Raw genomic sequence first — 72,089 nt, 5'->3', positions numbered from 1 at the left:
CCATCTTCTTTCGTGAAGGGATTATGGAAAACTGTATTTAGTAACTCTGCTTTAGTGGCACCATCATCAGTTACATTTCCATCACTATCACGCAGTGACAGTATTGACTGTTTTCGCCACTGGTGTACTTTACATACAACCAGAATCTCTTTGGGTTTTCTACCATATTTTGAGACAATATTTCATTGTGTAATTAAAAGCATCTCGCACTGACATTCGCACTAAATTTCGAGCTTCCATAAAACTTAGCCAGTCTTGAATTTGGAATGTTTCTCTCATTGCTTCTGCAACAGTGTTCTGGCGTGTTTTGTGTACCATGATGGATCAGTCTCATCTCTTATTAACTTATATGGTATGAATCTATCTATTGCTGTCAATACTGTATCTTTGAATTTGAGCCATTCTGATCTACACTTACGTAATTAGCTTGGAAGGAATGGAGACTCTCTCTTAGGAAGGCATCAAGCGAATTTTTATCTGCTGTTTTAAATAGATATATTTTGCTTTTATTTTTAGTGGTTTTGGTTGATATGGTTTTGGGCCTCGCTAAGTTTCTAGCAGATAGTTATGTTGATAAACAAACAACTGAACACCAGAGTTTACGATTAATCGTGACAGCTCAATTGTCACCAGAGATGGAAAACGTAAGTCATGTATCACAATAAGCTGACATTCAAAATAAAGTAGATGAATCCCCAATATTAACCAACGACCAGAAGGCAGATTTAGCTGAAATTCTATTAGAATACGAGATGGTATTTTTGGATAGGCAGGGTAGTATTAGTGGATATGTATGTAACTTTAAGATCAAAGATGATACTCCATTTTTCTGTAAACCATACCCGATACTGGTGAGTTTAAAAGAAGCAGTTAAGGAGGAAATAAATAAAATGGTAGATAATAAAATAATAGAATGCAGTACAAGCATTATAAATAATCCTTTGGTAGTTGTGAAAAAGGCTACTGGTGGTGTGCGGCTCATACTGGATGGCGCGCACCCCGAATAAACATATAGAAACTGAAAGAGATAGACCCATGAACATCGACGAGTTATTATCTGAATTCGAGAAATCACAGTACTTTAGCTCGATGGACCTGACTGCTGGGTACTAGCAGATGTGGTTACATCCAGATTCAATAAAATATAGAGCATTCCTTTTTTATGGATAATCATATCATTTTAATGTGTTACCATTTGGGTTAAATATCTCAGTATCAGTGTTTATATGTGCATTGGACGAAGCGATAGGTAGAGAGTTATTAAAGGTTTTAATTATATATGTAGATGATATATTGCTAATACCACCCACCTGGAAAGAGCATTGCCTAATATTGAAGAAAACACTGAAAAAATTTAAAGAAAAAGGTATTACAGTAAAATAGTCTAAGTCACACTTTGCAAGGCAAGGAGTAAAATTTTTGGGCCATATTGTAGGTGTACAAGGAATTAAGCCCGATCCAGAATGTATAAAGACAGTTAAGGAGTGTCCAACACCTGGAAATATAAGGCAATTGAAGGGCTTTCTAGGAATGACAGGGTATTATAGACGTTATGTACAAATCAAGAGTTGAACGACCCTCAACTTTTGTGTTTATTACGAATAGGAGTACCATGGTGTTGGGACCAAGAAGCACAGGAAGCATTTGAAAAGGCAAAGCGAGCGCTATCAGAATCACCAATACTGCACCATCCGGTAATGGGTGAACCATTTAAGATTTTGACTGATGCATGACTATGATATAGCCGCAGAGCTGTTCCAAGGTGAAAGGGGGTTAAACAGTGTAGACCATAAGTCAACATCTTTTGCCAGCCAGAGTCCCAACAAACATAAATTAAATTATACGGCAACAGAAAAGGAATTATTAGCCATAGTATGGAGTATACAAAAATTGCAAACACTGATATGGGGGTCCGAAATATATGTCTATACAGATCCCCAAGCTCTGTCATTTCTAATGAATTGCTACATAGATTGATGCGGTGGATGTTGTTTCTCCAAGTGTATGACATTAAGATCCATTACATAAAGGGTTCGGAGAACATTGTACCCGACGCTTTGTCTTGGCTACCAGTAGGCATGAAAGAACTAAAGCATTTAGAAGGACCTGGCGCAATCTTTGTGATTAATTTTCTAACATTAGAATATTCACATAACAAAGTGCAAGAAATAGCTCAGAAAATTACAGAGAACATCCAACATGATCCGTATTTTATGGATATCTTTGCTATGTGTGTTAGGAAATCGCTACTGCCTAGTTGAGACGGAAGGTGGATGATTGTGCAATATAATCTGTTCTTGAGAGACAGTAAGACAACACAACATTGGCATTTATGTATACCTAGTCTAATGGAATAGTGGAAGATGAGTTAGTGTGGTACATTCATAAGGGTTATGGATATTTTGGTATAAAGAAATGCATTGCACATAGGAATAAGTTCTATTACTTTAAAAAGCTAGGACATAAAGTGGTGTTGGTCATTAAGACGTATCAGAAAGTCAATAAGATTTGTCAGAAAGTAAAAGAGGATAACTCTCACGTTAAAGATAATTCCTAAAGCTTTACACGATCTAACTTCAAAAATGGTTCAAATGGCTCTGAGCACTATGGGACTTAACTACTGTGGTCATCAGTCCCCTAGAACATAGAACTACTTAAACCTAACTAACCTAAGGACATCACACACACCCATGCCCGAGGCAGGATTTGAACCTGCGACCGTAGCAGTCGCGCGGTTCCGGACTGCGCGCCTAGAACCGCAAGACCACCGCGGCCGGCAACACGATCTAACTGCTGCAGATTTCTTTGGACCAATTCCAAAAGGAAGAGGAGGAATAGCCTACATTTTTGTTCAAATGGCTCTGAGCACTATGGGACTTAACGTCTGAGGTCATCAGTCCTCTAGAACTTAGAACTACTTAAACCTAACTAACCTAAAGACATCACACACATCCATACCCGAGGCAGGATTCGAACCTGCAACCGTAGTGGTCGCGCGGTTCCAGACTGAAGCGCCTAGTACTGCTCGGCCACTTCAGCCGGCTACATTTTTGTCCTCATAGAGAGTTGGTCGAAGTATGTTAAATTCTGTCCAATTAAAAAAGCAAACACACCAACAGTAATACATTGTCTACAACCAAGTAGGCAAAACAAAATGATTTCTTTCTGACAATAGGCTTTAGCTCACTAGTAACAAGTTTAAAGAATTCTTAGTATGGGTAGGGATTCGTCAAATACTAATATCTAACTGTAATCCTTCTTCTAACCCATGTGAAAGAGTTATGAAGGAAATTGGAAAATTATGCTGCACTTACTCCCATGAAAACCATACATCATGGGCAACAAAAATTAAAGATTTCGAGCTTATTATAAATGAGTTGCCTCATTTATCAACTGGACTGACACCTTTGGAAGTAATACATAAACTCTTTATAGGTGAACCACTTACTAAATGTTTTACGTGGGCAGAACAACCTACTACTGATGACCAACTGAATCAAACGATAATTGCTAAGAACTTACTTAAGAGAGCACACAATGAGTAAGCAAACATAACAAGAAGACTATAGAACCTCAATATATGGTACATGATGTAGTCTTAGTAAAACAACATCTTCAGAGCTCTGCCTTGAAGAAAGAAACTCATAAATTTTTTCAAAAATATGTGGGGCCTTACCGAGTACAGTCGTTAATCCACCTACAAACCTTATTTTTAGTGGATCCTACAACTGGAGAAGAAAAAGGAAAATATAATGTTAAAGATATAAAGTGGTATATACCCCGTGGACATTAATATTCTGTGTTAACGGGTGGAGTGATGACTGTCGGTTCCTGAGTTGGTTTCGATGTTACTTCCACATTAGTTTTTCTACACCATATTTCCTTCAAATCATTGACTATTCTGTAATCCATTTATAACCTCTTAAACTATCATATCACATGAGTATTTAAGTGACCGATTATGACTGCACAGTTATAACTACTTTAAGGAGTCACGGTAAACAGTGACCTCTAAGCATGAGGTAAAACTAACAGAATAACATTCTAGGAGGAAACATAATATGATGTGATACATAATTTTTTACTGCTACTGAACATTTTATACCCTTTGTGAAAAATGATGTGGATGATACAATACTGGGTGTGATGATATGATGAATAATTTCTGCTTATAATGATATGATACATAATGATATGATGCATAATTTCTATTTACGATGATATGGTACATAATTTCTACTTACAATGATATGATACATAGTTTTTTACTTATTATGGAATAATTGATACCTTTTGCGAAATGTGATATGAATGGGGAGAGTTTATATAAATTTTTGAAAGGGGAGGGTAGTGGAGATACACAAGGTTAACACTACACACACACCACACCTTTCAAATGACCCTCGCAGGCAAGTGTGACTGATTATTCACCATTTGCCATTCCATAGGAGTCACTAAGATCTTTCTTTGGGGACCTCAAAGGTGAATGTGAGAATGTCTGTTACAGGAGACGTTTAACATTATATCACCTCCAGTTTCTCACTCAAGTACTGGCAAAGTGGGGATCCTGGGGACGGGGGGTGGGAAGTTTGTCTTTGGGGCTATCTTCTTTCTCTTCTTTCATCTTAGCAACCATTTTTACTTTTTCCTTTCTTACTTCTCTTTTGAGTACCACTCTACCTTTCTCTCTGTCTATATGCATACACTTCTATTGCTGAAGCCCTTCTCAATTTCTGTGGTTTACTATAACCTTCAACTTATTTTACATAAGCTGGCCAAAGAATCAGGCTACACAAATACCCTTATGCATACACACAGTGAAACACAAAGCCACAAACAGAAAGAGTACAGTTTAAGGTAGTGTGAGAACCGTCATATGTTGGATGGGGAAATGGTGCACATAGTGATAGGTATGCACACATGGTTATGTGAGTTGGAGTTCCACATCACATAAATGTTTGTAAAGAAGAGTATTCATGGTCATGAACAGGGATATTTATATATGTAAGAACTGAGAGTATTCACAGTTATGATGACAGTATTCCATTGTAGTAGGTGTATGTTTGAGAAAGAGAACACGTTACAGCGTATATTTAAGTGGACAGAATTGGTGTCAGTCTAACAACCGTTCTGATGAATTGTAGGATAATGGAAATACGTTTGGATACTGGGACAAACAGGTGTGTGTGTGTCTATATATATATATATATATATATATATATATATATATATATATATATATATATATATATATATGCTATTATTTGCAGTTACTTCACCTATATATATATATATGTATATATATATATATATATATATATATATATATATATATATATATATAGACACACACACACTCCTGGAAATTGAAATAAGAACACCGTGAATTCATTGTCCCAGGAAGGGGAAACTTTATTGACACATTCCTGGGGTCAGATACATCACGTGATCACACTGACAGAACCATAGGCACATAGACACAGGCAACAGGGCATGCACAATGTCGGCACTAGTACAGTGTATATCCACCTTTCGCAGCAATGCAGGCTGCTATTCTCCCATGGAGACGATCGTAGAGATGCTGGATGTAGTCTTGTGGAACGGCTTGCCATGCCATTTCCACCTGGCGCCTCAGTTGGACCAGCGTTCGTGCTGGTCGTGCAGACCGCGTGAGACGACGCTTCATCCAGTCCCAAACATGCTCAATGGGGGACAGATCCGGAGATCTTGCTGGCCAGGGTAGTTGACTTACACCTTCTAGAGCACATTGGGTGGCACGGGATACATGCGGACGTGCATTGTCCTGTTGGAACAGCAAGTTCCCTTGCCGGTCTAGGAATGGTAGAACGATGGGTTCGATGACGGTTTGGATGTACCGTGCACTATTCAGTGTCCCCTCGACGATCACCAGTGGTGTACGGCCAGTGTAGGAGATCGCTCCCCACACCATGATGCCGGGTGTTGGCCCTGTGTGCCTCGGTCGTATGCAGTCCTGATTGTGGCGCTCACCTGCATGGCGCCAAACACGCATACGACCATCATTGGCACCAAGGCAGAAGCGACTCTCATCGCTGAAGACGGCACGTCTCCATTCGTCCCTCCATTCACGCCTGTCGCGACACCACTGGAGGCGGGCTGCACGATGTTGGGGCGTGAGCGGAAGACGGCCTAACGGTGTGCAGGACCGTAGCCCAGCTTCATGGAGACGGTTGCCAATGGTCCTCACGGATACCCCAGGAGCAACAGTGTCCCTAATTTGCTGGGAAGTGGCGGTGCGGTCCCCTACGGCACTGCGTAGGATCCTACGGTCTTGGCGTGCATCCGTGCGTCGCTGCGGTCCGGTCCCAGGTCGACGGGCACGTGCACCTTCCGCCGACCACTGGCGACAACATCGATGTACTGTGGAGACCTCACGCCCCACGTGTTGAGCAATTCGGCGGTACGTCCACCCGGCCTCCCGCATGCCCACTATACGCCCTCGCTCATAGTCCGTCAACTGCACATACGGTTCACGTCCACGCTGTCGCGGCATGCTACCAGTGTTAAAGACTGCGATGGAGCTCCGTATGCTACGGCAAACTGGCTGACACTGACGGCGGCGGTGCACAAATGCTGCGCAGCTAGCGCCATTCGACGGCCAACAGCGCGGTTCCTGGTGTGTCCGCTGTGCCGTGCGTGTGATCATTGCTTGTACAGCCCTCTCGCAGTGTCCGGAGCAAGTATGGTGGGTCTGACACACCGGTGTCAATGTGTTCTTTTTTCCATTTCCAGGAGTGTATAAATGATATTCCCAAGTATGGTATCTATTGGAAACTTAGGACTGGAAGAGAAATGGAGAGCTCAAAAGGGTTAAAGGAAGTATTGTGAAGTGAGTGTGAGGGGTAAGGTAGGATATTAATATTTTTCCAGGTACTTTTGAATCATGGTGTACATAAATAGGTATACTAGGGCAATGGACTATGAAGCCTACTCAGGAAGGAGGGCGCACCCAGAATTGATTGGATGGAAAAGGGCAGGTTGGCAGACCCAAGGAAGGCTGACCTATACTGTACAGGCAGGGGCACCAAGAAGGGGATTGACCTGTACCATAGTACACTAGGAATTTGTTTAAAGGGACATACCTACCAAAATGGAAGGATGTAGTGCATTCATACCTTACCATTGGGTAAGGTATTGGTATTGTGCCTAAAGGAAAAGGGCAGTACCATGACAAAAGTCACACATTTTGCAGAGATTGTTCTGGTAAGTTTGAATCCTTGTTCCCACTCGTAGTGTTATGTTTGTGTGAAGTTACATATGTTGAAGAGAACACATTTATTTACCCAGGCTTCCTCCAGATTTTAATAAACAGTGAATAAATCCATACTTAGAGAAAGTAGTAGGTGAAGTAACTGCAAATAATAGCATATGCTTGTGTAATGCACACTCAGAATCGTAAAGATTGGAAAGGGAACAGAAAGATCCTTGTCCTTACAAAGTTTAAATTGATCAAAAGGTCAATGATAATAATGGCATTTAAATGGAAAAAGAAAGAGTGTTATGTATTAAGTACACAATTGTTAAAAGGAAAACTGTTGGAATCATAAAGTAATGTTATACAAGTACGATATTGATGGACATAATGAACATGTATAAAATGTCGTGCTTTCAAGCTAAGGAGGGGGATATGTAGTGCCTTGAGAAACTCAGAGTAAATTCTAGAGACACTTGAATTTCCACCCCCTCGAACACACATTATTTTAGAGATAAGTATGGTAAAGTAGAACTTTGCCTACTGCCCCACAATTATGTGTGTACAGGACGAACGTGTATTGGACGGACTATTGGCATGAGCAGGTAGTCACTGAGCCCAACTAAGAAGTTACACGTCCTGCGCGCGGAGTAAACGCATCATACTCTGTGAGATATAAGACATTATTGGTGTGAACATTTGAAGGTTGTTGAAAGAAAAGAAAATACTTTTATTCATTCATTCTCTCATTTTACTGCTGTAAAGTTGGGACAGTTGTCTTGTTAAACTTGGAGAAATTTATGTACTGTATGAACAGAAAGATGATTGTAATAGCTTATGTCGGACTGGATGGTGTCGAGCTTACAGGAAATGTTTAGTGTATGAAAACTGTTATGTGTTATGAAATATATTGAGTTGAATCCAAAGCATTCTTGAGTGTCCCGAGTTATTTAAAAGCATAGAAAATTCTTCCAGAGTAGCATGTATTCTTTGGAGAAGAAGCTGGGCAGAATATCGCAGCCGGCTATTGTGAAAGAAGATCGGTGAAGTAACTCCAAGTAAGTTCAACAGCCAAGGGCAATGTGAGTCTTGCACACCAGTACCACACTGCCACCCTTAATCACCAGAAACCACCAGAGCTCTACTACAGTTCATTGCGCAGATTTTTATACTGGTATGACTACCTACCATGTGCCCATTAGAATGAACTGCCAAATAGTGGCACAACATGCAGCTGAACATAAAAATCTCAATTTCAATGGCTGCTTCACTACTCGAGCCATCTGAATCCTCCCCGCCACAACCAGTTTTTCTGATCTGTGCAGATGGGAACTATCCCTGCAATACATTCTCGTCTCACAAAATCATCCCAACTTCACACTACGGTAACCTGCTGTTCCCATATCCTCCACCCAATAGTTTCCACATTCTCTGTCCTATCATGTCATACCTATTCTCACCTCCCAACCTCTGTATGTTAGTGTCTGGCAATGCACCCGCTGATCTTCTCACTTTCTGCTCTTGTCCTTTTTCTTAACCAATCTCTTGTTGAAACTGGGTACATTAGGTCCACCAGTTTCTCCTTAAATGGGCTTACACTGTCATCGTCACATCCTGTAACCTATCCCCTGCAACAGCACATCCACTGTTTGTCAAGGATTTGATCCCTAATGATTAATTTCCTGGAACATATGCAGTATTATTAATGGCTATGAATACTTGATTATTCAGACTGGACAATGTAACCATTTTAGACTGGTTACCTCTCTAGTTACCTTAATTAGAGTTACTCTCCTTCCTCACTTCACAAAATTTACTTTGACTCCAATTTGGAAACTTGGAGGGATAATGATTTCCTTCCATACTTTTTGAAACTTGATTATTATTCTGCTAGTAATCTCCCCATTCGTTATTTAATGCATCTGATCCCTCCATGAAAGTTAATAGATCACTTTCTGTTGTCCAACCTGTATACCGCATTTATTTTCCCACATGAAAAGGCAATCTTCCAACTGAGACTTGGACCAAATGACTCTGCTCCAGGAATTTGTCTAAGTATTTTAACCTAATCAAGTGCCATTTGATACATTTTTTGTATGTTCCCAACTATTGTTACAATACTTTGGGTGTAGTAATTCCAAAATTATGGGGTAATTGTCAACCAATATTTCTTTTTAATTTTCTCCTGGAAATTACTCTGGTAAGAGAATTTCTCTGAATTAGCTGTTCGTCTTTCAGTAGCACTCCCTTCTAATTAGCTTAAAATAAATCAATTCTTTCGTTATTGTCCCAACATTTTGGTAACCAAAATCCTCTTAAGAAATATGTGGGTTAAATGCCACCTTGCACCTTAAATTTAGGAAACTGTATGTGTAAGTTAGTCCTTCCATCTAAATCAAATTCCTCCAGTAACTCTTTTATGCACTGTCATGAGCATCTTCTTCCATGGAAGCCAGTAGAACTCTGAGGCAGCGATCTGCTGCACAGAAAAAACATTAAGAGCAGCAATTGTGGCCAAATGTGAGCCGCTAAGAGAATCGCCCCATCCAGTAGCAATAAGTCTCTGTTACCATTCAGACAACATACACGTACAAGTAAACCCATGCTCAACTTAAATGTCCCATTTTCCAAACTATGTTAAATAAAAGTGCTTCAGTAGTTGAGAATCGTCATCTGTCGGTCCTAAATACCCTGTGTAACACACACACAAAGATCGGTTGTTTCAGCTGGATGATCAAACATGAAACACTGTACAAGACCAAAATTTTAATTCTCAACACAGGTAGAAAAAAGGAGGACGGATACAGATTAAACTGTCACATCTAGCCACAGACATTACAAAATGAAGGTTGAAATTTTATTAACTTGTTCAAAGGCACCAAAAATGGGGCTTACACACAAGATTATGACTCATTGAAAAATTAAAGAATATACCATGGATCCAAGAAGTTAAAAAGGGTCTTAAAAACCAGTAAGAAGTAGTGGAAGTGGCAGGTGGGATTCTGTTCAGTTAAGACATAAACTGTTGGGCAGTACAGCCAAAGAATGAGAGCCACATGGAAGATGAGAAAAATGATTCTCAATGTACTGTGTCGTTCAACAGGACCCATACACAAATAATAATAATAATAATAATAATAATAATAATAATAATAAGGTATGGGACAGTATCCAAAGCGGAAGTAGCACTGTGTTCCTTTGCAACTAACTTAATGCTGTGTCCAACAGTAGCATTCACGGTGGGACTGGTGTGTGGCTGGTGCAATGTTTTTCTGAAAGGTAAATAATTATCTTTTAATTTAATATGTTACATTACAAAGATAGCAAATTCCCCTTAAGGACTGATAACAGAAAAAAACTGAGATTAAATTTACTAATTCAGTTAAGCTAACTTTGTGCCTCAAACACTTTTCATTCTTCAAGCTTATCCTCTCTTGTAGAATCATGTAACAACTTGAATACAGTACAAACTTATGACAGTGAACACTGCTGTTGAAGGTTGGATTAGAATGCAATATTACTGTTTTAACAGGCATAAAACACAATATTACAGCAAAACAGACGACTTCCAAGAGCCAGATTTTTGAGGTACTACAACACCTCCAATTTTTTTTTCTCAGGACTGGAGACATGAAAAACTTGTGGTTTGTTTAAATTAACTCAGGCACTTGTTGTGAATGGTTGACAGGGATGGCAGTACTCTAGCAGCAGTGGTGAGAGTGAGTGGCAATGTTTTTATTATGAGAACAGTGTATAATCATTTGTTTTCTCAATTATTTTGCGTGCCACTGATTAAATTCATTGCCACTAGAGTGAAACATGTGGTGATGGTGTAGGGACGTGTCTAAAGTGTGTTCCAGGGTGTGACAGTTCAAAGAGGGTAGAATGTCATTTGACAGCAAATGAAGGCAATGTCGATCTTTCACCAGCCAATCTGAAGACACTATCGAGCTAGAGCAGAAAGGTGTTTTGGAAAATCGCTAAATGAGTGTGAAGCACATCACCTCTAAAGTTTCCATGGGATCTCTGCACACAGTCCTGTATAAACACCTGAAAATGCAAAAAGTGTCTTTCAGGCTCCCTACTCACCTGACTGGGTTGCTAGTGACTTTCACTGTTTCCAACAATGAAAGACTCTCTTTGGTCACACACATGTTCATTAAAGAGGCTCACAATCCATGCAAAGCAGCTTGGAATCTGGTAAACGAGTGCAGAAAAAAACCCACCTCAGCCTTACATTCGTGTAGCCCTGATGCCTTCAATCAGTAATTTGTTAGGACAGTGAAAGATACTACGAGGGCTATCCACAAAGTACATTACGTTTTTGTTTGTGTCTGTTGGGGGCGGGGCTAGCGCGGCCATCTTGGTGTCATGGCAATCCGTCGCTCAGTCGGCATCCTGCCGTGCTAGTGAGAGGTTCGTGCTGTACTCCGTAGAGTTACTGTGACAGTTTGAAATGTCAGCGTTAATTGAAAATGCCGCTACGTGTGAAGTGCATGCAGTAATAAGGTTTCTGACTACAAAAAACTGAACACTGATAGAAATCTATTGGCAGCTTTGTGCAGTGTATGGGGACAACATAATCACTGAAGGTGGAGTGCGTCAATGGGTCATAAAATTTAAAAATGGCAGAACTAACGTTCATGACAAAGAGCGAAGAGGAAGACCCAGCATAGTGACTGCCGAACTTGCCGAAAAAGTCGATGCCGCGGTCCGTGAAAACTGTAATGTCACAATAACGGAACTCTCTATGAGTTTTCCACAAATTTCACGAAGTTTGTTGCACGAAATCATTACCGAAAAGCTTCGTTACCACAAGTTTTGTGCAAGATGGATACCAAACATCTTGATAGAGATTCACAAAAATCAGCGAATGGCTGCAGCGTTAACGTTTTTGGACGCTTACGAGAAAGAGACTCATTACTCGATCGCATCCTTACTGGTGACAAAACATGGGTTAAACATGTGAACTGCGAGACAAAATTGCAGTCAATGCCGGGAGGACACACAAATTCCCCCCAAAAACCCAAGAAATGCATACAGACAATGTCAGCAAGGAAGGTGATGGCGACTGTCTTTTGAGACAGGAAGGGTGCGAATTTTGTGGATTTCCTGGAAAGAGGCGCTACAATAAACTCTCAAAGGTATTGCCAAACTCGCACAATCTCAGAAGAGCAATACAAAACAAGCGCAGGGGAAAGTTGGGCTCAAAGATCTTGCTGATTCACGACAACGCCTGGGCCCACATGGCAAATGCCACTCGTGAAGTTCTCGAATCTTTTAAGTGGGAGTTGTTTCCTCATCCGCCGTACAGTCCTGACCTGGCACCGAGCAACTTCCACTTATTCCCAGCAATGAAGAAGTGGTTGGCTATGTGGCATTTTGATGACGACACACAGCTTCAAGAAGAGGTAACCACGTGGTTGAATGCGCAGGCGGCCGAATTTTACTACGAAGGAATTTCCAAGCTCGTCCATTGCTATGATAAGTGCCTTAATTTAAATGGCAACTATGTAGAAAAGTAGTATTTAAGTGTGGCTTTCATCTGTATATAATAAAAAAAAATTCCAATACTTTATTTATTTTTAATTCCAAAATGTAATGTACTTTGTGGATAGCCCTCGTATTAATGAAATACCTGACTCAGGCTTAGTCCCCACAAGTCACATGAGAAACATAACCAGCAGCACTTTTGAAAACTGGAAGGAAGTGCACCCTAAGGATATCGTAAAAATAGTTAAGTCATACAAGAACTCAGAGAGCGAAGATATCTATGGTATGTCTTGCACAATGCTGAAGAAAATTAGTCTAGAGCTTGCTCAACCATTATCTATAGCAATTAACAAATGCTTATCCCCTGGTGCCTTCCCAAAATTTCTTAAACCAGCATGGACAGTACCAATCTACAAAAAAGGTGACCTGTGTGAAGTGTCCAGCTACAGACCAATTTCTGTCATTCCTATTCTAGCTTAAGTTATGGAGTCTGTTATGAAACTCCACTTACAGATTTATTTTGAAGTAAATAAGCTCTTCCAGGACACAGCATAGTTTTCACAAGAGAAAGTCAACATTTACGGCAGCAGTGGACTTTACCAGAAATATAAGGCAAGGATTTGAAGACAGAGGAAGTGTGGCACTGACACACTGTGATCTTAGCAAGGCATTTGACTGCATTCCCCACAAGATACTGCACAATAAATTGAAGTGTTATGGTGTCGGAGGTGTTGTTCTGGCAACTTTTCAGTCTTATCTGGGAAGCTGGTGACAAGTGGTATCAATTCATGGAGCAACATCACAAGAACAAAAGCTGGAACATGGAGTACCCCAAGTGTCTGTCATAGGGCCTCTCCTGTTCCTTATTTATGTCAATGATATGGGTTATAACAACAATATGTTACAGTTTGCTGATGACACCACCCTTTTTGCCAAAGGAAGAACTGCTGCAGAATCACTCCAAGAAACAGATGTACTCTTCCAAAACATTAAAGAATGGTTCATCAAAAATAAAATGAAAATGAATGTTGGAAAAACACACCATCTGATATGCACCCTTAACAACATCGGAAGCCATGACAATTTGGAGGCTGCCAAACTGTTGGGCTTCATGATAGACTGGAAACTAACAACGATCGAACACACAGTGTACGTGTGCTCCAAGCTCTCCCGTGTAATATACCGTCTGAGGAGGTTAAAAGGTGTATTGAGTGACCAATATCTCATAACAGTATATTATGCCCTATACCATAGCCACATCAATTATGGCCTACTGTTATGGGGACATTCCGCAGGTTGTAAGGATGTGCTAATTCTACAGAAAAAGCTCTCAGAATAGTCACATCAAGCAAAAGACAGGAGCACTGCAGCCCTATATTCAAGCAGTTAGGAATTATGACAGTCTTCAGCCAGTATGTGTTTTTATGTCTCATCAGTGTGAAAGAAAACCGAGGAGTCTTCAGCATGAGGCAAGATACACACAATCACAATACCCATAACAAGAGGAGCATCGAAATACCCAGGTGTCGACTGATGGGAACGCAAGACAGCTTTCCAGTGGTTTCCCTAATGATGTTCAACTCACTGCCTCAAGAAGTGCAATCCCTGCCGCTAGGAACATTCAGAAGGAGAGTAGCACAGGACCTGAAAGAACACCCATTCTACTCCATTGGTGAATTCTTTAATAGTGACCAAAGTGAATGGACAAACAAATATTGTTTCTATTAAGTATAAATGTCTAAATTTTATGAATATTTTTTTAAATGTATATATGTAATTAATCTTGATGCAGTCTGTCCAGTCATGACTGGTAAATGACACAGATCTAATAATAAAGTAATAAATATTCACTTGCCATGCTGCTATTGCACCAGAGATTTTCCAGACTACTAAATAATTGTTGACAGTGGCCAAGGAATCAGGGAATCGGCACTGTGATAAATGTGTGCTGCTGACAGATTACATTGAGAAGTGATGTAAGTTCCACAGTTTTCATGCCATTGGTGGTGAGAAAAAATTAGAGGTGTTAAAATTTGAATACTTTTCATACATCCTTAACATCAGTATCTACACTTCAATTAAGGGAAAACATATTTCCATACAAGATATTGCTGCGAAAAATTTTAGAACATATGACTATGGCTCACACCCATTGCATTACTCCATAATAGGATACACCTGTTGTTCATAAGCATTTCCAAATTCTCAAAAATAAACCTTACATCAGGGAGATATACACAGAAATAAGGATGGAACAATTTTCTGAGTCAGGATACTACAAGCAAAATTAATAGATGTGCAAATGTAGTTTATAAATGTTGGTGTGGTACAACATGTTTTAAGTTTTTTGTAGCACTCAGCATTCAAAAATATGTTACATCTGAAGATACAATCAGTGAAAGATGATGGGAAAATGACACAAACCAAATGTTTTGACTGCACATGAAATGTTAGAACCTTACTTTTTGAATGTTACTAATCTGATACACATGATTACACTTGCGCACAAAACAAGTAACCAATATCAGCTTATGTATGTAAATAAACATGTGAAATGCAATTATTTTGCATGTAGTTGGTTTTGTAACACCTCCTAATCAATGGTGTTAGAGACAGATACTGCATATCAGGTTGCCCATCTGAAAACAGTGAAAACATGTAGCACAACAAAGACATCTTCCATAACCATGTTATTTTATGCATTACTGACAACAAGTAGATGCTTGTTGTTCTGATGTCTGAAAAACCTACCTTTTCTTTTTAACCTCTGCAAAATATCACCCTGTCCTCCTTGAGGAAGACATTATTATTTCCAAAACAAAAGAAAAATTTGGAGTAGGTATTAAAATCCAGGGAGAAGAAATAAAAACTTTGAGGTTTGCCGATGACATTGTAATTCTGTGAGAGACAGCAAAGGACTTGGAAGAGCAGTTGAACAGAATGGACAGTGTCTTGAAAGGAGGATATAAGATGAACATCAACAAAAGCAAAATGAGGATAATGGAATGTAGTCTAATTAAGTCGGGTGATGCTGAGGGAATTAGATTAGGAAATGAGACACTTAAAGTAGTAAAGGAGTTTTGATATTTGGGGAGCAAAATAACTGATGATGGTCGAAGTAGAGAGGATATAAAATGTAGACTGGCAATGGCAAGGAAAGCGTTTCTGGAGAAGAGAAATTTGTTAACATCGAGTATAAATTTAAATGCCAGGAAGTCGTTTCTGAAAGTATTTGTATGGAGTGTAGCCATGTATGGAAGTGAAACATGGACGATAAATAGTTTGGACAAGAAGAGAATAGAAGCTTTTGAAATGTGGTGCTACAGAAGAATGTTGGAGATTAGGTGGGTAGATCACGTAACTAATGAGGAGGTATTGAATAGGATTGCAGAGAAGAGAAGTTTGTGGCACAACTTGACTAGAAGAAGGGATCGGTTAGTAGGACATGTTCTGAGGCATCAAGGGATCACAAATTTAGCATTGGAGGGCAGTGTGGAGGGTAAAAATCATAGAGGGAGACCAAGAGATGAATACACTAAGCAGATTCAGAAGGATGTAGGTTGCAGTAGGTACTGGGAGATGAAGGAGCTTGCACAGGATAGATTAGCATGGAGAGCTGCATCAAACCAGTCTCAGGACTGAAGACCACAACAACAACAATGTAACATATGTAGTTTTATTTCTGTCTATCAGTGTTAAGATGGTGGCTAGTGTAAAAATTCGATGTGTGTTTCCAGAAAAAGTGTGAATTTTTCTGTGAAAAAGAAAAATTGTGACAGTTGTAAGGATGAAATTACAAAGCTCAGTGAACGTGTGCCTAGTTTACAATTTATTATCAGTTCCTTGAAGATGAATATCAAGAAACTTAAAGAAGAAAAAAGTGAATGGAACATGACAAAATCACACCATGAAAGCACGAATATGTCAGAGAATTGTACGGAAGTGAAGTACAAAAGATGGAAACAGATAATACAAGATACAGAAAATGGTGAAAGAAACATAAATGTAGTGAATGAAAATTACTTTCAAGCTCTTTTGACCATGGATTGTGACAGTGTTGTTAACATTTCGAGTGTACCATATGGAAAACCAAACGACTTTGTGAATGAGGTAAAACATGGAATATTTCAGCAGCAGTTAAGTAAAAGATCATATGCGAAAGTGCTCACAAAAAATCTTCCACCGTTAAGCTATTCTACTGAGACAATATCGACGTGTGTTAACAAAAAAGACATAATAAATAGTGCCAAACAAGACTTCACTTACTGCAAAGGTAGACAGAAAACAGGTAATGTCGAAACAGCAAGTACCGGTAAAATTTAACTGTATGCTGACAGACAAGGATGAAATATAGCCACTGAATTTTGGCGCACAAGCAGTCAGAATTTTAATTTTAGTTGTACAATAAAACCAAGCACAAAATTCAGTGCTGCTACGTCAATGAGTCAAGAAAAAATTTCCTCATTGAGCAAAAAGGACTTTTCCATCTTCCTGGCAGGATCAAATGCTATCGCTAGGAACAATAAAAAACAATCTATTAATCTTGCTAAAAAGAAAACTGTATGAACTGAGAGGAATAAATGTAATTGTTTTTTCAGTGCCACACTGTTACGACTTGATAGAATGGTCCTGTGTAAATAAAGAAATTGAAACTGCAAATAAAGGGATGCAAGTTATTTGCAAGCATTTTGAAAATGCAACATTTGTGAACATCAGCAATTTAGGGAAAATGTTTCACACAACACACGGTTCTCATCTAAATGTACTTGGAAAAAATGTAATAGTAATAAAAATTTTAGAACTAGTAAATAAAATCTCAAATGTGCAGTGTGATGATAGAAAAGTCATACCTCTCATTGACAGGAAGTGTGTGTTAGCCGGAGACTCAAATGTGAAATCTGCTCTCAGTGAAGCTACATCTCTCCAAGACAAATGTGAAATTTTATTAATGCAAGTGAACACCCCAAATGTTAACAATTCATAGAAAGGCACAGCAGTTGTGGAACAACAAACACCAGAAATAAGTGAAACAGTAGCAGCACCATCATTATCATAAGAAGCAGCAACAGCAGCAGCAACAACAGCAACAGCAACAAGAACAGCAGCAGCAGAACCAACAACTGGAGCAGCAACACAGCAATGCTTGAGGAGGAGCCAAAGGAAAAATATGTTTGTGTCATTTAGTGATAATATTTTATGGTTTCAAGCCAAGAAGAAAAAAAAAATGTGACAAACCAGCCAGATAAGTCACAGCAACATCTTATTTTTAAACATTCAGGGTCTTGAAAGTAAAGTTGAAATTCTGGAGTCATTGCCATGGAATAAGTATTCTCTCTTATGTCTATCTGAACATTGGCTTAAACCAGAACAAATACAATACTATGTGCCAGAAGGTTATAAACATGGAAACGGTTTTTGCAGATCTCAGTACCATAATGGTGGTACCGTTATCTATGTTTCAAATGAAATAGAGTGTAGAGCACTAGTTCTTATTTGGGCATGTGTAGAGAAACACTTTGAAATTACTGGGATCATATGTGATATAATGAAACTTACCATAGTATGTATCTACCATTCCCCTGACTCAGATGATAAAACTTTTTTAGATAATTTAGGCAGTGTACTCTGCTACATAACGAAGTGGAAACAATATTTAACTGTAATTGGAGGAGACTAATTCAAGCTTTGATGTAACATGTAAAAATCCCAGTGTAAATAAGTTACTGAATATGCTAAGGCAGCACAACTTCCATCATGTAAATTCAGAACCAAGAAGACTAAAAGCTGCTTGGATAATGCTTTTGTCAACTGTGCTCATGATATGTACTCCACCAAGGTTTTTTCCTCAGACCACCTCCATGTTAACAGTAGAGTTAAGACAAATAAAAGGGGATGAGAGCAAGGCTGCAGAAAAGTTAACAAAATCTAGTAGCTTAATATTAACAAAACACAATCTAAGAAAGCTAACACACCAGCTGAGCGTAACTAACTGGGACAAATTATTTCAAAACTACGATTCCAGTGCCCAAACAGTTCATGAAACATTCCAAAATTACTTAATAGGTACTTTAAAAGCCCATCTTGTTCAAAAGAAATATCACAAAACAAGAAAGGGTAAATTGGGGTACACCAAAGAACTGGAGAATCTAAACAATAAGCTACTACTACTGAAGTGCCTTGGCAAAGTAAATAATTCTAATTAAATTAAGGATCTCGAAAAAGCCACTAAGAAACTGTATAAGAAAGAGTTACAATTGGTGAAACAAAGATACAACACAAATCTCATAAAAATAGTTAAAACCAATGCAAAACAGCCTGGTCAGTAATTAATACTGTTAAAGGTGAAGTCAGAAACTTTGATAGGACAGTCCCAATACCAGCAGATACATTCAACAAATATTTTGTAAGCTGTGCTGATGATATCAAAAAGTTGATCAGTAAACCCAATGTAACATATATAGATTATCTTAAGAGAGCAAATCTAAATCATAACAGGGCCACATCATCATTGAAACACTTCAAAGAGGTATGGCAACATGAAGTTCTTAAAATAGTCAAAGAAATGAAAAATTCATATAGTACAGATATTTTTAATATGTCAAACAATCTATTGAAAGAAATCATACATTTCATTGCAGCAGCATTAACATATTCTATAAACCTGAGTCTCATAGAAGAGGCTTTTCCTGATCCTCTCAAACTATCCGAGGTGATTCCAATCTTTAAGAAGAGTATCAAATCAGATCCTGCAAACTATAGACCAATTTCACTAATTACAGTACTAGGAAAAGTCTTTGAAGGCATAATATATCAGCAGATGTATGAGTACCTGGAACTAAACAGCATGTGAAGTGCATCACAGTTTGGTTACAGAAAAGGAAGGTCAGCTATACATGTCATAGAGCTCTTAGTCAGAGACATTTTAGCAGCATTCGAGGACCATGCTGACACACAGGTAACCTTATGTGATCTGAGCAAAGCCTTTGACTGTGTTGACCACTCACACTTGCTCTCTAAACTTGAGTACTATGCAACACGTGATAAAAGTTTAAAACTCATCAAATCATACCTCAATAAAAGGAAACAGGTGGTGAGTTCAGGAAGTCATCTGTCAAACACACTCGAGGTTCAACACGGAGTGCCGCAGGGATCTAAATTTGGACCACTTCTCTTCTTGTAAACATAAATGACTTACCAGGAAATATAGAGGTAAAGATGTAAATGTATGCAGATGATATACCTTTTCTATCTATAAACCATGTATTTGATAACCTTGTAAGTGGTATGAAATTGGCAAAAGAAAAGGCATCATGGTTTAATGCAAATGGTCTACTATTAAATGAGGAAAAGACCCAGAATATGTGGTTCAGTCTATCAAAGGCTACAAAAATAGAAAAACAAAAGGCAAAGTTTTTAGGTATCATACTTGACAACAGTATAACATGGAACTCTCATGTTGATCACAAAGTGGTTAGGTTGTCAAGAGTTATATATTTGCTGAAGAGGCTGATGTGTTGTGTGACATTTGAGTATGTAAGGACAGCATACTTTGCCTTTTTTCAATCTGTTTTAAGTTATGGGTTAATATTCTGGGGAAAAAGCAGAAAAATAAATGAAATTATGGTGATCCAGAAGAAAGCAATCAGAGTAATGGCTAAGGTAGATAATAGGACACATTGTAAACCACTGTTCATTAAATATAGAATTTTAACAGTTATTAATTTACATATTCTTGACAGCATTAACTACATACTTTCTGAACTGCCTAATTTAAGTGTAACAAATCAAAGGCATGACTACTGTACAAGAACCTGTACTTCTCTGCTGTTGCCACAAAATAGATTAGCTAAAACTAACAATTATCATAAGTATATGGCAATTAAAATATATAACAAATTGTCTAAGAATGCATCAATCAAGTCTGACAAATTATTTAAAGAAAATGTACATAACTTCAGGTTAACTAATCCATGCTATTCATTAGAAGAAATTTTTAGAAATGCCCAATATCAACTTAAATATGTAGAAATTTATTTTGTAAAATTAATAGGTTAAGTGAACTGATGAAGTCTATTGCATGTAATAATCCTGAATGACCAATAAAGAATCTTAATCTGAATCTGAAGATCACATTGAATATCAGACAAAATTTGTGATTGTATTGAAAAGTTCTTGACAGGAAGCAGACAGCATGTTATCTCATGCGGAGAATCATTAATAGATCCAAAAGCAATTTCAGGTATACTGGAGGGAAAATGTACTGGGACTTTCACTGATGTGTTGTATATCAATGACTAGGCAGACAACGTTAACAATAATCACAGACTTGTTGCTGTTGATGCAGTTATGTATAATGGAGTACTACGCAGAAAAAGCTCCGCAAACATTAAGTCAGATTTCAAAGTGATTCAATGATTGGTAACATGTTTTAAATGTTTGGAAATATAAATTTGTGCATTTCAGAAAAGGATATTATCCTATGACTAAAATATCAATGAGAAAAAATTTGAACAAGTTAAATTATACAAATATGTGCACTGAATAAGGTGAGCGGATAGGAACTGTAATGATCAAATAGGCTTATACACAGATACAGCACATCACAGAATGCAGTTCATTGGTAGTACACACAGAGAAAAAGTAATCAGTCTACAAAGAGACTGCTTACAAAACACTTCTGCTACTCATCTCTGAATACTGCTCAAGTGCATGGAGCCCACACCAAATAAGGCAACAGAGGATACTGAATATAAATAAAGATGGTAGATACAAATGGTCACAGGTTTGTCTGAACTACAGGAGAGCATCTCAGAGTTGCTAAAATACCTTAACTATAGCTCTGGTCAGGTGTATCGGCAGGCGGGCAATTGCACACTGTTGCCAGATTGTGAGTCACAAGCACTCAATGGTAACATGCACCTCCGTTAGCCACTGTGATTGTTTCTCCTTTGGTTAAAATCAGTATAATTATGTTTTTGCAGTGAAATGTAGTTTTAGACTATTTCAGTCATATCATTATGGAAGCAATTTACGTGTAAATTATTTGTATTTAAAAATATTTTAAAACCCTTGCCTTCAACTCATTATTTGCAGTCTACAATGTGTACAATTAGTAGACAACATAAGGTATTACTCATTTATATGAAGTGTAAATGTACATAAATCACTGATAAAAATGCACATCAGGGCAAAAAATTATATAACTTCTGGATTTCAAGGAAATTACCCCACTAACAAGGCCATATTCTGACTTGCTTGTCTTGCTACATCTGTAAACTAATTTACTTCTATTCCGATGCCATGTACACAACAATCAATCTGGCCCCTTTCTCAACAGGTACCCTAAAGCGCTCAATTTGACTCAAATTCTGCCATAAGTACTTTAGTGAATGGTTTTGTGTAACCCAAGTTGTCACCTGAAGTACACGGTGAATTCATCATCCGCAAAAATTTAATTCAGGAGGGCACTATGTCATTGTGTTAAAGTAAAAATTGTCTACCATCATTCTGATGCTAGTGTTAAAATCATAGTTTGTTTAATATGCATCTCTCAGATCCAGTGAAATTTGTTTTTTGAATTAACTTTTTTCTCAGTTTTTATATTGTTGGATACTTGCAATTCACATAAAATTCATAGACTGTCTGTCTGACAATGCCTTCATCAAAGTCATTAAGTCTGGTTAACAGCTATTTCATTTAATATTTTTCTTAGAGAATTAAAAATTTGGGAATTTCCTTCACAACATGAGCACTGAATAATTCTCGAACCAATGCTATGAACTGCAGCACAGCTAGCCTGTACATTAGCCAGATTTTTCTTACAACTTTTGGTTTTTGGTAACTTATCACTGCACTTCTTGATATCATCGCTATCGACTCTGTCTACCTACCACAAACTATTCCTAATGAGTATGCATGTAGATGCTAACACTTTACCATAATTGTCTGCAAGATGTTTTAAATATTTATAGACACTGTGGATTATAGACCTGCTTTGCCATTGAAACTCAGTCGCCTTATTCTGTCACATTCTTCCTTTCTGTCGAAGGGCTTCTTGTTGTAATTGTTTATATACCCTGTCCAATGGAAAATCTCTCTTTCTACTTGCTTTGCCATTTTCAAGTTAAACATATACTTCCAGTCAGTAAATAAATTGCACAAATAATACTACAAGATACACTTTTGTAGCTAGAGTCAGGCTGTTGAAACTTATTGCTCAATAAGGAATCGAAAACAACTACTGCACAAAACTCTGCATACCGTCTCACTACTGATCCTCCACTGGCACTCGAGCTAGGCAACTATAGATTCTCAGCACTGCCATTTCTGAATGTTAGAGTGAAAGCACGATCTAAGGCCAGGCACAAGTGCAGCACTGGCAAGCTGGCAGTCACCTGCCGGTGCACTTGACCAGAGTTATAGAAATGCTAGACTATCAAGAGAGAGCCTATTTGCAGAGTTTCAGGAACTAGTATTAAGTGAGACATCTAAGAATATGATATAGTATGCTATCAAACAATGGAAAATCCAGGATGGAATAATGACAATATTATGAAAAGTATAGATTGTTTCACACCATATAGTGGAGATGTTCATTTGCATACAGGTACAAGAACAACAACAACAACAAAAAGACTGTTAAACATTTAATCTTTTAGCCACTAGACCTTCTTCTGAAATAGACAAAACACACACACATTTTTTTGCAAACACAGCTCACACACCCATGACCACTGTCTCTGGCTGCCAGGGCCAAACTGTGAGCAACTGCGCGTGATGGGAGAAGCAATCTAGGTGGTCGGGGTAAGGAGGAGGCTCGAGTCGAGATGCGGAGAGAAAGTGAGGTAGGGGTGGGGGACAGTAAATTGCTGTTTGTGGGAGCATACAGGGATGAGGTCGGCAGTTAGGTGTGTTCGGAACATTCGAGAGGAAAAGGAGATAAGTAAAAAGACTGTTGGTTCATTTGTGGAAGAGAAGGCTGTCGAGTGGGTATGGGATTGGGAATATGTGGGTGAATGACAATGATTAACAAAGGTGGTATGCTCCCACAAACAGCACTTTACCGGTCCCCACCACTACACTGTTCTCCCTCTCCCTCCCCATCCCAGCCACCTCCTTACTCCCTCCACACAGATTGCTTCTCCCATCATGCACAGTTGCTCGCAGTCTGAACCCAGCAGCCAGAGGCAGTGGACATGTGTGTGTGAGCTGCATTTGCGTGAATATATATCTGTGTGTGTGTGTTTTGTCTGAATCAGAAGAGGGCCTTCTGGCCAAAAGCTTAAATGTATAGTAGTCATTTTGTTGCGCCTGTGTGTGACTCAGCAACTCTGTTATATGGTGAGTAGCAATCTATCCTCTACTGTCTTACATGTATCACTCCTATAGAGACCACTAAGACAATTACTGAACATGCAGAAGCATGTAAGCAGCAGTTTTCTCATACTCATATGCAAATGGAATGTGAAGAAACCCTAACACATGGTACAATGGAAAGCACCATCTGGTATGATCTTCACAGTCGTTTGCAAAGTATGGATGCAGATGTAAAAGTATATGATAAAGAGTTGTTGCTTTCTCAGTTAAATTGAGAAGATGTATACCACTGTTTGCCTAAAGTTTACAATCATATACTGACATTCAGCAAGAAAAAATATTGTCTACAGTATTATGAAAAGTTTAGATTGTTACCCACCATAAAGATGACACGCTGACTTGCAGATAGGCACGATGAAATGATGCTACACACTTGAGCTTTCAGCCAAAGCCTTCTTCAGAAAGGAAACACACACACACACACACACACACACACACACACAAGCTAGCACACCACATGCTCACATGACCAATATGTCTGGACACTCAAGCCCTGCTACCCACAGTAATATTCATATATTTATTAATTATTCTCTGTTTTTATCCTTGTGACTCCTCGCCAATTTTAGTGAGTTGTCGCCCCCCGCTATCATCATCCTCAGATTTCATCTCGCTTTTTCCCCTTGTGCATCCATTTCGTCCTTTCATGATTTTTCACACCTATTTCGGTGTATTTTTGCTTAATTTTTCGGAAGTTATTCTACTTTTCTACGTAATTTTTCGCATTTTTTGCACCATCATGGATCCTTGCTCCTTCCATCTGCGTCAATACAAAAAATTTCCTTATCCCGAACCAGATCCCAGTTCCACATACTGTTCTTCCGTTGTTGTTTGGCTCATGAAATCCCCCCTAATGGCCTCACCATCAAATTACCCATCTCTGGTTGCCACCCCTCCTTCCACAATGACCGCCACCTGTTCAGATTCAACCAATCCTTAGCCCCCACCATCATAGTCCTACAAAACCATATCAACCATGCCCAATCTTCCTTCCAGTACCTTTTCTCCACCCACAAAATTTTCCTGCTATGTAATCCCAAATTCCTGCAACCCATAACACACATTGAAACTCTTGCCCAGCAGGAACTTGAGCAACATGCACAATGCCATCTCAAAAATCTCTCCATCCTGCTCATTTCCTATTCCCTCCTCAGAGAACCGCTGTCCACCACCTCTACAACAACTTCTAAACCTCCACGATGTCCCCTTACAGTTGACAAACCCTGTCTTGCAGACCTACTACCCTTACTCCACCCTCCAAAACTTCCTCCCACCACCACACAGAACCCAGAATCTAAATAGACCCACAACATAGTCATAAACCTTTCCTCCAGAAGCCTTAGTCCCACAGAAATATCAGTCCTTGCCAAAGGCCTCCTTTTTGCCCCACTCCCAAATCCAATCACGTAGGGCTTGTTAAAGACCTCCTCTCCTTCTCCCAGTCCCTACAGTGGAAACACTTTTTCGCCACCAACCCAACCTGCCAGACTCAACCAAAGACCAATATTGAACCTTTCCTAACTCCGTTCACTCCTCTATCCAACTGTGATCCACCCACACTGCCTCCAAACCACCCACTGTTAACTTTCCAGAGTTTCTTAACCTCAAACCTTGCTTCACCATCATTCCCCAAATCTCTCAACATGCAGACTAATCTTACATCTGCAGAAAGAACCTCAGTCTACCATCTAAAAACTGATCCCGACATTATAATCCTACCTGCGGACAAAGGCTCCACCACTGTTGTTCTGAACCCCAAGGGTTACCTGGAGGAAGGGCTCCACCAGGTGTCAGGTACTTCCATCTACAAACCTTGCCACTGTGACCCCACATTCCAGTAATCCAGCAGGAACTCCAGTCACTACTCAAATCCTGAAGTCCATCCCAGAAGCTCTCCCCAGAGTCCATCTACCACTCCTCCCACTCCCACCTTCTACATGTTTCTTAAACTCCATAAACCTTACCACCCAGGATGCCCTTTTGTGGCCAGTTACTGTGCCCCCACTGAGAGAATCTCTGCTCTTGTAGACCAACCCCTTCAACCTATTAACCAGAACCTATCCTCCTAGATAAAGGATACCAACCACTTAGTATACCGACTCTCCACAGTTCCTGTCCCTCTACCACACAGTACCCTGCTCATCACTACTGGTGCCTCCTCCCTGTACACTAACATTCCTAATGCCCACTATCAAACACTACCTTTCCCAATGCCTGATAGATTCCATACCAACAACCTCCTTCCTAGTCACCATGGTCAACAATATCCTCACCCACAATTACTTCTCCTCTGATAGCATTACCTACAAACAAATCCGTGGTACGGCTATGGGCACATGCATTCCAACCTATTCATGGGTCATCCAGAGGAATTCTTCCTGAAAACCCAGAATCCTAAACCACTCACCTGGTTCAGATTCATTGATGACATCTTTGCTATCTGGATTGAAGGTGAGGACAACCTATCCACATTCCTACTTAACCTCAACAATTTCTCCCCCATTTACTTCACCTGGTCCTACTCAACACAACAAGCCACCTTCCTAGATGTTGACCTCCACCTAAGAGATGGCTACATCAGCACCTCCATCCATATCAAACCTACTAACCACCAGCAATACCTCCACTTCAACAGCTACTACCCATTCCATACCAAGAAGTCCCTTCCGAACAGCCTAGCCACCCATTGTCATCACATCTGCAGTGAAGAGCAGTCCCTCTCAAAATATACCGAGGGTCTCGCTGAAGCCTTCACTGACCGTAACTATCCTCCCATCCTTGTACAAATACAAAGTACCATCTGGGACTGGATCAACTGAATTACATTCTCTTCCAGGGTTTCAATTACCTCTCGTCGTGCCCTGAAATGAGAAAGTACTGCCCACTATCCTTCCTACCCCTCCCACAGTGGTATTCTGCCATTCACCGATCCTTCACAATATACTCATCCATCTATACACAACCCCTGCTCCCAATCCCTTATCTCATCGCTCATACCCCTGTAATAGACCTAGATGCAAGACCTGTCCCATACATCCTCCTACCACCACCTACTCCAGTCCGGTCACTAACATCACCTATCCCATCAAAGGTAGGGCTACCTGTGAAACCAGTCGTGATTTACAAGCTGATCTGCAACCACTAAGCTGCATTCTATGTAGGCATGACAACAAACAAGCTGTCTGTCCGCATGAATGGCCACTGACAAACTGTGGCCAGAAAGAAGTGGACCACCCTGTTGCTGAACACACTGCCAAACATGATATCCCTCATATCAATGACTGCTTCACAGCCTGTGCCATATGGATCCTTCCCACCAACACCAGCTTTTCTGAATTGTGCGGGTGGGAACTTCCCCTGCAATACATCCTACATTCCCATAACCCTCCTGGTCTCAACCTTCATTAGTCACTGTCCTCACCCATTCAGCCCCCTTCCTATTCCCATTCCAGCACTACACAGCTGTCATTTCACTGCAACGCCCAATTTTTTAATTTCTTTTTATTTCTCTCCTTTCTGCTACTTACCCTTCCCCCCCCCCTCCCGGCCACCATACTATCCCTCCCCCTCCCTGCCTCAGCCTCCTCCTTACCCTCACCCAGTCGGCACTCCCATCATGCAGGGGTGCTGCCGCTCACAGTGTGGTTTCAATTGTCTGAGACTGAAGATGTGTGTGCAAGTTACATTTGCGTGAGTGTGTGTATATGTGTCTGTTACTGACAAAGGCCTTAATGGGCGAAAGCTACAAATGGTGAATCTTTTTGTTGTGCCTATCACAACTCAGCATCTTTGCTATACGGTGAGTAGCAACTTTTGTTCCGTAATGGTGTTATGTTCCATCCGGGATTTTCCATTGTTTGAGTTATGAAAATGTAATGTCTGTTGGTAGGATAAGTAAGAATTATTTGTGCCAAATCAATGCTGCCCCCATCCATAAATTTTTATTGTATAAAGCACAGAGAATATCTTTCATGTAACAATTACATCACTGGCGCAAGTGCATGCAGTCATAGAGGAGAAGGCAGAGAAGTTGTTGTGAAGCATCTGTGGTGTGGAACAGATGTGTGTATTGGCGTGCAAATGCCAGTGTTTTGCATCTCAAATGTTGTGCTAAAATATGTAGCTATGCAAATTATAAGTGGGCAACAAGTACATGGGCATGGCATATGGTCACAAGAAGATTTTGGAAGTAATGAAGAATATTGTGTACCCTAAACTTATTCAAGCCACTTGCTTATCAAGAAGAGAACCTATTGCCAATAACGGACCTCATAATCAGTATTACTTGAAACCACAAGCAGTGAATCACAAAGCTAGATCTGGCCAGTAATTTGTAGCTGTGTAGTAGGCATTCCAATGTCTTAATTATTTTTTGGAACATTACATCATGTTTAGTCACAGAACAAACTTATCAAGTGAAATTTCATAGACCTGAGTCATTAAGCATCAGCAGGGACCTATCATTTCACCAAAAATTTAGTGAAATACTAGTACTGAAAAATAGTTGTTGCAATGAATGAAAGTTTTACTGTGCCTATTTGAAAAGCAATCAGTTTCAATGTAATAAGTGAAGAAGAAAAGAAAGCATATCTTCAAATGGGCGTCATTATTATGAGTTAAATAACACAGTACAGTACCCATAAAGTGTTGCTAGAATATCTTTGCATTCCAAATTGATGAATTCTGTCTTCATGGTACATATATCTCTTACATATAAGCTACTGTTTGTGTATTTTGTCAAGCTGCTGCTTTGTCTTTCTCACACAATATTCCCATGATTTCAAAGTCGTTACAATCATGTCCTACATTAACGTTTGCTCATTTCTGGCTGGTGATCATTTTATTCTACAATTTACATTCATTTCAACTAGATTCTTGTATTAAAATTATGGCTAACTACAGAGATATTTAAATTTGTTACCATTTTTCACATTTTGATCATTGTTGTACGTAGTAACAAACACTTATGCTATAGTAATCATGTTTTATGTATCTATATTCTACTGATAAGCACTGAATTTTAGATCTGATGCCCTGTTTCCACTAAAAGCAGAACCTTTGGTACACATGTCACAATAAACCATCACATACACTTGTAGAGCTTAGGTACTTGGTGATTGTGACAGGGCATTGGTCTTTAATGTATCACCAACATTATACTTGCTGACCATAAATTAACAGGACATGACATCATAGTTTGGATACTTTGATGTTCCAAGCTTTGCAAAATCAAATTCCAAATTAAATTCAACTACAGTCAGCATAGTTGGCAAAATAAACAATAGGTAGAAGGGATGTCAGAATTTATAATGGAAGCAGGGTGGTAACTACAAAGCCATGATGTGAGCTTAGGAATTGTAATAGTGAGCTGGCTAGCAACTGTAAAACAAACTACACAACTGATTTGGAAAGCATAAGTTACATAACAATAAAACAAGAAACCACAGTCATATTAGAAAAATTCGGAAGAAACATTCACAGAGTACAGAAACCATACAGATGAGGTCAAAACAAAAACACAACTGGTATTGAATCAGGTATGTGATATGAGTGTGATGATGCCATTGTTTAAGACTTTTGTCAGTCAGACAACTTGTCAGATAAACAATTATTTGAAAAACAAAATAAGTTAATCAAGTCAGTCTTTAAGCAACAAAATATATTCTTTGAACAGTACAATGGATGTGGTAGACAACAAATTCAATAACAAAGTAGATTTCTCAAATAAATCAATTAGAAAAGAATCAAAAACGAAATGGAAGAATGTTAGAGATGAAATGAGAAGGGAATTAACTGGAAGAATGAGTTCTATGGAAGACGTGTTGAACATGCCAATGCACAAAGAAATTAGAGAAGTAATTAAAAGCCACAAAACTATTTGTAGTAATTTTGTCAGCCAAAGTAGATCATGTAATGAAAGTAATCAGTGAAAAGCAAGAAAAATGGGTAAAGAGTTCTGCACGGAAGTGAATCAATCCTTAAATGTTATACAGGGGCAAACTGAGTAGGTTCAGAATGAGACAGACACACAGTTACAGAATTTTGCGATACCAGTCAATGACCAGTTGCCCAAAACAGTAACTGCATTTAATACTGACATACAGAGAAAAATTCAGAGTCTGAAAGTCAATGTATATCAAAAGATCAAAAAGTTCAGAAACAAGGAAGTAGAAGGTTCAAGAACAGAAACAAATAAGATTAATGAGCATACTGAAGGACCGTGGTAATCATAAAACCAGTCACCACTTTCACTTTAGGAGGAATGTACCATAACTGAGCAGGTATAGAGTTTAAAAAATTGGATCTGGAAAGAAAGGTCCATCTGTTGACTTTAGTGAGTGAATATAATAGATTATTTTTGAAGGAGCTTCTGGAAGAGGACCATGTGTCAATTGTGAGGGCAAAATTAAAAGATAATATGGGTACTGGGCAGCATGCACAATGAAAGGTTGCGGAACACTATACGATAAACAGAAAGAAGCATATCAGGAATTCCAGATTACTACTCCATATCGACCAAGGAGGGGAAGAGTATGGGGTATATTGTGAAAAACTGTATGAAAAGTTTGAGCACTTGAAAAAGCTATGCACTGGAAGATAATCTATTAAACATACTATATCAAAAACTACCTTGAAAAGTGCACTAACCCATTGATTTGGGAGCATGTAATAGTGAGTTTTTTTGTGAAGAGTCAGCAAAATTGATATGTAGTATCAGAGCAATGACAACCAATACCATAATAACAATAATAGTAATCCAGGACAGAAAGAAGATCAGCATCAATCATAACATTATTATCATTATTTCTTTCCTTTCTCGGACGTTATGTCTGGTTAAAAATTGAAAGTGACGCGGACCTTGATCAAGCGTGACTTCCTTTTAACTGTACGGTATATGTTACATTGCATTTAGGAACTTTCGGGTAATTGAACATGTAACAATAATTACAGATTTCTGTAGTTGTATATAACATTTGCATGTAGCTGTATTGCGTTGATATACTGGTGGATATTGTGTGGTATGACTCCTGTAGTTGATAGTATAATTGGTATAATGCCAACTTTATCCTGATGCCACATGTCCTTGACTTTCTCAGCCAGTTGGATGTATTTTTTAATTTTTTTCTCCTGTTTTCTTCTGTATATTTGTTGTATTGGGTACGGATATTTCGATTAGTTGTGTTAATTTCTTCTTTTTATTGGTGAGTATGATGTCAGGTTTGTTATGTGGTGTTGTTTTATCTGTTATAATGGTCCTTTTCCAGTATATATTGTATTCATCATTCTCCAGTACATTTTGTGGTGCATAGTATTATTGTTACTATTATTATTATTATTATTATTATTATTATTATTATTATCATCATCATCCAGTTCAGAATGTAACATTTTACATTTTCCGGTATGCCAAGATTACACAGCAAATTTGATTTTCATCCTTTTTTCATGTCCATATCATAACAGTTGTTTTTCTTCTCTAAAATCTGCATTTGAATTTGTAACATCCACTTTCTTCCTGATGACTTCATTTCCGATTCTTTCTTGCCTAGATATCCCTGTGGACCCCCTTCAAAAGTCCATCTCCATTGCCATCAACCTTTTTACTGTTTGCGAATTAACTGCCTATACTTCTGATCCATGTGTTATAATGCTTCTGATAATTTTGTAGAAGATTTTTCTCTTTGTTTCCTTTCTAATATGTTGGTCCCTTAAAATACCATTTACTGTTCCAACAGTAAATTGCCCAGCATTTATTCTTGAATTAATTTCCTTGTCTTGTTTTCCATCTGGTATGATATTCACTGCTATATATTTGTACTCTTCAGTGTGTTTAATAGTTCCCATCCCTTCTTCCTGTGTCAAATATTGATTTGTTTCTCCTACTACCATATATTTTGTTTTATTCCTGTTGATCTGAAGTCTCCATTTTTTTATACTCCTATATTAATTTTCTTGTAATGTACTCTATGTCTTCTTTATCTTGTGCCAAAATTACACTGGTGTTGAAAATTAAAGCTGTTCACCCATCCTCTGTCTAATCCACAATATATCATACAAGCTGTCAACCAGATATCCATACAATTGTGTTCCGCACGGAAGATGGCATTCTGGCCCACAGTGAAGTCGGAGCACCTGTGTTTGCCGGGGAGCCCAACATCCACAACTGCTCTGGACACTCACAGATGCTGCAGTATGGTGTGGAGAAGATGCCTACCAGACACTCTGCAGTGGTGGGTCATAGAATGAAAGGAAGCAGAACAGCTGCAAACTGATTTGGTCCGATGGCTTAATGTGGATTGTTGTGTTCTTTCTCAGATGTGGTGACTGTTTCTAAAGACTGAAACTGTATCCTGAAGATCTGGGCAGAGCTGACCATGTGTGACATCAGAAAGAAAGGACCATTATTTAGCTGTAAGGACATGATGATTCAGCCTTAGTACTACACGGCAACTGGCATGTTAACTGGCAGCATCCACTGGACATGTTGTATTGAGGCAAATGGTGTGCAGAAGGCTTTGGCAGAGTGGCCTTTATTGTCAGAGACCTGCTGTGCATCTATGAGTGCCTATGACATGTCTGCACAGAAGGGAGCTTCTAGAGCGGAGTCATCAGTATGCTACCTGGATGATTGGACAGTGATGTTTTAGTCTGGAGAGTGATTCTCAATGGGTACACATCTGGAGGGAACATGGAACATGATTTCAGGGGCCAAACATTGTGGAATGAGACTGATATTGAGGGTGATTCCTAATGGTATGGGCAGGAATAATGTTTAAAACTTGAACCCCTCTTTGTGAAATTGTACAGATGAATCGGCAAGGTTTAACTCCCGTCAGGTATCGTGACAAGAACTTGGGATCTCATCTGCAGTAGTTGTGAGTAGCTGTGGGTGCAGACTTTGTACTGATGGTCAATAATGCTTGAACTCTTAGAGCACAGGCAGTTTATGTTTTCTTGGAAATGGAAGATATTGCACGCATGGCGTGGCCTGCTCACTCTCCCGTTTTGAATCACATAGTCCATGCGTAGGTTCCACTAGGGAGATGGTTGCATCACATCAGCATCCAACAACCACTCTCCAAGACTTGCGAGCAGTTCTGCAGGTAGAATGGGTGTTATTGCCTCAGCATGAGGTGGACATCACCATTCAACGCATTCCTCATCATTGTCCGACCTCTATTGCTGCCAGATGTTGTCACATCCCATACTGAGCACATTAACCAGTTGTCAGAATGTGTGTACAAATGCATTAAGCTGGGAAAAAAAAGATGAACGTTATTGTATACATTTGTGCATACTGCTGTGTTTACGTCCTGTATTCTTTACATTGTTTCTACTTCACTGTCACCTGTTTGTACTTTTTTGTGGCAAAATAATTACAGCCTTGCAAAATATCCATTTGCTTCTTTAATTTTGGACACCAGCATAACTGGTCATCAGCAGATTTTCTTGTCCAGTTTTCCAAAGCTTTTTCTGTACATATTTTCTAAAGTGATGGTGACAGACTGCATCCTTGTCATAATCCTTCTGTAACTTTAAATCCAGATGAGAGATAATTTTGTACTCTTATTCTTGCTATAGAGCTATGTAAAGGTTACAAATACCTTTAATTGTGATGGAACTAATATTAAATGCTTTTAAAGCTTTCCATGAGTTACATATGCATATATTATCATAAGCTTTTTCCATGTCTGCAAATACTAAATGCAGGTGTTGATTTCTAACACTTTTCTTCTCAATTATTTGTTGCAAGCAAAATATATGATCTATAGTTGATCTCCATACTCTGAAGAAAGCCCGTTCCTCTGCCTCCATTTCCTTAAATTCTGTATTCAAAAAATGTTTGATAATCCATCCATAAAGTCTGCTAAATACATTAGTTACAATTATTCCTCTGTAGTTCTCACACTTGTCTTTTCTTCCTTTTTTGTGAATTGTTGAAATAAGTCCTACTTTCTGGCCTTCTGGTATGGCCTCGCTATTTAAGCATTTTTCAAAAAGGCTTCTCAAAATCTCATGTAATTTATCTGTGGCATATTTCACCAGTTCAGTTAGTACCCCTCCAATTCCAATAGCACTTCCTTTTTTTTAAATTTTTAATTGAATTTTTGACTTCTTCTGTGTCCAGTGAAATACTGCCATTATTTTCTGTTTCTGCTCTATTGTTATTAATTGTATCCAAAAATTCTTCTCTGTTTTCAGTCAATAATTCTTTGAAGTATTTTTCTTGAGTCTGGATACTAACGTAGTTAATTTGTTGAGTTCCTTTAGAATTTTTTCTAAGAGTTTTCACTATCAGCCATGCCTCTGAGCTTCTCTTATCTCAAATTAGATTATACACATTACAGATATTTTCCCAATTCTTATTTTTTGCTTCTGTCACCATTTCCGTAAGTTTTGCTTGTTGTGATCTTAATACTATCTTGTTCTGTACACTTTGTGTACTTAGCCATTTTAAATATTTTATTTTTCTTTATTTGTACCTCTTCCTCTATTTCTGTACCAAGATAGTATAAAGATTTTTTTCCTCATTCTTTATTTCTTCACTCAGGGCTTCTATGGCTGCCTCATGTAGAGTAGTAATGATATATTTATATTGTATATCTGTATTGACAAATTCTGTTTCAGTTAACTTTTCATTTAATCTTTTTTTTAAATAGATATAATGTACTTTCATTTTCTAGGCTATGTACATTATACTTTGAGATTATTATTTCAGTTTTAAGATCTTCCTCCTCATTAACAATTCCTTCTTTACTTTTTTATCTACATATGGAAACACAATTTTACAGTTAACCAGATGATGTATTCTCTGATGCCTTGAGTTCTGTATTTTTATTGCATTACTGATCTAGATTGCGACTCAGTGCAGCTATCATCAGTGTGTAGTACTCACATACACTGAATGTAAGTATAATGACAAATATTCCAGTCTAATTTAGGCATGTACAAGCATTAGTCCAGGTTTAGACTAATGCTTGTAGATGCCAAAATTAGATTAGACAATGTCTCATTTTAATTCTGTTCAGTCTACATGACTACTAACACAATGGTGATAGCTGCTCTGTCAGCTGAAATCTACAGGGTGGTCCATCTGCAGTGGGGGCTGGGGGTCACGTGTAGTATCATTTGATGTCCCCCATTGAGCTTACGAACTTGTCTTACAAACTATTTTTATCCGATGTATAGTTTTCGAGATAATCTCATCTGAAACTTCAGAAGGACCACCCTGTATATCTATGATGCAATAAAAAGACAGATGTTATGACCAATATTGACCTTGCTTCTCTCCTAGATTACATCACAGTCATTGGACACAATCATTCCCCTGGATTCAAACAGGGTGCATAATAGTAAGAATCAGAATACACAATATGATAATAGTAACAAAAAAATTCAGTAATGAGTATGATACGAGAATTGCCTGAGTGGAAAGACGTAGTAATAATAATAATAATGATAATAATAAAAATAAGAATAATAAGAATAATAATAGGCCTCCGGTATGTTCTGCCAGTCGTAAAAGGTGATAAAAAGAACAAACCACTAATAGGGCTAACCCCCCTTTTAGTGTGATTAGTTGGTTCAGGGCAGAACTAATGAAGCCTCGGAGAAGCACTGTCATGTTCGAGGACGACGCTTGAACCCTATGCCTGTCCACAATGGAAAATGATTTAAATTCAACTAGAGGTGTTTTGCAGGATATGCTTCCTCTATAAGGAAAACAAAGACAGAGGATGAGATGGTAATATGTAGTTAACCAACACCCCATGTTCTGTTACTACCAAGCAACAAACTTAGGAACCAAAACAACTGGATACAGATCACAAGTATACACAACCTTTATTACCAGATACCCAGAATTAAAATTTTTAACAGAACAACGACTAGCTGATCAAATACATGCAATAATAAAAAATAACAGGATACCTCAGGTAGAATTAGAAAACATCAAACGACAAGTACAACAAATACTGAAACAAAATAATGTGCAATCAGAAGAAGAAGAAAATACAGTAATGGACTCAAACATCCCAGAGCAAACAAACAAAGAACAACACACATCAATTAAACAATCAGAGGAAAACGAAATCTTAAGACAGCCACCAGAACAAGCACAAATAGAACACGAAGTGACACACATGTTTGATATAGAAGAAAAATTTCAGCTGACATATATAGAATACAAAGGCACAAATACAGACATTAGACCATTCTTGCATAGACCACCAAATAAGCCACAAGTTGAAACAACAATAACAACTATCAACACAATCATACACAACAAAATAAATGAAAACACAACTATGGAAGAGTTACAACTACTGGTTTATATAGGAGCACTCACTACACTAAATATACACACTAGGCAGAGATCAGAACCAACCAACACACAGAAGTAACCCACAAAACCAGAATGGCAACACAGGCTACAGATCAGAATAGAAAAACTGAGAAAAGACATCAGACAGCTTACACAATTTATAAAAAATGAAATATCAGACAAAAAAACGAAAAAGGTTAGGTAAAATCTTACAACAAGAAACGATAGAGCAATTAGATGAAAAGAAGCAGGAATTACAAGCATTGGCCAAACGACTTAGAAGATACAAAAAAAGTGAAAACAGAAGGAAACAAAACCAAACATTCAACACAAACCAAAAGAAATTTTACCAGACAATAGATAAGACACACATTAAAATAGACAATCCACCAAACCTAACATACATGGAACACTTCTGGAGCAACATATGGTCAAACCCGTACAACATAACAGGCATGCATGGTGGATAGAAGCAGAAACATATACGTACAAGATGATACCACAAATGCCTGAAGTGATAATTTTGCAACATGAAGTCACCTGAGCAATTAATTCCATGCACAATTGGAAAGCCCATGGAAAAGATAAAATAGCAAATTTCTGGCTAAAGAAGTTCAACTCAACACATTCACATCTAACTAAATTATTTAACAGTTACATTGCAGACCCATACACAGTCCCCGATACATTTACGGAAGGAATAACTCATCTGAAACCTGAAGATCAAGCAGACACAGCAAACCCAGCAAAATATTGCCCCATAACATGCCTACCAACAATATACAAAATATTAACTTCAGTCAGTACTCAGAAATTAATGACACATACAACACTGAACAAAATTATAAATGAAGAACAAAAAGGCTGCTGCAAAGAAGCACAAGGATGTAAAGAGCAGCTGATAATAGATGCAGAGGTGACATATCAAGCTAAAACTAAACAGAGGTCACTACACTACGCATACATTGATTACCAAAATGCTTTTGATAGTGTACCCCACTCATGGTTACTACAAATATTGGAAATATTCAAAGTCGATCCTAAATGGATACAGTTACTAAAGATAGTAATGAAAAATTGGAAAACCACACTTAATACCCAAACAAATTCAAATAATATCACATCACAGCCAATACAGATTAAGAGTGGAATATACCAAGGAGACTCATTAAGTCCTTTCTGGTTCTGCCTTGCTCTGAACCCACTATCCAACATGCTAAATAATACGTATTATGGATATAATATTACTGGAACATACCAACACAAAATCACACATTTGCTATACATGGAAAACTACTGGCAGCAACAAATCAACAATTCAACCAATTACTTAAGATAACAGAAGTATTCAGCAATGATATAAATATGGCTTTTGAAACAGACAAATGTAAGAAAAATAGCATAGTCAAGGGAAAACACACTAAACAAGAAGATTACATATTGGATAACCACAGCGACTGCATAGAAGTGATGGAGAAAAAAGATGCCTATAAATATCTAGGATACAGACAAAAAATAGGAATAGATAATACAAATATTAAAGAAGAACTAAAAGAAAAATATAGACAAAGACTAACAAAAATACTGAAAACAGAATTGACAGCAAGAAACAAGACAAAAGCTATAAATACTTATGCTCTACCAATATTGACCTACTCATCTGGAGTAGTGAAATGGAGTAACACAGACCTAGAAGCACTCAATACACTTACATGATCACAATGCCACAAATATAGAATATATCACATACATTCAGCAACAGAAAGATTCACATTAAGTAGAAAGGAAGGAGGAAGGGGATTTATCAACATAAAAAACCTACATTATGTACAGGTAGACAATTTAAGAAAATTCTTTATAGAACGAGCAGAAACTGGCAAAATACACAAAGCAATCACTCATATAAATACATTGGCTACACCATTGCAATTTCATAACCACTTCTACAACTGTTTAGATCATATAACATCAACAGATACAAAGAAAGTAAATTGGAAAAAGAAAACACTACATGGTAAGCACCCATATCATCTAACACAGCCACACATTGATCAAGATGCATCAAACACATGGCTAAGAAAAGGCAATATATACACTGAGATGGAAGGATTCATGATTGCAATACAGAATCAAACAATAAACACCAGATATTACAGCAAGCATATTATTTAAGATCTCAATACCACAACAGATAAATTCAGACTTTGCAAACAACAAATAGAAACTGTGGATCACATCACAAGTGGATGTAACATACTGGCAAATACAGACTACATCAGAAGACATGACAATGTAGCAAAAAGAATACATCAACAACTTGCCATACAACATAAACTAATAATACAACACATCCCCACATACAAGTATGCACCACAAAATGTACTGGAGAATGATGGATACAAATTATACTGGAACAGAAAAATTATAACAGATAAAACAACAACACATAACATAAAAAGAAGAAATTAACAAAACTAATCGAAATATCCATACCCAATACAACAAATATACAGAAGAAAATAGGAGAAAAAAATTGAAAAATACATCCAACTGGCTGAGGAAGTCAAGGACATGTGGCATCAGGATAAAGTTGACATTATACCAATTATACTATCAACTACAGGACTCATACCACACAATATCCACCAGTATATCAACGCAATACAGCTACATCCAAACGTATATATACAACTACAGAAATCTGTAATTATTGATACATGTTCAATTACCTGAAAGTTCCTAAATGCACTGTAACTTATACCGTACAGTTAAAAGGAAGTCACGCTTGATAAAGATCCGTGTCACTTTACATTTTTAAGCAGACATAATGTCTGAGAAAGGAAAGAATAATAATAATAATAGTAATTTTATTGTCATTTGGCCATTACAGCAATAGACAATGTCAGGCATATAATACAATATAACTGCTAATTGAAAGAAAACACGAGGCATCTCATTAATACTGCAAAATTATATTACATTTGAAATAATCATTTATGTCATAGAATTGGTGAGGAACTAGCCATTCCTACAGTTTTTGTTTGAATGCTTGTTCAGGTAGTTCTTGTACACGTTGTGAAAGCTTATTAAATAATTTGTTTCCCATCAGTTCATAGCTGTTAAGTGATTTTCACAGGCTGTGGTAAGAATTATAAATGCATCTGCTCCTTCTCATGTTGTAGATATGTATATTTTCCTACATTTTGCTTCTGGTAACTTCTTTTTTGTGTGGAGCAAAACATAGTAGGATGAGGGTAGAGCCAACAAATGAGGGTGAAGTGTTGAAAGTGATACAAAGCTTGAAACCCAAAACGTCAGCTGGCATAGATGAGGTGCCTGTGTCAATCATAACAAGGACAACACCACAAACCGCAAAGCCCTTTGCACACATAGCCAATTTATCAGTCAGTGAAGGAGCTTTTCCAGAAAGGCTGAAAATTTCAAAAGTGAAGCCATTATTTAAAAATGGCGACAAGTATGAGGTAAAAAATCTATCACCCAATATCTCTCCTCCCAGCATTTTCAAAAATATTAGAAAAACTGATGAAGCGCCAAATCAACAAATATCTAAATGACCATAATATACTAAACAGAAATCTGCATGGATTCCAAGCACATAAAAACACCGAAACAGCAGTAATCTGCTACACTGAACAAATAATCAAAAATCTAGAAAATGATTATAGTGTAGTAGGAGTAAATTTAGACCTCTCCAAAGCTTCTGACACTGTGGACCAGGACATTCTTTTAGAAAAATTGGAGGTGTTGGGTATACATGGCATAGGAAAAAAATGGTTTGAATCATACCTAAAAAAACAGAACACAGGTTGTAGGACTGACATCAACTTACTCCAACCACAAAATAAATTCAGTATCAGAGGCAAAAAATGTAGAAATAGGCGTACCACAAGGCAGCATTCTAGGGCCCATATTGTTTCTCGTCTATATAAATGATTTTCACACCTCAGATGACGGAGCCAAAGCAATAATATTTGCAGATGATACTAGTGTGACACTAAGTGCACCAAAGCAATTGCTACCAACAACTGCGGATAAAGTACTAAATTACGTCCACTCTTGGTTCAATGCAAACAGGTTGACATTGAATGTAAATAAAACAAATTATATGCAGTTTGGGAAAAGATGTCAAAATGTAAATTTCAATCTGGTGTGGGGTGACAAAGCCTTAGACAGAGTGACATCCACAAAATTGCTGGGGATTCAGGTGGATGAAAACTTAAATTTATGACCACGTAATAAAACTTGCACAGAAACTTAATTCAGCCTGTTTTGCCCTAAGAATTATTTGTACCTCAGAGGGTGCCAGAATGGCATATTTTGACTATTTTAAATCTCTTGCCACCTATGGAATAATATTTTGGGGTTCCACAACAGGGCGCCCAAAACAAATTTTTTTGTTGCAGAAGAGGGCCATCCAAATAATAACTCATAGTCATCCACAGACACACTGCAAACCCATATTCAAAAAGCTTAGAATACTTACAATACCATCACTATACATACACAAATGTGTATTGTATGTCAGGGCCCACATTGAAGATTTTCAGACAAATGCTGTCTTTCGTAACTACAATACCCGTAATAGTGCTGCCCTCCATACTCAGCGAACAAAAAGAACGAATACACAAAGGCATGTGAGCCATATCGCTGCAAAACTGTACAACGCACTGCCAGTCAACATCAGGCAGTTAGAAGATGATAACAAATTTAAAACAGAATTTAAAAAATTTCTGGTAGAACAATGGTGTTATTGTGTAAATGACTATGTAGGTCAATAAATTTTTTCTGATGATATTTATACAGGTAAAATGGAAAATACTCTATCTGTACCTAATCATTCATTACCTAATCCTTCATTACATTTACATACTTTAAGGACAGCTGTTGTGTGATGTAAATATATATTTAAGTAGTGTTGTGTATATAAGGACTTGCCGTTTAGGGAGGACAAAACTAAGGCCTTATGAGAACAGACTATGCATTTTAAATAACAAGCAGGGATGTATATAGGCTACATTAATTTCATTGTATTATTATTAACTTCATTATATTATTTTGTTTTGTACTTTTTTAGGTATATATTGTTTGTGTCCCATTTCTTTGAAATGGCTTACATGTACCCTTGACAACATCCATACAATATTTATTGTCAACGGATGGATAAATAAAATAAATAAATAAATACATAAATAAATATTACAGTCATGATTATTTGTTCACAGAAAAATGGTTTGCAGTGTGCATTATATGGAGGTCCAGTAGTTATCCTAATGGTTTTCTTTTGTAGTGTTAGGGTGTCATGCACTGAACATGAATTCCCCCATAATATAATACTATATGTTAGGATGCTTTGGAAAAATGCAAAATACAACATTCTAACATAATTTTGAGGTACACATTCCATAAATCACCATAGCAAACACACCACTCAAGACAATTTTCCACTAATATATTGTACATGTTGACCCAAGGATAATTTTTCATCTATATATACCCCTAAATACTTAACACAAGTAGTATCATCTGATGGAGGCTTATCTTTTAGACTAAAAACTATCTGCTGTGTTTTGTTATCATTCAGTAGGAAGCCATTTGCTTTAAACCAATAGGATGCTTGGGCCATTGTCTCTGCAACACAAGCTTTGAGGCTACTGAAATCAATACTACAGTGAAGGAAAGTTGTATCATCTGCATATAGTACTGTCTTGGACTCAGTGAATTATGGCAGATCATTAGTCATTATTAGGAACATAAAAGGCCCCCATACAGATCCCTGTGGTACACCTGCTTTAACTAATTCAGTACTGGAATTTTCTTTACCTACACAAGCAGCTTGTTTCCAATCCTGTAGGTATGATTTTAATAAGTCAAAAGCCTTATTTAGATCACAGACGGTGACTTGAGCAAACCGTTTATCCTCAAACACTTGGTGTATGTGCTTGACTACTGAGTCTATAGCATCACCTGTGATCAAGCTTTTCCCTAAAATCATTCTGTGATTCACTAATTATTCCTGCATTTTCAAAGTACATGGATAGCTGTTGGTATATTACACATTCAAACACTTTAGAGAGAGCTGGGACTATGGAAATTGGTCTGTAACTTGAAGGTGAGTCAGTATCTCCTTTTTTGTACATTAGGAGTACACTGGACACTTCTAGCTTATCCGGAATACAGGGTGTTACAACAAGGTACAGCCAAACTTTCAGGAAACATTCCTCACACACAAATAAAGAAAAAATGTTATGTGGACATGTCTCCGGAAATGCTTAATTTCCATGTTTGAGCTCATTTTAGTTTCGTTAGTATGTACTGTATTTCCTCGATTCACCGCCAGTTGGCCCAATTGAAGGAAGGTAATGTTGACTTCAGTGTTTGTGTTGACATGCGACTCATTGCTTTACAGTACTAGAATCAAGCACATCAGTACGTAGCATCAACAGGTTAGTGTTCATCACGAACGTGGTTTTGCAGTCAGTGCAATGTTTACAAATGCAGAGTTGGCAGATGCCCATTTGATGTATGGATTAGCACGGGGCAATAGCCGTGTCGCGGTATGTGTGTATCGAGACAGATTTCCAGAACGAAGGTGTCCTGACAGGAAGACGTTTGAAGCAATTGATTGGCGTCTTAGGGAACGTGGAACACTCCAGCCTGTGACTCGTGGCTGGGGAAGACCTAGAACGACGAGAACACCTGCAATGCAGGAGGCAATTCTTCATGCCGTTGACGATAACCCTAATGTCAGCGTCACAGAAGCTGCTGCTGTACAAGGTAACGTTGACAATGTCACTGTATGGAGAGTGCTACAGGAGAACCTGTTGTTTCCGTACCATGTACAGCGTGTGCAGGCACTATCAGCAGCTGATTGGCCTAAACGAGTACACTTCTGCGAATGGTTCATTCAACAATATGTCAATCCTCATTTCAGTGCAAATTTTCTCTTTACGGATGAGGCTTCATTCCAACGTGATCAAATTGTAAATTTTCACAATCAACATATGTGGGCTGACGAGAGTCCGCACGCAATTGTGCAATCATGTCATCAACACAGATTTTCTGTGAACATTTGGGCAGGCATTGTTGGTGATGTCTTGATGGGCCCCATGTTCTTCCACCTACGCTCAATGGAGCATGTTATCATGATTTCGTATGGGATACTCTACCTGTGCTGCTAGAACATGTGCCTTTACAAGTACGACACAACATGTGGTTCATGCACGATGGAGCTCCTGCACATTTCAGTCGAAGTGTTTGTACGCTTCTCAACAACAGATTCAGTGACCGATGGGTTGGTACAGGCAGACCAATTCCGTGGCCTCCACGCTCTCCTGACCTCAACCCTCTTGACTTTCATTTATGGGGGCATTTGAAAGCTCTTGTCTACGCAACCCCGGTACCAAATGTAGAGACTCCTCGTGCTCGTATTGTGGATGGCTGTGATACAATACGCCATTCTCCAGGGCTGCATCGGTGCATCAGGGATTCCATGCGATGGAGGGAGGATGCATGTATCCTCGCTAACGGAGGACATTTTGAACATTTCCTGTGACAAAGTGTTTGAAGTCACGCTGGTACGTTCTGTTGCTGTGTGTTTCCATTCCATGATTAATGTGATTTGAAGAGATGCAATAAAATGAGCTCCAACATGGAAAGTAAGCATTTCCATACACATGTCCACATAACGTATTTTCTTTCTTTGTGTGTGAGAAACGTTTCCTGAAAGTTTGGCCGTACCTTTTTGTAACACCCTGTATATCCCCATCGAGATCATGTGTAGTTAGTATCATCTTTGGAAAGAATGCACACCAAGTTTCAGTCATATTGGTCGATTTCTTTGTGTTTGGCATTCGTGTGAATCAAGGAAGTCAAGTGATTGTCAAAAAATGGATGTAAAAGAATTTTATGTGGTGATTAAACATTACTTTATGAAAGGCAAAATGCCTCAGGAGACTAAAGAGAAGATTGGTAAACATTACGGTGACTCTGCATGTTTCATTAGAACAGTTTATTAGTGGTTTCAAAATTTTCGGAGTGGCCATATGGGCACAAGTGATGCTGAACGTTCTGGAAGCCCTGTGGAGGTTACGACTCCAGAAATCATTGATAAAATCCATGATATGGTGGTGGATGACAGGAGAGTTAAGGTGCTTGAGATTGCTGGTGCTGTGGCCTTCTCGAATGAACAGGTACATAATATTTTGCATAAACATTTGGACATGAGAAATCTATCTGCAAGATGGGTTCCATGATTGCTCATGCTTGACCAAAAATGGAATCGTGTGAAGTGTTGCAAGGATGGTTTACAGCTGTTCAGGAAGACTTTAAGCATCGGTTTGTCACTGCGGATGAAACATGGATACATTACTATACTCCTGAGACCAAAGAACAATCTTAACAATGGGTTACCAAGGGAGAATCATCAGCAAAAAGCATTCCTTTGGCTGGAAAGGTTATGGTGACTGCCTTTTCGGGATTCGCAAGGGATAATCCTCATCAACTATCTGGAAAAGGGTAAAACTATTACAGATGCATATTATTCGTCGTAATTGGATTGTTTGAAAACCGAGCTGCAAGGAAAGAGCCGGTGACTGGACCGCAAAAAAAGTCCTTTTTCATCACAACAATGCACCAGCACACACCTCAGCAGTTGCGGTTGCAAAATTAATGGAAATAGGATTCCAATGAAACGTAACAGTCTAATTAAAATTAATTCAAACTCATACATTTTAGCCATGAACAGTAATTTCTGACATAGAGGTGCATGAAAAATATGTACCTGTGAAAAAGTTATGACAGAAATGATTATGGAATCTTAATTACACTAATGTGTAGAATTCTGTTAATTGGTAGGAACATTTTATATTATAGGAATTTTCTGTAATAGTAAATATAACAAGTGTATTGTTAACATTTAACACCTAAGTGTTTATACACTGTATAAATAGTATATAGAGTAGAATTTACTTATGTGTTTAATATATAAGAATCTAGGTAATATTCAAAATGTGACATTTGTTTAGGGATGAGAGTTTTAATTGTTAATTAATGAAATAATAATTTCAAACAATGTTGAGGATTGTTTGGGATTGATAAGAAAGTATAAATACTAACTGCCAAGTTGGCAGAGTCAGTCAGTTGGTTTTTGGATTTTAGACAGACAGCATGTAGCTCATTGTTCATGATTTATTTCATTATTGTAAGTATATTACAACTTATTTCAGGTTTGTCAAGATGCTTTTAATTAATTTGATATTATAATAAATGTTCAGTGGAAACAAAAAACAGGATTAATTATTTAAAAAATAACTTAATAGTTTTTTTTTATTTTATTTTTTTATTTTTTATTTATTACTGTTTCAGGACTTACGCTGTGCCAGATTGCCAGATATGATGAGCAAAACAACCTGTAAGAATGAAACTTCCTGGCAAATTAAAACTGTATGCCCGACCGAGACTCGAACTCGGGAACTTCCCCTTTCGCGGGCAAGTGCTCTACCATCGAAGCTACCGAAGTATGACTCATGCCTGGTCTTACAGCTTTACTTCTGCTAGTATCTCGTCTCCTACCTTCCAAACTGTAGTTCTGCTAGGTACACAGGAGACCTTCTGTAAAGTTTGGAAGGTAGGAGACGAGATACTGGCAGAAGTAAAGCTGTGAGGACTGGGCATGGGTCGTGCTTCGGTAGCTCAGATGGTAGAGCACTTGCCCGCGAAAAGCAAAGTTCCCGAGTTCGAGTCTTGGTCAGGCACACAGTTTTAATCTGCCAGGAAGTTTCATATTAGCGCACACTCCGCTGCAGGGTGAAAATCTCATTCTGGGAACCTGTAAGAATATTATAAACTCATTTCACATCCACCCTATTCTCTAGACTTGGCTCCATCAGACTACTGTTTGTTCCCCAGGTTTGAAGAAATTGCTGGCGGGACAAAGATTTTATTCAACTGAGTAGGTGACTGCAGCAACTGACAGCTGTTTTTCACACTTGGACAATTCCTATTATTTAGAAGGGATCAACAAATTAGACAGCATTGGATGAAGTGTATAAGTCTAAAAGGAGACTATGGTGAAAAATAAAACAGATTTACCCCAAACACGTAAGTGGTTTTTATTTTTGCACAGACTTTCCGAATACCCCTCGGACACTTATTTATACAGTATGTTAAAGGATACACAATACAATTTATTACTTTTTTTAGAATGATACAAGAAATGTCACATATGTCTACACTCTCAACTGATTTCTGATGTTTAACCATTTTTAAGATGAGATTAGGTGGGACCTCAGAGAAGGTAAACGTAATTGTATTTACTAGCGGTTTACAGACATTTTTTGAAAGAATCTCAGGTGAGCTAATGACAGGTTTAGTGATACCCTTTCCTGCTACTTGTACTGTTTTAATAGAGGAATAACTGAATTTCTGAGGGCATATACTGATTTTTTTAAATTTCTTTTATCTTTAGTAACACAATTTATTAGTTTCCATGCAGCTTTGCATTTAATCATGGAATTCACAATTCTGCTGAAGTTGTGTGGTCTTTTGGCTTCTACAATGGCTTTTTTTTCTTCTTATTCCTACAATGAACATAGGCTGATCTGGCATGGTTGGTCTCCAGATTTTTATGTACACTGTGCAAACAACGTAACTTGGTTTTTCAGATTTGTTAGTTATGCAGAATACTATGGGTTTCTTTGTTTATACCCGTGCCTTTGAAGCCCTTATCGATTATTTTGCATTTCTTTATCAGAATGCAGTCATTAAATTGTGTCAAAAATGTTTCGAAAAAACTTTCAAATATTAGTTTTGCTGACAGATCTTTACATATACTATAATTTGTGTCACCAGACCATTGACCAAACCAGTCTCTGTTAGTAAGGGACTTACAAAACCTGTCAATTTTATCATTTATGACAGATCTAGTGATTACCAGTTTTGGGACAGACTTATCAATGTTACTCTTATCAGCACAGAACCTACTTACGTCATTTAATGATACAGAATCATGATCGGAGAATGGGAATACAATCACATCACATGATTCTTCTGTAGTATTGAAACTGACAAATGTATTGTCAAGACATGTTAACCAGGGACCTAGAAACGACGGAGTATCTCCATCCCTGCTGCACCCACAGTGGTCCGCAACCCCACGACGGCTACCACAGTCCACTTCACCCCTCCGCCACCCCTCACCGAACCCAGAGTTATTGTGCGGTTCAGCCCCCGGTGTACCCTCCTGGGAACGTCTCACACCAGATGAGTGTAACCCCTATGTCTGCATGGTAGAGCAATGGTGGTGCACATGTACATGGAGAACTTGTTTATGCAGCAATCGCCGACATAGTGTAGCTGAGGTGGAATAAGGGGAACCAGCCCGCATTCGCTGAGGCACATCGAAAACTGCCTAAAAACTATTCACAGACTGACCAGCTCACTGGACCTCGACAAAAATCCGCCAAGTGGATTTGTGCTGGGGACCGGCGCTCCTTCCAGTGCGGAACTGTCAAGACATGCTTCATCTCTTGTGGGTCTATTATTGATAAAGTGCAGATTGTACTGCCATATAAGATTTTTGAACTCAGTGACACTATGTTTGGCTGTTGTTACATCAAAATCTGCATTCGATGCTCCACCTATTAGAATGTCATAATGTAACCATTTTGTCTTTCTAAATACATCTAACAGGATGTCCAGTTCTTCTTAACATACACTAATGTTAACCTTAGGTGATCTGTATAAGGCTATTATCACTAACTTAAAATTGTCACTAACTATAACAGTGGCTTCAAAATTCTGTTCATCACACAAATAGTCTAAATCCAACCTATTAACGGAGTGGCTGAGTGATAGGTTAATATACAATACCACACCACCCCTTTTATGCACTTTTCTACAGTAACCACTTGCTGTTTTGTAGTTAACAAATTTGATAGCTGTAAGTTGACTCTTTGTTGCCCAGTGTTCGCTCAGACAAAAAATATGAAATTTGTTCTCTAGTCCAAAATTATTTACAATAAATTCTTTGTCTTTTACTCCTTGAATCTTCAGGCAGTAAATTTTAATATCAGACTGGTTATTGTCATTAGAATGAACAGTTAGGTTAGGAGCTATAATATCTTTTACACTACCTATTTTATGGGCTTCTTAATCTTGCTGTGTTCCACTAACAAATCATGTAGATGGAGAGGAGGTACTGTTTTCTGCTTACCCTCAACACTTGATACTGCTTCTTCTGCTATAGTTCTCTTCCCTCGTTTTGGCAGGGATGCTGTTATTGTTGCTGGTGTAACTTCTGCTGCAGTTTGTGGAGGTGCTTCTACAGCTGATACATTTTCTGCTACTGCTTCTGATGATGGCAATGGTAACAATGATGGTTGCCATTCTGATGCTGATGTAGGCCTTATTTCTTCCAGAGATGTAGCCAGAGATGTTTCTCCTTCATGTGCTGCTGGTGACTTCTCCATTTGTTTTGTCATTGGTAATGAACCTATTGCAGGTAGTGCAAGTTTTTTGTGCATGCCTACTCCTACCACTTTTACTGCTTGGAGAATTTTTTTGGCCAGCACTTTCTTGCCTAGCTGATTTCTATGCAGTCCACGTCTTGTAAAATGCTCTCTGACAGAGCTGGTTGCCTCAATGAAGGTTGTGTCCACATAAAGAGTGTATGTAAAAAAATATGTGGCTACCAAAATGAGGACAAAAATTTAAAGTAAGTTAAAACTGCTTTTGATGCTAAGAATGAAAAAAAGTGAAAAGTTACAAAAGTATTATAAAATTTACTATGATGTTTTGTACTTGAGAAAGAATGAATTGGACTCAATAGACTATTTCCATGGCCTTTGACCACAGTGGACCAAAAAAGTGTGTAAATGAAATAGATGAATCCATAGCATTTTCCAATGTGGGCAGAAAAGCAATTGGAAGGATGAAAACATGTGATAAATATCAGAAACTAAAAGGAATGAATGTGACTACTCGTGGTCCATTGCAAACCATCCAGCCCAAAGATATTTTAAAACACATCTTTATTGTACATTACCAAAGGCTTTGGACAATTTTGCGCATGCATTGGTCATACTGGATACTTTTTCAAACTTTGTTAAATTTTATTCATCATGAAAAGCCACTGCCATGGCAGTATTCACTAAGTTGACAGATGACTACTTAGTAAAGACCATGAAATTGAAGGCTATATTATCTGATAACCCACCTCAATTTATTTCCAAAATTTGGAATGGTGGTATGAAAGAACAAGGACTGGAAGTGATTCACATATCCACATACCATCCATCCAGTAACACTCCCAAATACTATATTTTGTGTTGGGTAGATAATTCAGGGTATATTGTCACAACAACAACTTTGCATGGAGCAAATATGTATCTGAGATAGAACAAATCATGACTTTATTACCACATGACACTACTGGGTTTACTCCGAGCGAGATTATGTTAAATATTAAACTGAAAAGTGTGGTGGAGGAGTCAATATATTTTCCACCAAAACAATACTTATATGTTGTACAAAACAAAGAAAAAAATGCTCAGGCATGAATTAGAAGACATGATAAAGATTTGAAACCAATTAAGTTCAAGACTGGGGATGTGATCTTCATGAAAACTCATGAAAATTCCAGTGTGACAGATAAAGAAATTCCAAAATTCAAGTTTATTTACAATGATCCTTTCAAAACTGAGCACATTTCTTGCCCTAATGTTTTCTGTCTCCTATGTCCTCAGCCAGGCAAAAGATCAGGCATGTGTAACATAACTGATCTGAAGTATTACCAGGTATAGATAATTAATGTTTGTAGTGCAAATGAATAATTAAAAAGTGAATATGAATATCATCTCCTGTGGATCCTGCACTTCACTGTGGGTGACATGTCAATGGCAGATCTAGGAATCATGTACGGGGTGGACTTAGACCAGGGAGGATGCAAAGTGCTGTACCAGTCCCTCCAGAAAACAGGTTTGAGTTTCTGTCCTTCACTGAAATTGCAAATGAACCAGTGGGACTCACATCACCTGTTTTGGGGAAATCTGTTTTGTCTGGTGTCAAGATAAGGTGAATCAAAAAGGGTAGGGGGTCTGTTAATTTCAGCAGTACAAATGTATGGCGAATGATGGTAGCCTTAGGGAAATAGCAGCAAGGGACAGGAAAGGACAATATATACACTCAGGATGTATGCCTGCAGGCCTCATTCAACATGCTGAAGAGGCTATTCCAGCAGGCATTGAGGGAACAGGTACAGCCAACTTCAGATTGTGGCACATGTTGGAAAAAATGATGTTTGTCACCTGGGCTCTGAGGTCATACTTGGGTCATTCCAGCAACTGGCATAGAAGACCAGCTTTGGACATGGAGTTTCAATGAAGTTCAAATTTTGCAGCATTATCCTCAGGACTGATCATGGCCCTTTAGTTCTGAATTGAGTGGAAGGACTGAACTAGAGACTTCATCAAAGATCTGTGATAAGCTAGGCTGTGGCTTCCTGGACTTGCACCATAGGGTTGCAAACTGTAATGTACCCCTAAATGGGTCAGGTGTGCACAATGCATCAAAGGCTGTTACTCAGGTAGCCGAATATGTGTGAGGTTCACACAAGGTTTTTTTTAGATTAGGCAACACTCCATCCAGTCCGGATAATGATAGCTGTAGGAAACCCAGAAGCATTAGCGTAAGATCAAAAGACATGCCTCCCACAGGTGAGAGTGGTTAACTGCCGAAGCATTTGCAACAAAGTGCCAGAGTTTGAAGCACTCCTGAAAAGCAGTGAAGCTCACATAATTATGCACAGAAAGCTGGCTGAAACCTGAAATTGATAGAAGTGAAATTTTTGGGTAAAATTTGATATGCATATGGGAAATGGGTTGATGTATGTGTTGCATTAGATAAGAAACTCATACCCACCATGAAAAAAACTGAAGCTGCATGTGAGATTATTTGGGCAAGACTCAATATCAGGAGTGATAACTGGATTCCTCTATCAACCGCTAGACTCATCTCATGATGTTAGCAAAAGCTTTAGAGAAAACCTCAGTTCTTTCGTGTGTATGTCCCTAATAATAATGTAATCATCGGTAGAGACTTTACTCATCCAACAATTACTTGGTACAAATTGCAGTTTTGTCAGCGATGATGAAAATACATTGGATCAAATGGCAACTACTAGACCTGACCACTTTGAGAATGTTTACATTGAAACTGGTATAGGAGACGATGATGCATTTGTGGCAACAATGATTACCAAAGCACAAAGGACAACTAAAACAAGCAGAAAGGTCTATATGATCATTAATCAAACAATGGAAAATCCAGGATGGAGTGTAACAATATTGTGAAAAGGAAAGTTGCTACTCACCATATCTGAGTCACAGATAGGCACAAAAAGAAGACTGTCACAAATATAGCTTTCAACCAGTAAAGCCTTTGTCAGAATTGATGACAAATGAGTGTGTATGTGTGTGTTTGTCATCTAATTTTGACGAAGGCCTTACTGGCTGAACGCTATATTTGTGACAGTCTTTTTGTTGTGCCTATCTGCAACTCAGCATGTCCACTATATGGTGAGTAGCAACTTTCCTTTTCACAATATTGTTATATGTTCACTAAAGTAGATAAAAAATCAGTTGTGTCATAGCTCAGTGATGAACTTGATACTTTAAGTACAGGGAAGAACAAAGTAGAGGAACTAAAGCTCAAGTCTAAAACAACACTGGACCGTGCATTGGTTATATATGTACCCAGCAGAAAAGGTCATAATGGGAGGGGATGTCCACGACATAAAGTCACTGTAAAGAAATTTCTAAAGAAACAGAGATAATAATAGGTGTAAAACAAAGCATAGGACTATAGGATAGAGAAATGCCAAATGAAACATGTTTGGCTGCCAAGAGAGCACTGTGCGAAGCCTTCAGTGACTAGAAAAACAGAATAATGTCAACTAACATTTCACAAAACCCAAAACAATTCTGGTCATATGTAATGCCTATTAGTGGCATGAAAGTTAGATCCAGTTCCTAGCGAATTACACAAGAAATGAAATTGAGGGTAACCCAGTAAAAGCTGAAATGTTTAACTGCATTTTGAAATGTTAGTTTACAAAAGAAAACCTGGCGGAACTCATCAATTTAATCCTCATACCACTGGAAAGATGAATGGCATAAGTATTAGTGTCAGTGGTGTTCAGAAACAACTGAATCTTTAAAATTGAACAAAGCTCCAGGGACTGGTGGAATCCCTGTGAAATTTTATACTGAATTTGCAGCTGAGTTAACCCCTCTTCTAACTACAACCTATTGTAGATCCTCAAACAAAACACCGTCGCCAGTCTTGGAAAAAAGCACGAGTCACACCCATCGACAAGAAGGATAGTAGAAGTGATCCACAAAACTACCATCCAACACCATTGAGATCACCAGCTGTGACAGTTACGAATATAAACAGTGATTCAGGTACTGTCAAATGTTTTTTTGGTTGGTTGGTTGTTTGGGGAAGAAGACCAGACAGCAAGGTCATCGGTCTCATCGGATTAGGGAAGGATGGGGAAGGGTCAGCCGTGCCCTTTGAGAGGAACCATTCTGGCATTTGCCTGGAGCGATTTAGGGAAATCACTGAAAACCTAAATCAGGATGGCTGGATGTGGGATTGAACCGTCGTCTTCCCAAAAGTGAGTCCAGTGTAATTTTTTTTTTTTTTTTTTTTTTCAAATCAAGTGCCCGGCAGAGGGTTCATCGAACCACCTTCACATTTCTCTATTATTCCAATCTCATATAGTGCGCAGAAAGAATGAACACCTATATCTTTCTGTACGAGCTCTGATTTCCCTTATTTTATCGTGGTGATCGTTCCACCCTACATAGGTCGGTGTCAAAAAAATATTTTTGCATTTGGAGGAGAAAGTTGGTGATTGGAAATTCGTGAGAAGATTCCGTCGCAACGAAAAACACCTTTCTTTTAATGATTTCCAGCCCAAATCCTGTATCATTTCTGTGACACTCTCTCCCATATTTCGCAATAATACAAAATGTGCTGCCTTTCTTTGAACTTTTTCGGTGTACTCCATCAGTCCTACCTGGTAAGGATCCCACAACGCGCAACAGTATTCTAAAAGAGTATGGACAAGTGTAGTGTAGGCAGTCTCCTTAGTAGGTCTGTTATATTTTCTAAGTGTCCTGCCAATAAAACGCAGCCTTTGATTAGCCTTCCCCACAACATTTTCAATGTGTTCTTCCCAACTTAAGTTGTTCGTAATTGTAATACCTAGGTATTTAGTTGAATTTACGGCTTTTAGATTAGACTGATTTGTTGTGTAACAGAAGTTTAACGAGTTCCTTTTTGCACTCGTGTGGATGACGTCACACTTTTCGTTATTTAGGGTCAACTGCCACTTTTTGCACCATTCAGATATATTTTACTAAATCCTTTTGCAGTTTGTTTTGATCTTCTGATGACTTTATTAGTCAATAAACGACAGCGTCATCTGCAAACAACTGAATACGGCTGCTCAGAGTGTCTCCCAAATCGTTTATATAGATAAGGAACAGCAAAGGGCCTATAACACTACCTTGGGGAATGCCAGAAATCACTTCTATTTTACTCGATGACTCGATGACTTTCCGTCAGTTACTATGAACTGTGACCTCTCTGACAGGAAATCACAAATCCAGTCACATAACTGAGATGATATGCCATAAGCACGTAATTTCAATTCAAGCCACTTGTGTGGTACAGTGTCAAAAGCGAACCGGAAATCCAGAAATACAGAATCGATCTGAAACCCCTTGTCAATAGCACTCAAAACTTCATGTGAATAAAGAGCTAGTTGTGTTTCACAGGAACAATGTTTTCTAAACCCATGTTGACTGAGTGCCGATAGACAGTTTTCCTCAAGGTAATTCATATTGTTCGAAGACAATATATATTCTAAAATCTGTTCTAAAATCCTGCTACATATTGATGTTAATGATATGGGCCTGTAACTTAGTGAATTACTCATACTACCTTTCTTGAATAATGGTGCGACCTGTGCAACTTTCCAGTCTTTGGGTATGGATCTTTCGTCAAGCGAACAGTTGTATATGATTGATAAGTATGGAGCTAATGCATCAGCATACTCCAAAAGGAACCTAATTGGTATACAGTCTGGACCAGAAGACTTGCTTTTATTAAGTGATTTAAGTTGCTTCACCACTCTGAGGATTTTTACTTCTACATTACTCATGTTGGCAGCTGTTCTTGATTCGAATTCTGGAATATTTACTTCATCTTCTTTTGTGAAGGCATTTTGGAAGACTTGTATTTAGTAACTCTGATTTGGCAGCACTGTTTTTGATAGTATCTCCATTGTTGTCGTGCAGAGAAGGCATTCATTGTTTTTGCCGCTAACATACTTCACATACGACCAGAATCTCTTTGGATTTTCTGCCAGGTTTCGAGACAAAGTTTCTTTGTGGAAACTGTTATAGGCATCTCGCATTGAAGTCCACGCTAAATCTCGAGCTTCTGTAAAAGATCGCCAATCTTGGGGATTTTGCGTCTGTTTAAATTTGGCATGTTTGTTTCGTTGCTTCTGCAACAGTGTTCTAACCCGTTTTGTGTACTATGGAGGATCAGCTCTGTCGTTTGTTAATTTATTTGGTATAAATCTCTCAATTGCTGCCGATACTATTTATTTGAATCGAAGCCATATCTGGTCTACACTTATATTATTAATTTGGAATGAGTGGAGATATTCTCTCAGGAAGGCAGCAAGTGAATTTTTATCTGCTTTTTTGAATAGGTATATTTTTCACTTATTTTTCATGGATTTGGGGATTACAATATTCAATCTCGCTATGACAACCCCGTGTTCATTAATCCCTGAAATGGTTTTGATGCTCATTATTAACTCAGGATTATTTGTTGCTAAGAGGGCAAGTGTGTTTTCACAACTGTTTACTATTCGCATGGGCTCGTGAGCTTACTGCTCGAAATAATTTTCAGAGATTGCAGTCAGCACAATTTTGGATGATATTTTATGCATTTGTCTGAAATTAAACATGTATTTCCGCCAGCATATCAAGGGTAAATTAAAGTCACCACCAACAATTATCATATGAGTTGGGTACATGTTAGAAATAAAACTTAAGTTTTCTTTGAACCTTTCAGCATCTGTATCATCTGAATTTGGAGATCGGTAAAAGGATCAAATTATTATTTTATTCTGGTTGCCAACAATGACATCTGCCCATACTAACTCACAGGAAATATGTACTTCAATTTCGTGACAAGTTAAACTACTTCTGACAGCAACAAACACACCACTGCCAACCGTGTTTAGCCTATCCTTTTGGAACACTGTTAGGTTCTTCGCAAAAGTTTCGGCTGAGCTTATGTCTGGCTTTTGCCAGCTTTCAGTGCCTATAACAATTTGAGCATCAGTGCTTTCTATTAGCACTTGGAGCTCTGGTACTTACCCAACACAGCTACGACAATTTACAACTGCTATACCAATGGTTCCTTTATCTACATTGTTCCTGTGTTCAGCCTGTTCCCTTTGTGACTGAAGCCCTTTTTGTGTTTTCCTGAGACCCTCTAACCTAAAAAACCGCTCAGTCCACACCACACAGCCTCTGCTACCCGTGTAGCCACCTCCTGTGTATAGTGGACACCTGACCTATTCAGCAAAACCTGAAACCCAACCACCCTTTGACGAAAATCAAGGAATCTGCAGCCTACACTGTTGCAGAACCGTCTGAGCCTCTGATTCAGACCCTCCACTGGGCTCTGTACCAGAGGTCCGCAATCGGTCCTGTCGACTATGCTGCAAATGGTCAGCTCTGCTTTCATCTTGCAAGGAAGACTGGCAGCCTTTACCACTTCTGTTAGCTGCTCAAAACCAGAGAGAATCTCTTCTGATCCAAAGTGACAGACATCATGGGTACCGACGTGAGCAACCACTTGCAGTTGGCTGCACCCTGTGCTCTTCATCGCATCTGGGAGGACCCTTTCCACATCTGGAACAACTCTACCAGGTACGCACATGGAGTGCACATTGGTTTTCTTACCCTTCTTGTCAGCCAAGTCCCTAAGGGGCCCCACAACACGCCTAATGTTGGAGCTCCCAACTACCAATAATCCCATCCTCGGCGATTGCCCGAATCTTGCAGGCTGAGTGATTTCCTCTGAAACAGGACAGGTGACAGCATCTGGCTCAGTGACAGTGTCAGCCACAGACAGCACCTGGAACCTGTTTGTCAGACAAACTGGGGACGCCTTACGTGCGGCTACCTGGGAAAGTCTTTCACCACCTGCTTCACCCAGGGCCGACCTCCCACATGACCACAGGTGAGGGGTGAGCCTCAGTGCGAGCAGTAACTGGGATGGCCCCCGGTGAGGACCGCTCGCAGGACTCGGCAGTGCTGGACGTCCGTTGGATCCCCAAGGCCGGCCCGCAACAGTGGTGCTCACCCACTGCAGCCTCAAGCTGTGTAACCGAAGCCATCACAGTCTGAAGTTGAGAGTGAAGTGCCGCCAACTCGGCTCGCATTGGCACACAACAATCGCAGTCCCTGTCCATACTAAAGCCTGTGAAAAACTAAACTACACAGATAAACAGACTATCAGCATGAGCTGCGGAACTCTACTGTAGACCCTGACAAAAATGCTCAAACTGTGCCTAGTAATAAGCAGATATTCAAAAACCTAACTACCGAAGCACTCAGGCAAAACTAAATAATTTTCCCCTGATAAGGAACTTGTAATATGTCACAAAATTGGTTTACTTTCTGACGCAAATGAAAATGCAAGAACTGTGGTTATTAGATTTTAAATTTCCACGCAAAAACTCAAGAAACTAAACTATTAAAGCACACAGATGTAATAAAATTCCCTCCCAGTTAGGAACTCGTAAATGTAACAAAAGCGGTTTGCTTATCTTATGCTGCATCTGTCACGGTCGGCTACTGCTGCCTGATGATCTGTTTCAGTCAGCAATGACCACCTTCAGACCTACAATATAAAAAATATATACACCTAGTGGGCAGTCTATCTTTCAAAACAATACAGCATTTCATATCACAATATACTCTCATACAAACTGGGAAATGTACAGATAAAATAAGGTAAAGCGTACCTGTTCTACACCATGTCCTAATGTGATAAGCTGTAACAGCATCATCAAAACTTATAAATACACTCAGCAAAGCATTGTCATGTAGAACTAAAATATGGTGTAAAATTGGCCACATTGTCCACACAGTCATTTTACAACTGGCATTACTGTACTAAACCTACTGAAGTGCAGTAGCTACCAGAAATATGTTTGTCTACATGCCTCATAGATTACACATCTAAGGCCACAGTAGCGGTGTCTGTGAGGCATTTAGGCAAACAGATTTCTGGTAGCTACCGCACTTCAGTAGGTTTTGTACAGTAACACCAGCTGCAAATTGACTCCGTGGATGATGTAGTTTATTTTACACCATATTTTAGTTCTACGTGATGATGCTTTGCTGAGTGTATTTATATGTTCTGATGATGCCATTATGTCTTTAACACATTAGCACATGGTGTAGAACAGGAATGCCTTATGTTATTTTATCTGTACATTTCCCTGTTTGTATGAGAGTATATTGTGACATGAAATGCTGTATTGTTTTGAAAGATAAACTGCCCACTAGGTATATATATTTTTTATATTGTAGGTCTGAAGATGGTCATTACTGACTGAAACTGATCATCATCAAAGGAATTTATATTGTGATCAAAGACTGGAATAAAACAACATTTGACCATTAAGATCAATTTGTTGCAGAATCGTAGAACATTCTCTGATCTCAAGAATAATGAAGTATCTTGAATAGAATGACATCCTCATTGCCAACCAGCATGGATTCTGAAAACATCAATCATGTGAAACCCGACTCACGCTTTTCTCATGACATACTGAGAGTGTTGGATCAAGGCAGTCAGTTGATGCAGTATTTCAAAAAAGCATTTGACTCAGTACCACACCTAAACTTGTTTTCAAAAGCATGACCATATAGGGTATCAAGTGAAATTTGTGACTGGATTGAGGACGTTTTGGTAGGGAGGACACAGATGTTATCTTGGATGCAGAGTCATCATTAGATGTAGAAGCGACTTCAGGTGTGCTGTGTCCCTGGCAAGTGTGTTGGAACCCTTGCTGTTCATGCTTATATTGGTGACCTTGCAGACAACCTCAGACTTTATGCAGATAATGCAATTATCTGTAATGAAGTACTGTCAGAAAGAATCTGCATATATATTCAGTCAGATCTTGATAAGATTTCAACGTAGTGCAAAGATTGGTAACTTGCTTTAAATATTCAAATATGTGCACTTCGCAAAATGAAATCGTGTTGTACCCTATGACTATAATATCAATGAGTCACAGTTGGAATCGGAATGCTCATACAAATACCTGGATGTAACATTTTGTCAGGATATGAAACAGAATGATCACATACTGTCAGTCGTGGGTAAAGGAGGTGGTAGACTTTGGTTTATTGGTAGAATATTGGGTAATAGCAAACAGTCTGCATAGGTGGTTGCTTCTCAACCACTCATGCAACTGGTTCTACAATATTGCAAAATCTATTGACAAAGCTTCAAACACAGGTTTTACATGATGATTCTGGCAATGTACTACAACCACCTACATATCACTCACATAGGGATCATGAGGATATAATTAGAATAATTACTGCATGCATAGAGCCATTCAAACAATCATTCTTCCCGCACTCTATACGTGAATGGAACAGGAAGAAATCCTAATTTGTAGTTTTTAGCAAGCAAGTTTGAAGTAATTTTTAGTACACCACACCATCGCTGTTCCACCAGATGCATAACCATTATCTTTTGTGGATGCATGCAGGTCTTTGTATGGGGAGTTGCTGCTTTGTTTGGGGTCAACCACTCCTTTCTTTTCATTATGCTAGTATAAACACACCATTTATTGTCACCAGTAATGATGCAGAGCAGGAATGCTTTATATTTTTCATGAGCCAATTGATGATGAGCTAGCAGAGATGCACATATGGCCACCCACTGATTTTTGTGATTTTGGCTTAGAGCATGCGTTACCCATATGCCCAGTTTTTGAACCTTCTCCACTGGTGCAAATGTCACATGATGGTGGAATTATCACAGCTCATAAAATTTTGCCAGTTCTTGTGTTCACTAACATGGATAATTGTGGATTAATGTGTTTAAATGAGCTTCTTCAAACCCTGAAGGTCTTACCAAATGTGGAGAGTCATTAATGTCAAAATGATTCTAATTAAAATGAGAAAACCATTATCTTGCTATGCTCTGTCCAACGGCATTACCACCATACTTGGAGCAAATGTTTCTTTCTGCCTCCACTGCTGGTGCCTCTATATTGATCTCAACAGAAGAAAATGTCATAAGTGTTCCGATTTCTTCACTTGGCACTCGATATTTTCAAATGACAAAATGGCAAGATGTAAACTCAAATAGCAACACTGAACTTAAATAAAACATGTCAGTCAATAAACAAAACTACAAAAATCAGAATAGCAACATGCAAAACAAAAACACTATGAACTTATGCACCAACCGAATATTAAGGAAACTGAGTGAATCATTGCTTGGCAGGGAAGTACATTTCAAAATAATAAGACATTTGTTTAAGTTGCAGGTGAAATAAAATGAATGAAAACTTAATAAAGCATATGAAGTTTGCATACTGTACAAAAGAATACAGAATACTGGTATGGAAGAAATAGAAAATGATTTAATTATGTGTAGCAGTGTGGAAACATACCACTACATAAAAAATGGAGAAAAGATGGAAGGAGTGCATTATGTGGTTGTGAACTCATTACCTATCCTCATGGGGAGATAATACTTGCATAAAAGTAATTTGGTGAATAAAAAACTGACCAATGAAACAGAAAAGTAAATCTTCCTTCGTATGTTAAGTAAATAATGGTGTTCTGATTATATAAATAAATTGCATGAATAAATTTCAGGATGTCGCTATGAAAAAAAATGTACAATGTGTGTGCTGCTAAGACTCAGAAATGAATCTCTGTATGATCAAGGGAGTTATTTGGTGTGTTAACCCTCTATCCTCTATCCATGAATAAGGTACCCATTTGTATCTGAAGGGTGTGCTTTTTTAGATGCAAGGGCTGGGAAGTTTTGCCCTCTAGAAATTCCTAGAACATTTCAGATCATTATAGAGTATTCAACAATATCCCAAAACATTCGAGAGTATCCAAGAGCACTCCACAACATTCCAGAATGCCCATGATTATCTGCGATGTTCTGGAATATTCTGGAATAGTCTGGAACTTTTGGGAAGATTCCAGAATGTTTGGCAACATCTCAGAACATCCCAAATCATTGTGAAACATTCCAGAACACTCTGAAATATTGTGGAATGTTGTGCAACATTGTGGACCATTTGAAGCCTTTTTAGCATATTCTGGAATTTGCCACTGGTGAGGCTACCCATTAAAAGGAGTATAAAAAGCAAGACCCGTCGCATGCTTCAACATCAGTTTCTTACAAGTGACAAAGGCAGGAACTGGAAAAATAGTACAATGAGTCAATAAAACTAACAGTGAAGTGTGAGTGGTCTAAGTGTTAGTGACTCAATATAAATCAAAAATAAAATGTGGAAAGTGAGTGAAGTGTGATTAGTGTATTTATTTATAAAAAGATGTTTCCCAACAAACAACAATGAGCACCATGAGAAGAGGAGGAACCACAGAACAATGAAAGGAATGGATTGAAGAATCAAGAATTGTTACACAATCTTGTAATAAAAGACTGTAAACTCAAACCAACCAACAATATATCACCCTATGAGAAGCACGGACGAGGACAAGTGAACAGTACAACCTAACAAATGAAGGATTCCACTATGACCCGACAAAAGAACATAATAAACACAAACATGTTATTAGAAAAATTGATAACATCTACCAAATATTCAATAGAGAATGTTGCATGAATGGAAAAATTCAGTTACCACCACTGGAAGCTCCTCTCCAGGAATTTTTACATTAAATGACCAAGAAAATTCCAGAATCAAAACACTTTCTTTGAAATATAAAAGTGTACATCACCTGCTTTCAAATGACTATCAGTTTCACTTCAATCAACACTAACAGAGATTAAATCAGTCTCTCCCCCCCACCCCCCCCCCCCCCCCCCACCCCCACCCCCAAGGACAAAAATGAAGAAACATAAATTGATCAACAATGCACACATATCAGTGGATTGAGACGAAAAGTAGTCCAAGGTGTACTGGGGATCCTACAACAGTACCATCAACTGATTCACGTATTCAGAACAGCACTGGACCGAATGATTTCTGATGACTATAAAGTTATAATCTGAGCCAGAAAAAAACCACCTGAGAACACAAACATGATTTAATCATCTCAGATGGATGACATCATCATCATAATTATCGACAATGTAAACATAAGCTGTGACATAACTGTACAATGAGGGAGAGATGGACAGTGATACACTGTAGACACAACATTCACACGTTGTCCTCCAGTATCCATTACTATTTCTGCACATAGAGGATGGATATCATTTTAAGGTGAAAAAAATCCAACCTGAAACACAGATAGAAACAAACAAAAAGTCACTTCCAAGGAGTTCTATTCTTACCACTTAATGATCAGGGACAATGAAATATACAGTCACATTATCAGCACTTGCCATTTATTTCAACAATTCCTGGCACATATGTATGCAAAAGTAGTAGCAGAAAAGATGAAATTAGATTGAATCAGAGGAAACTATGCATGGAAGCATACATTCAACTTCAAGATAAATGATGGAAATAATGACAACATTAGAAGAACAGTAATCTCATCCTCACAATAGCTAAGAGGTCCGAGACAATATGTGAATACACTCAAGATGTCATGGCCTATATAAGAAAGTATGGACTACGTAACCTCTTGATAACATTTACCTGCAACTCATCATGGCCAGAAATCAAAGAACAAGAACAACTAACATACAGACAAGCCCCCTTGCCTCAACATGACATAAGAGCTTGAGTTTCCTGGGAAAGGGGGGGGGGAATTGATTTACTGAAGTCATCACAAAATATCACATCTTTGAAACCATCAGATACTGGATGTTGGATGCACACAACTGAATGGCAAAAGTGAGGATTGCCACACTCACACAATCTCATACGGCTATACGACAGCATTCATCCCATGGATATGGACAAAATCATCCAAGTTGATTTTTCCAGTCCATAATAAGATCCAGAACTGTACGACATAGTTGTGGAAACATGATTCATTGGCCTTGTGGGCCATTAAACTTTAATTTGTCATGTGTGGGTGATGGAAAACGTAGAAAAAAATACCCAAAACCATACTTAGATGACACAAAAATCAGAGTTGATGGCTATCCAAAATACAGAATTAAATCACCTAAAAACAGTGGCTTCTCAGCAAAAATATGAATATGAGGCAGTGATGAACAGGAAAAATATAATCAAAGGGTAGTTCCATATAAAACACCACTTCTCAAAATGTTCTAATCACACATAAACATAGGATGCTGCAATTCAGTGAAACCCATAAAATATGTCTGTAACTATGTGAACAAAGGCAGTGACATGCCAATATTTCAAACAGGCAAAAACAGCAAACAAAAAAATAGAAATGATGAGATCCTCATATATGAAATGGGAAAAGACATACTTTTGGTTTTTCCATACACATAAATGAACCAACTGTGCAACATCTAGCAGTACATTTAGAGAGTGGACAGAGAGTTTACTTCACAAAAGATACGACCAGAAAAATTGCAAGTGAACCACCTCAGAACACAATGTTAACAGCTTTTTACCATTTGTACCAAAAGGATCCATTCACAAAAACATTACTATTGTCAACATCCCTCCCTATTATATGTGGAACACAAGAAGAAAAGTCTTTCAATGACAAAAAACAAGGAATTCCAGTAGAAGATCATCCAGAAATCATGAATACTGACACACTAGGCTGAGTATACACCGTACATCCAAACAATACCAAATGTTTCTATCTCCAGATGTTGCTACAGGAAATACAGTGACCAACAACTTTCAAATATCTTAAGACTGTTGATGGACAGAGAAGTACGCCAATACCTAGGACTACTGGAAAACAACAACTACTGGGAGTTAACACTACAAGAAGACTCATTCACAGCCTCAAGTGAACAAATGAGAGACTTATCCACCATAATTCTAACAACATATAATCCATTGAGTTCAAAACAGCTATGGGACTCCTTCAAAGGGGGTATGAGTCATGACATAGTGTACCAACTCTGACAAGCTCGTCCTGAACTGACCATCGAATTCAGTGATGACATCTTCAACACTCACTTGCTTAGAAGACAAATGTTTAGCAATAAACAACCAGACCTTAGTACAATATGGGATGCAAGTACCTTTAAAATTTCTGACAGTGTGATAGACTTCAAAATTACAAAGGAAAAAAGCTACAACTTTAAAAAATCTATTGCTGGCAGAAATACATGCTAAACAACATATCATACTTGTACTGGCATCATTCAACATTGCAGCCACACTTATGGGAGGAGGACAAACTACCCATTCTGCCCTATAACTATCTTTGATATAGCTGAAGAACAATGCCTGGTATGTAAGATCTCCAGAGCATCTGGATGGGGTGAACTTCTAAAGCAAACTAAAATTATCTTCTGGGACGAATGTACAATGGCACATAAAAAATCATGCAAAGCCATGGACAGAACATTATAAGACTTGTGAGGAAACTCTGAAGCAATAGGAGGAGCTCTACTCATACTCACAGGAGATTTTTGGCAAACACTTCCAGATATCCTCAAGTCAATACCAGCTGATAAGATCAATGCATGCTTTAAAAAATCACATTGCTGGCCACACATACAAATACAGTGACTAACAAAAATAATGAGAGTTGAACTACTGAAAGATGAAACAACAGCACATTTTGCTCAACAACTTCTACAAATAGACAAAGGCACATGTCCTACTGACCAGATGACCAGTCTCAAATTCAACAGTGATTTCTGCAACATAGGCACTGCTGGAAACAAACTCATCAACCAAATTTATCCAAACATTGTTCACAACTATACCAGTCCACACTGGCTATTTGTAAGTACAATTTTGGCAACTAAAAGTAATATTATTGATGACTAAACTTTAATATTCAAAATAAAATTCCTGGTGAAGAGAGAATCAATCAACATGATGGCAAATGGTGAAGAAAGTGTGAACTTCCCCACAAATTTCCCCGCAAGTGCCAGGAATGGCATTACACTGCCTTCAACTTAAAATTAGATCTCTAATCATACTACTCAGAAATCTCAACTTACCAAAACTACGTAATGGAACAAGAATGACTGTCAGATAGCTATCAAATAACATTGGCGAAGCTGACTGGAAAGTACAAAGGATACATACTATTTATCCCCAGAATACCACTGATCTCTACTGAACTGCCATACCAATTTAAAAGACTGTAATTTTCAATCAAATTAGCCTACAGTTTTACAATTCACAAAGCGCAAGGACAAAAATTAAAATATTGTGACATCAACCTCAAAGACTGCTTCTATCATGCTCAACTATATGTAGCTTGCACTCGAGTAGGGAATTCAACAATAATTGTACGTGGGTACCCTGGATTACAAAATGAAAAATGTTGTTTATAAACAACTATTGTAAATAGTCAGAATATGTTTTCAATAACGTTTTTTACCTCTTATATTTTAAAGGTTAACCTTTTATTCCAGCTACCACACAGTCTCATATCAACTCTCTGAGTGAAGCCAGAGACCCCAGCTAGTTATATTTTATATCCTCATCACCATGAATGAAACATGCTAGTCACTTTGTTATAAGTTCAGATGTTCCATTGATTGTGTAATTAACAATATAAATATATGAAAATTGGGGCACATGCAATGCTACACCCCAGTGCAACACATATTTTTCAGTTACTTGATTTCTTGAGTTTATAACCATTTTTTGTAAATTTATATCTTAATGAATTTTGTCAGTAATTAATGTTATGACAGTGTAATACATTTTGGTAAGATAATTAAGAATTATTTGTGTCAAATTACTGTAATAAACATGCAGGCTTTCTCAAGAAGTTTCTATTGTATGTACCATACAGAATATCTTTTGTGCAACAATAAAATCACTGACACTAGAGCATGCAGTCATAGAGATGAAGGTAGAGAAGTAGTTGTGAAGCATCTTTGGTGTGGAACAGACTTATGTGTTGGTGTGCTAATGGTAGAGTTTTTTGCATCTAAAAAGTTGTGGTAAAATATGCAGCCATGCAAATTATAAATGGGCAAGCAAGTACGTGGGCATGGCATATGGTCACAAGAAGATTTTAGCAGTAATGAAGAATAGTGTGTGGTCCAAATTTATTCAAGCTGTCCACTAATCAAGGCAAGTCTGTTGCCAATAACGGATCTCATAAAAAGCACTACTTTGCACCACAAGCAATGCATCAAAAAGTAAGATCCAGCCAGTAATTTGTAGCAGTGTAATAGATATCGCAGCATATTAGCAACTTTTTGAAATATTACAGTGTGTTTAGTCAAAGGACAAACTTATGAAGAGAACTGACAATATTAAGAAAAAGGTAATTGCTGTTCACCATATATTAGAGATGCTGAATCACATATAGGCACTACAGAAAGACCTTCAAACAAGTAAGCTTCTGGTGAAAAAAGGTCATCATCAGAATTACTCAACATACACGCGCACACTCACAAAGACACAACACATAGACACATGACCACAGTCCCTGGTTGCCAAGGCTAGGCTTCTAAGCAAGCTGAGTTGTGAGGATAAGGAGGAGGCTGGGGTGGGGAGGGGGAGGGATAATGGGGTAGGAGTTGGGAGAGAGCAGGGTAGCTAGGTGCAGTTGGGAGGTTAGATGGAGAAAGGGCAGGGGAAAGGAGATGGTAGGGGGAGGGGGGGGGGGGGTAGGAAGGAAAATGACAATGGTTGAGGTCAGGAGGGTTACGGGAACGTAGAACATATTCCAAGGAGATTTCCCACCTGCACAACTCAGATAAATCTGATGTTATAGGAGAGCATCCAGCCAGTTGGCAGACTCCGTGAAGCAGTCACTGAAATGAAGAACATCATGTTGGGCAGAGTGCTCAGCAACTGGGTGGTCCAGCAGTTTCTTAGTCACAGTTTGTCTGTGGCCAGTCATGCAGACAGAGCGCTGGTTTATTGCCAAGATGAGACAGTAGGCAGCAGAGTGGTTGCAACTGATCTTGTAGATAACATGACCAGTTTCACACATTGCCCTTCCTTTGATGGGAGAGGTGAAGCCTGTTAGCAGACTAAAGTAGGTGGTGGGAGGATGTACGGGACAGGGGACATTCATTATTTCAGGGAACAATGAGAGATAGTCAAAACCCTGGTGGAGAATATGATTCTTCAGCTGCCCAGTCCAGGGTGGTACTGAGTCGAGTCATGAAGGAAATGCTTCTCTGTAGCCGGACAGTGGGACATTGAAAAGTTGTCGGCGACTGGAGAGATATGGCACAGAAGATCCGTTTTTGTTCAAGGTTGGGGGGGGGGGGGGGACGGGGTGGAGGGGGGTAATTATGGACTTCAAAGGCCTTAGTGAGATCCCTAATGTATGTCAAGAGGCACTTCTCATCACTACAAATGTGATGGCCATGGGTGGCTAGGCTGGTATGGACTGGATGGCACCTGTTGAAGTGGAGTTATTGCTGGTGGTATTTAGGTTTGATAAGGATGGAGTTACTAATGTAGCCATCTTTCTCCCAGTCCCTACAGTGGAAACACTTTTTCACCACCTCCTGTCAACTTTCCAGAGTTTTAACCTCAAACCTTGTCTCACTATCATTCCCCAAATCCCTCAACATGCAGACTGACCTTACATCTGCTAAAAGAACCACAATTCACTAGCTAAAAGCTGATCTCAACCTTGTAAGCCTACCTGCTGACAAAGCCTCCACCACTATTGTTTTGAACGATGTGGATTGCCTTGCAGAAGGATTCCATCAGCTGCCAGATTTGTCCACCTACAAACCCTGCCACAGTGACCCCAGTCCAGAAATCAAGCAGCACCTCCAGTCTCTCTTGATACCCTTAGGCTCATACCAGAACTTCTTCTCATAGCCCATCTCTCTCCCCACCTCTAACACTCCCCGCACTCCTCTCTTCTACATGCTTCCTAAAGTTGATAAACCCAGTCACCCAGAATGCCCCATTGTGGCTTCTCTCCTTCTTCCAGTCCCTACAGTGGAAACACTTTTTTGCCACCAACCTGACCAATCAGACTCAACCAAAGACCAATATTGAATCTTGCCTAACTCAGTTCACTCCTCTATCCAGCTGTGATCCATCCCCACTGCCTCCAAACCACCCCTGTTAACTTTCCAGAATTTCTTAACCTAGAACCATGCCTCACCAAATCCCTCAAAGTGCAAACTAACCTTACAAATGCAGAAAGAACTGCAGTCCACCATCTAAAAACTGATCTCGACATTATAATCCTACCTGTGGACAAAGACTCCACCACTGTTATTCTGAACCACAAGGGTTACCTGGCAGAAGGGCTCTGCCAGGTGTCAGGTACTTCCACCTACAAACCTTGCCATAGTGACCCCATTCCAGTAATCCAGCAGGATCTCCGGTCACTACTCAAACCATTGAGCCCATCCCATAACCTTCCCCGGAGTCCATCTCTACTCACCCCTGCCACTCCCCACACTCCTACCTTCCACATGCTTCCTAAAGTCCATAAACCCAACCACACAGGACAACCTATTGTGGCCGGTTACCGTGCCCCCACTGAGAGAATCTATGCTCTCATTGACCAACACCTTCAACCTATTACGTGGAACCTATCCTCATATATAAAAGAAACCAACCATTTCCTCCACCGACTCTCCACAATTCCTGTCCCTTTCCACGCGGTACCCTGCTGGTCACTATTGATGCCACCTCCCTGTACGCTAACATTCCTAATGACCATAGTCTTACTGCTATTGAAAATTACCTTTCCAGTCACCCTATGGATTCCAAACCAACAATCTCCTTCCTAGTTGCCATGACCAACTATAACCTCACCCACAATTACTTTGCCTTTGAAGGGATTACCTACAAACAAATTTGGGGTATGGCTATGGGCACCCACACGGCACCATCCTATGACAGCCTATTCATGGGCTATCTAGAGGAATCCTTCCTAAAAACCCAGAATCCTAAACCCCTCACCTGGTTCAGAATCACTGAAGACATATTTTCTATCTGGATTGAAGGTGAGGACAGCCTATCCACATTCCTCCATAAAATCATCAACTTGTCCCCTATTTGCTTCACCTGGTCTTACTCAACCCAACAAGCCACCTTCCTAGTTGTTGACCTCCACCTTAGAGATGGCTACATCAGTGCCTCCATCTATATCAAACCTACTATCCACCAACAATACCTCCACCCATTCCATACCAAGAAGTCCCTTCCGTACAGCCTAGCCATCCATCGTCATCGCATCTGCAGTGACGAGCAGTCCCTCTCAAAATTTACCGAGGGTCTCACTGAAGCCTTCACTGACCGTAATTCTCCTCCCATCCTTCTACAAAAACAAATCTCCCGTGCCTAACTTTACAGTCTCCCAGCACTTCCCAAAGTCCCACAGTCCAGCCACAGAGGAGAATTCCTCTTGTAACTCAGTACCATCTTTGGCTGGAGCAACTGATTACACTCTCTCCCATGGTTTTGATTAGCTGTTATCATGACTTGAAATGAGAACTGTCCTGCCCACTATCCTTCCAACCCTTCCTACAGTGGTGTTCTGCCATCCACGGAACCTACACAATATACTCGTCCATCTTTACACAACCCTTGCTCCCAATCCCTTATCTCATTGCTCATACCCCTGTAATAGACCTAGATGCAAGACCTGTCCCATAAACCCTCCTACCACCACCTACTCTAGTCCAGTCACTAACATCACCTATCACATCAAAGGCAGGGCTACCTGTGAAACCAGTCATGTGATCTACAAGCTAAGCTGCAACCGCTGTGCTCCATTCTATGTAGGCATGAAACCAACAAGCTGTCTGTTCACATGAATGGCCACTGACAAACTGTGGCCAAAAAAGAAGTGGACCACCCTGTTGCTGAATACACTGCCAAACATGATATCCCTCATCTCAATGACTGCTTCACAGTCTGTTCCATACGGATCCTTCCCACCAACATCATCTTTTCTGAATTGTGCAGATGGGAACTTTCCCTGCAATACATCCTATGTTCCCATAACCCTCCTGGCTTCAACCTTTGTTAGTCACTGTTCTCCCCCATCCAGCCCCCTCCCTGTTCCCATTCCAGCATTACACAGCCATCATTTCACCACCGTGCCCAGTCTTAATTTCTTTTTATTTCTCTAATTTCTGCTACTTACCCCCACCCCCCACCACACCTGTCCTCTGTCTAAATTGCAGCATTTCACTGTCCGCCACCTCCACCATACTATTCTTCCTCCTCCCTGCCTCAGCCTCCTCCTTACCCTCATCCAGTCGCCACTCCCATCATGCAGTGGTGCTGCTGCTGCAGTGTGGTTTCAGTTGTCTGAGACTGCAGACGTGTGTGCAGGTTGCGTTTGCATGAGTGTATGTGTGTCTGTTACTGACAAAGGCCTTAATGGCCGAAAGCTATAATTGTGTGACTCTTTTTGCTGTGGCTATCACACTCAGCATCTCCATTATAGGGTGAGTAGCAACTTTTCTTGTATCATATTGTGACATTCCATCATGGATTTTCCATTGTTTGATAGTATTTGTCTTGAGGTACACTAACTCATGGCACACACATTTTCTGGAGTACATTCATTGAGGATTTGAGAATGTAAACACTTAGGAACTCCCAACAACTTTACACATAATTTCAAATATGGCAAAACTTATTTTTGTGACACCTTCCACAAAATAATGAAAGGAGGAACATTTATTTTCTACTACGTTTTTGCTGTATTTACTGTTACAGACTGGGACATTACATAATGAACAGATCAACACAAAATATTTTGGAGGTCACAGTACTATTACACTATGTTACATATGTGTTTCGCCTTTAATTGTATTGTCCTACACTGGCCACATTTATGAAAGTTGGTGAGCTTGTGATTAAATTAGGTACTTAGTACGCAAATTTAATTAACTTATGCAAATGTTGCACTGTAAATTCAAATTACTTTAAGCCAAATGTAAATACACACTGAGGTTATTATTTCTGAGATATAATACAAAAAATCAGTAGTAATAATGACAGTAATCAGTTATAGTATAATTACAAAGTGGTTAAAGAATGCAATTAGTCAATTGCTTACAGTACATATTTCATGAAATTTTGATGTGAAAACCAATTTATTTCAATAAACTAGTGATTTTAAAATTGTTAGTAAACTCCATTAAAGCATAATCTGTAATCTGAACCAAGAAAACTAGTGAATTTAATTAGTTAGTTTAATTATGTGTTACTTTAACGATACTGAAAATAACTGTTGACATTGTCATCAAGTATAAAAGTAACTGTGGTGCTGGCCATGTTGTATTACACCAATTCAGTTTCAGTCAATGTCTGTCTCTGATAGTTAGATACAGTCTTGAATCAGTGCTGTGAGTGATAAATCCATGTTACTTTCGCCTTTGATGTGTCACAATGATCTTATTTTAAAAGCTATTTTTGGATTCAACTAGGTTATTTGTTGGTGAACACATCACAAAGTGCCTGCCAAGGTAAAATAACCCCTGGCAATTTTTTAAATGGAGGAGTTATATTAGAACTGAGTTTCACACCAAACATCTGTCTTGCAGTCAACAAGTTAAGTAACCCAAATGTAGCCACAAAAGCCGGTTACATTATATGTTCAAGCAGTCAAATTCCAGCTTCAAGCACGATATTTTAATTTATTACTTCTTTATTACTAACTCTATTTATTGGATACATTTCACAGACAGTATCCACATATAACACTGAATCTACCTGTGACACATAGATCACACGGGGGCATTGTGCCACAGTCAGGCACAATGAAAAAGAATGTTTTTGTAGTGCCTGTCTGTGAAATACTGCATTCTCTGTGTGGTTAGAAGTATTCTATTCTTTCCATTATGTTTTTATTCCATCCTAGACTTTCCACTGACTGGCACAGTTCAGGAGATACAGCATCATAAAAATTGTGATGTGTAAAAAACTAACTTTACTTAAATGGAGTTATTTGATTAAAGAATCGAAGTGGAGGGTGGGGGTTAATGTTAGCATATGTAAGTCTCAGAAGTTTCCAGAAACTGCAAATAAATAACTGTAGGATTTGCGAATCAAACCTTTGACCTTACATTGCCAGTCAATGACTACTACCATTACACCACAGCAGAAGATGTACAGCACGTGAAATGTATAGTTTATGTACCTGAAACCACATGGTATAACAACTCATTACCTCATTGTAATATGTTGTGGCCCACTCTAATGATCTGCACAGTAACTAATGTCGAATGAATTGTTTTATATGCATCAGCAACACTGGAAGTGGATAACACTTCTCAATG

This window comes from Schistocerca americana, chromosome 2, assembly GCF_021461395.2.
Source record: "Schistocerca americana isolate TAMUIC-IGC-003095 chromosome 2, iqSchAmer2.1, whole genome shotgun sequence".
NCBI lineage: Eukaryota > Metazoa > Arthropoda > Insecta > Orthoptera > Acrididae > Schistocerca > Schistocerca americana.
This window is presented reverse-complemented; position numbering follows the sequence as displayed.